Source organism: Sapajus apella, unplaced genomic scaffold (assembly GCF_009761245.1).
Source record: "Sapajus apella isolate SASKATOON/1434 unplaced genomic scaffold, GSC_monkey_1.0 scaffold302, whole genome shotgun sequence".
Classification (NCBI taxonomy): Eukaryota; Metazoa; Chordata; class Mammalia; order Primates; family Cebidae; genus Sapajus; species Sapajus apella.
The window spans coordinates 909-72,997 of NW_022437242.1; the positions used below are offsets into that span (position 1 = coordinate 909).

The 72,089-nt window shown below is 43.8% G+C and overlaps 1 long non-coding RNA gene across 1 annotated transcript; it reads left to right on the forward strand.

The window, feature by feature from the left end:
- The first annotated feature begins 304 nt into the window (after nucleotides 1-304).
- On the forward strand, nucleotides 305-13,604 carry LOC116545605. Its single transcript, XR_004266372.1, has 3 exons — nucleotides 305-383; nucleotides 836-860; nucleotides 13,567-13,604. It is a non-coding gene; the product is annotated as an uncharacterized LOC116545605 (long non-coding RNA).
- Nucleotides 13,605-72,089: the final 58,485 nt, after the last annotated feature.

A 72,089-nucleotide genomic window follows, 5' to 3' on the forward strand; every position in this document is an offset into this window, starting at 1 on the left:
TGTAGATGGGTGATGGCCAGAGCAGCACCACTTGTGAATTGTGAGAGGAAATGACTTTGCAAAGGATGAAGAAGGGAGGGCAATATGGCTCAGGTCAGATAGTCCTGAGAAGCTGCAGGAAACATAGCCTGCCCTGGGTGGTGTGCCATGTTTGAGATGGATGTTTCACATTGTGGTGGCCTGGAGCTACAAACCCAAAGGCCCTGATTCCCTTTGTTTTCTATTCCTGTCATTTTACTGCCACCCTCCTCCCTCACCCAAATCATGGCATGTCCCTGAATTGTCAATGAGCAATGCCACCACATTGCTGATTGTCACTTTGCATCATTCTAGGGCCTGCTCTTCAGCAGGAAGACACTTCTGTGGATGCTGCAGAGGACGAGGTACAATGGGATGTGATTGTCAGGCCACAGGATGTCTCTGAGTGAAACAGTTGCTTTCTTGACTTTATCTTCTTGAATTGGGATCAGAGAATCTTATATAAGATACGAGAATTTTACCATATAAACTGTAGATGACTTACAGAATTCCCTTGGTTGGGGGAGTTTTGAGCAACAGTCCCTTCTTGACTGGGACTCGATTTAAGACAGTGGGAGAAAGTGACAGCATCAATCACACACTGTGGTGGCAAGCTTTTTTTCCTTAGCAGGTCTGTTGTCTTTTTAGGACAAAATTCACTTAATGTCCAAGCAACATGGTGGAAAGAAACATCGTTCAAAAACCTTGTCTGCAGCATGCGTCAGTGTGCTCGGTTCTTTTGGGTTTCTTTGAGGGCAGGAAAGTAAGGACACAGCATGGTCTGATGGTCATAAGAATTTATTTTCTGTCATTACAGGAAGCTGTGGGACTGCAGCAAGCCAGTAAGTGTTGGGGAACCCCTGTCATACCGGTGAGTAATCCAGAAGATGAGGAATGTGGCACTGTGTCACAGGCTATCCTGCAGACAGGCAGCCTGAGTTGAGCTTCCTGTTGCGAAAGTGGTCGTAGGCAGCTGCAGGAGAAATGATTTTACCAGATAAGGAACAATGGTCACATTCTGCAGTCCCTGGGTGCAACTGCATTCTCTGAAGGTGGGGTGGGATCCTGTGCATGGGACCGTCCCAGGTCTTTTGTGAATTCATGCAGTGCCATGGTCACTGTGTCTTGGGTTGTGTGTTTTGGTTTCCATACATACAGATCCTCAGATTTTCTAGTATTCACGTTCTCCACAGGGATTTTATCAGCACTGCATTCTTACAATAGGCACAGGAAAAAGTCAACTTGGGAGCTTACGATGTGTGCAGTTGATTGCATGCAAAAGGTGCTTTAACCCAGAAAATGTTCCATCCATACCCAGGCCAATTATTAAGGTGTACCAAAAGAACAGAACTGTTTGAGGATCTCTGCTCATTTTATTTTTTTCATTCACAATTCCCTGCTGTGCTTGGTTTTCAAATAAACCTGATCCATTTACAGGCTTTTCTGTTTCCTCCTGTCACTGGAGTGGCTCACTCTAGCCGCTTCCAATCTTCACAAGCCTTTTCCACCAAAGCCCTCAGAATTAATCGTCCATGGCCCATCTTGAATAGGGAGAGTGAGCCGAGCTCCTTTCTGTGCATGTAGACCCTGGTACAGCCTAAAGCTATGGCCAGTTCTGGTGAGAAACTGAGAAGAGAGGAACCTGCAAGCAGAGTTAGGGTGAAATCACCCCAGCTTTCTTCATTGAGGCCTTATACTGCCCATCAGCTAATATGGCCAAGAATAGAGAGTGTCAGGGATATGTGGAGTTCCAGCCTTTCCTCCCTTGGCTTAGTCCTGGTTGCGTGTGCTCGGACAGGAACACAGCAAAGAGAAAAGACAGCCACGTGGTTTGCACAGGGTCTGAGAGGCAGGGTTAACACTTGCCTTCCTAGCAGGATGGATAGGTCATGCCTTGCACGTTTAGGAAAAGAAACTTGGCTGTGAAACCGCAGAGGCTCTATTAGGTCCCCGTTGTACCCACTCTTGAGAAATGTTCTTGCTTTCCTCTGAAGTCCCTTGCAAACAGCAAGGGAAAGCAGTGGATTTTGGTTAAATATATGTATAAGCTGAGCCAAAGTATAGCTTGAGTTTCATTCTTGGAATATGCATTTGGTGGAAACTTACTCTATCTAAATTGGATTTGATAGGTGTGTAGGTGTCAGTGTTTATCCCACATTTTAAAACACAGGCGTTTGTGATTTAAAAATGTTTCTAGCTAACCTCAGAAGCCATCTGCTCATTACCTGATTCCCCTATTCCTCTTTAATCCCTAGAAGATTCTTTGCTTTTGTTACATTTTGTTGTTATTATTGTTGTTGTTGATGTTGCTGTTTGGTACCCCGTAGGTTTTCTGCTGTGAGGGATTAAAGGTTGACATCAGCGTTAGCAACATTGAGTCTCTAGGAATTCATAGGCAACTGCCCAGGTTTGTCTGTGAGAAAGAGAGAGAGCAGGCTATGACCTTGGCCTGTGCCTGCCAGGTAACATGATTTAGAGGAATAGAAGGAAGGAATGAGGACAGGAAAGCCATGAAGGTGGAGGGGAAACCAAAGTGCAACATCAGGAGAGTGAGTTCTACACCATCACCTGGGCACAGCTAGAATGTTCAAGCCTCATCTGAAGGCAGAGATGAGCTCCAACTTCATGGCTGGCCTGAATATTGGCCATCAATTCTAAAAGCATGGACACAAAAGCAGCCTTATTTCTTGCCTTCTCCATTTTTTTGTGTGTGTTGATGGCAGGGTACCCACCAAGAATTAGTGAGAAAGTGAACAGGAGTGTGTTTCTGAAATGTTCAGCTTGGCCCAGAGATGACATGATCGGTAGGAACGAACTTGAGGGTTAGGCCAGACACTTGAGGGTAGTTGCCTGGCTTGATCTCCCTGTGGTGGCACAAAAAATAGCTTCTGGCAGTCACCTGACAGGTGGCCCTTGTGTGGCTAGGTTCTTCTGCACAGCTGGATTAGAGAGGATCAGCGTCCCACTTGTGCCACTCAAGAAGAGTTGTCCCAGTCCTGGATCCTGTCTTTGTATGATCAGCAACAGACTCCTTGTAACACACAGGAGGGGATGAAAATAAAGAGTGGAAAGACAAATACCACATGCTGATTAGGAATATTCTTAAAATGATAGGATCATTGAGCATTTTGATGTTTTGGTTTAACTTTTTACTTACGATTAATAAATACAACGGCAGTATTATCTTTTAAAGTAGAAATTGATAGAAAAGAAATATAAATAAGTAAGTAAAAAAATAAATAAATACCACAGCATATGTTGGACAGAATGTTATATTGTCTCTGAGGCACGGTTGTTCCTTATGAAGTACAAAATCCTGTAGGTGGGTAATGGCCAGAGCAGCACCACTTGTGAATTGTGAGAGGAAATGACTTTGCAAGGAATGAAGAAGGGAGGGCAAGATGGCTCAGGTCAGATGGTAATGAGAAGCTGCAGGGAAACATAGTCTGCCCTGGGTGGTGTGCCATGTTTGAGATGGACTGTTTCGCATTGTGGTGACCTTGAGCTACAAAACCAAAGGCCCTGATTCCCTTTCTTTTCTGCTCCTGTCGTTTTCCTGCCATCCTCCTCCCTCACCCAAATCGTGGCATGCCCCTGATGTCAACGAGCAATGCCTCCAAATTGCTCATGGTCACTTTGCATCCTTCTAGGGCCTGCTCTTCAGCCAGAAGACACTTCTTTGGATGCTGCAGAGGACGAGGTACAATGGGATGTGATCGTCAGGCCACAGGATGTGTCTGAGTGAAACAGTTGGTTTCTTGACTTTATCTTTTGGAAGTGGGATCAGAGAATCCTACATAAGATATGAGAATTTTACCATATAAACTGTAGATGACTTACCGATTTCTCTTGGTAGAGGGGGAGTTTTGAGCAGGAGTCCCTTATTTTTTTATTGCATTTTAGGTATTGGGGTACATGCGAAGAACATGCAAGATTCTTGCATAGGTTCACACATGGCAGTGTGATTTGCTGCCTTCCTCCACTTCACCTATATCTGGCATTTCTCCCCATGCTGTCTCTCCCCAACTCCCTACGCCTCACTGTCTCTCCCCCGTTTTTCCCCAACAGACCCCAGTGTGTAGTGCTTTCCTCCCTGTGTCCATGTGTTCTCATTGTTCAATACCCGCCTATGAGTGAGAACATGCGGTGTTTGATTTTCTGTTCTTGTGTCAGGTTGCTGAGAATGATCGTATCCAGGTTCATCCATATCCCTATAAAGGACACGAAATCATCATTTTTGATGGCTGCATAATATTCCATGGTGTATATGTGCCACATTTTCCTTGTCCAGTCTATCATCGATGGGCGTTTTTGTTGGTTCCAGGTCTTTTGCTATTTTAAAGAGTGCTGCAATGAACATTCGTGTACACGTGTCCTTATAGTAGAACAATTTATAATCCTTTGGATATATACCCAGTAATGGGATTGCTGGGTCAAATGGAATTTCTATTTCTAGGTCCTTGAAGAATCGCCACACTGTCTACCACAATGGTTGAACTAATTTACACTCCCACCAACAGTGTAAAAAGTCTTCCTATTTCTCCATATCCTCTCCAGCATCTGTTGTCTCTAGATTTTTTAATGATTGCCATTCTTACTGGCGTGAGATGATATCTCAATGTAGTTTTGTTTTGCATTTCTCTAATGACCAGTGATGATGAGCATTTTCTCATATGTTTGTTGGCCTCATGTATGTCTTCTTTTGTAAAGTGTCTGTTCATATCCTTCACCTGCTTGTTTGTTTTTTTTTTTTTTCTTGTAAATCTGGTTTTGTTCTTTGTAAATTCTGGATATCAGCCCTTTGTCAGATGGGTAGACTGCAAAAATTTTTTTTCCATTCTGTTGGTTGCCGATTCACTCTAATGACTGTTTCTTTTGCTGTGCAGAAGCGGTGGAGTTTGAATAAGTCCCATTTGTCTATTTTGGCTTTTGTTGCCAATGCTTTAGGTCTTTTGGTCATGAAGCTCTAGCCTATGTCCTTAATGGTTTTGCCTAGATTTTCTTCTAGGGTTTTTATGGTGTTAGGTCTTATGTTTCAGTCTTTAATTCATCTGGAGTTAATTTTAGTGTAAGGCGTCAGGAAGGAATCCAGTTTCTGCTTTCTATACATGGCTAGCCAGTTTTCCCAATACCATTTATTAAACAGGGAATTCTTTCCCCATTGCTTGTTTTTGTCAGGTTTGTCAAAGATCGGATGGTTGTAGATATGTTGTGTTGCCTCCGAGGCCTCTGTTCTGTTCCATTGGTCTGTATCTCTGTTTTGGTACGAGTACGGTGCTGTTTTGATTACTGTAGCCTTGTAGTTTTGTTTGAAGTCCGGTAGCATAATGCCTCCCACTTCGTTCTTTTTGCTTAGTATTGACTTGTCTATGCGGGCTCTCTTTTGGTTCCATATGAAGTCTAAGGTGTGTTTTGCAGTTCTCTGAAGAAGGTCATTGGTAGCATTGAATCTGTGAATTACTTTGGGCAGTATGGCCATTTTCTCGCCATTGATTGTTCCTAACCATGAACATGGAATGTTTCTCCATCTGTTTGTGTCCTCTCTGATTTCATTGAGCAGTGGCTTGTAGTTCTTCTTGAAGAGGTCCTTTACATTCCTTGTTAGTTGTATTCCTAGGTATTTTATTCTCTTTGTAGCAATTGTGAATGGCAGTTCATTCTTGATTTGGCTTTCTTTAAGTTTGTTATTGTTGTATAGGAATGCTTGTGATTTTTGCACATTGATTTTGTATCCTGAGACTTTGCTGAAGTTGCTTATCAGTTTCAGGAGCTTTTGGGCTGAGACAATGGGGTCTTCTAGATACACAATCATGTCACCTGCAAATAGAGACAATTTGACTTCCTTCTTTCCTGTTTGAATACTCTTTATTTCCTTTTTTGCCTGATTGCTCTGGCTAGAAATTCCAGTACTATATTGAATACGAGTGGTGAGAGGGCATCCTTGTCTAGTGCCAGATTTCAAAGGGAATGCTTCCAGGTTTTGCCCATTCAGTATGTTATTGGCTGTTGGTTTGTAGTAAATAGCTTTTATTATTTTGAGATACGTTCTGTCAATACGTAGTTTATTGAGGGATTTTATCATGAAGCACTGTTGAATTGTGTCAAAGGCCTTCTCTGCATCCATTGAGATAATCATGAGGTTTTTGTCTTTGGTTCTGTTTATGTGGTGCATTATGTTCATAGACTTGCCTATGTTGAACCAGCCTTGCACCCCTGGAATGAAGCCTACTTGTTCATGGCAGATAAGCTTTTTGATGTGCTGTTGCAATTGGCTTACCAGTATTTTGTTGAAGATTTTTGCATCTATGTTCGTCATGGATATTGGCCTGAAGTTTTCTTTTCTTGTTGAGTCTCTGCCGGGTTTTGGTATCAGGATGATGTTGGTCTCATAAAATGATTTGGGAAGGATTCTCTATTTTTGGATTATTTGGAATAGTTTCAGAAGGAATGGTACCAGCTCCTCTTTGTATGTCTGGTAGAATTCGGCTGTGAACCCATCTTGACGTGGGATTTTTTGGGGTGGTAAGCTCTTAATTGCTGCTTCAACTTCAGACCTTGTTGTTGGTGTATGCAGGGTTTCAACTTCTTCCTGATTTAGGCTTGGGAGGAAGGAAGTGTCCAGGAATTTATCCATTTCTTCCAGGTTTACTTGTTTATGTGCATAGAGTTTTTGTAATAATCTCTGATGATTTTCTGAATTTCTGTGGAATCTGTGGTGATACCTCCTTTATCGTTTTTTATTGCATCAATTTGTTTATTCTCTCTTTTCTCATTTGTTAATCTTGCTAGTGGTCTATTTTGTTGATCTTTTCGAAAATCCAGCTCCTGGATTTATTGACTTTTTGAAGGGTTTTTGTGTCTCTATCTCCTTCAGTTCTGCTCTGATGTTAGGTATTTCTTGTCTTCTGCTGGGTTTTGAGGTTTTTTTTTTTTTAGCTTCCCCTTCTAGCTCTTTCAATTTTGATGCTAGGGTGTCAATTTTAGATCTCTCCTTGCTTCTCATGTGGGCTCTTATTGCTATATATCTTCCTCTACAGACTGCTTTAAATGTGTCCCAGAGATTCTGGTATGTTGTGTCTTCATTCTCGTTGGTTTTGAAGAACATCTTTATTTCTGCCTTCATTTCCTTGTTTATACAGTCAACATTCAAGAGCCTGTTGTTCAGTTTCTATGAAGCTGTGTGGTTCTGAGTTAGTTTCTGCATTCTGAGTTCTAACTCGATTGCACTGTGGTCTGAGAGAGTGTTTGTTATAATTTCCGTTCTTTTGCATTTGCTGAGGAGTGTTTTACTTCCAATTATGTGGTCAATTTTAGAGTGGGTGTGATGTGGTATTGAGAAAAATGTACATTCTGTGGATTTGGGGTGGAGAGTTCTGAGATTTGCTTGTTCCAGATCTGAGTTCAAGTCCTAGATATCCTTGTTAATTTTCTGTCTTGTTGATCTGTCTAATATTGACAATGGGGTGTTAAAGTCTCCCGCTATTTTTGTGTGGGAGTCTAAGTCTCCTTGTGAGTCATGAAAAACTTGCCTTATGTATCTGTATGCTCTGTATTGGGTGCGTATGTATTTAGAATCGTTAGCTCTTCTTGTTGCATTGGTCCTTTTACCATTATGTAATGTCCTTCTTTGTCTCTTTTCATCATTGTTGCTTTAAAGTCTATTTTATCAGAGAGGAATATTGCAACTCCTGCTTTTTTTTGCTCTCCGTTTGCTTGGTAATCTTCCTCCATCCCTTTATTTTGAGCTTTTGTGTATCCTTGCACATGAGATGGATTTCCTGGATACAGCACACTGATGGGTTTTGGGTTTTCATCCAATTTGCCAATCTGTGCCATTTGATTGGTGCATTTAGTCCATTTACATTTAGGGTTAGTATTGTTATGTGTGAATTTGATACTGCCATTTTGATGCTAGCTGGCTGTTTTGCCCGTTGGTTGATGCAGATTCTTCATTGTGTTGATGCTCTTTACCATTTGGTATGTTTTTGGAGTGGCTGGTACTGGTTGTTCCTTTCTGTGTGTAGAGCCTCTTTCAGGAGCTCTTGTAAAGCAGGCCTGGTGGTGACGAAATCTCTGAGTACTTGCTTGTTGGCAAGGATTTTATTTTTCCTTCATTTATGAAGCTTAGTTTGGCTGGATATGAGATTTGGGGTTGAAAGTTCTTTTGTTTTAAGGATGTTGAATATTGCCCCCCCGCTTCTGGCTTGTTGGGTTTCTGCTGAGAGGTCTGCTGTGAGTCTGATGGGCTTCCCTTTGTGGGTAACCCGACCTTTCTCTCTGGCTGCCCTTAGCGTTTTCTCCTTCATTTCAAACCTGGTGTATTTGACGATTATGTGCCTTGGGGTTGCTCTTCTTGAGGAATACCTTTGTGGTGTTGTCTGTATTTCCTGGACTTGAATATTGGCCTGCCTTGCTAGGTTGGGGAAGTTGCCCTGGAAAATATCCTGAAGAGTATTTTCCAGCTTGAATTCATTCTCTTCATCACATTCAGGTACACCTATCAAACGTAGATTATGTCTTTTCACATAGTCCCACATTTCTTGGAGACTTTGTTCATTCATTTTTACTCTTCTTTATCTATTCTTGCCCTCTCGTTTTATTTCATTGAGTTGATCTTCAACCTCTGATATCCTTTCTTCTGCTTGGTCAGTTTGGCTGTTGACACTTGCGCATGCTTCGTGAAGTTCTCGTGTTGTGTTTTTCAGCTCCATCAATTCACTTATATTCCTTTCTAAGTTGTCCATTCTCATTAGCATTTCGTCAAATCTTTTTTCAAGGTTCTTAGTTTCTTTGCATTGGGTTAGAACATGTTCTTTTAGCTCACAGAAGTTTCTTACTACCCACCTTCTGAAGTCTGATTCTGTCATTTCATCACACTCATTCTCCATCCAATTTTGTTCCCTTGCTGGTGAGGAGTTGTGATCCCTTTTAGGAGGAGAGGTGTTCTGGTTTTGGGTGTTTTCATCCGTTTTGTGCTGGTTTCTTCCCATCTTTGTGGATTTATCCACCTGTTGTCTTTGTAGTTGCTGACTTTCAGATTGGGCCTCTGAGTGAACTTCAAGTTTGCGGATGATGAAGTTATTTCTGTTTCTTAGTTTTCCTTCTAACAGCCTGGCCCCTCTGCTGAAGGACTGCTGAGGTCGGCTCCAGGCCCTGCTTTCCTGGGGATCACCTGCAGCAGCTGCAGAACAGTAAGGGTTGTTACCAGTTCCTTCTTCTGTGATCTTTAACTCAGACGGATACCCACCAAATGTCAGTCTGTTCTCTCTTCTATGAAGAGACTCTGGATATATGGTGTCAGGGAGCTGCTTGAGGAGACAGTCTGTCCTTTATTGGAGCTCCAGTGCTGAGCTGTGAGCTCCGTTGTTCATTCAGAGCTGCTGGGCAGGTACGTTTAAGTCTTCTGCAGCAGAACTCATAAACTCCCTTTTTTATTTTTTCCCAAATGCTCTGTCCCAGGGAGTTAGGGCTTTGTTTTTGAGTTTCCGTTGTGCTGCTGCCTTTTTTTTTTTCGGGGCTGTACTGCCCAGCCAGGAGGCAGCCTAGTCACTGTTTGCCTACAGAGGCTTTGCTGTGCTGCTGTGGGCTCCGCCCAGCTGCCATGTGGACTTCCCTGCAGTCCTGTTTATATGGGTGTAGTTGGAACTACCTCGGCAATGGTGGCCTGCCTCTGTAATAGCGGACTCTCTCTGTAGTCGCACGTTGCCTTGGCAATGGCAGACTGCCTCCATAGTGGTGGAGTGCCTCAGTCATGGCGGACGCCCCTCCCCCACTGAGCTGGACCCTCCCAGGTTCCCCTGTACTTTCTGTGAAACTCTCAAGCCAGAGCATTTTCAATTACTGTTTTTTTTTTTTTTTTTTTTTTTTTTGTGGGGTGGAGTGGGACCAGCAGAGCCTGATCACCTGGCTCCCTGCCTAAGAGTCTTTTTTTTTTTTTTAGTTGAATGGTTGACTCCCAGGTGTTCCTGTCGCCTGTTGAAAAGGCACCAGGATCTGTGCGATTTCCTGTGCGGCGACTCACTGTGCCTGTTGAAACAGTGGTGCTGAGATTCCTGGTGGTTTTTTTTTCTCAGGAATCTCCTGGCCTGGCTCCCTATTTCAGTCCCCTTTTAAATCAGATGAATGGGCCATCTGCCTTCCTGGAGCTCTAATCACCAGCTAAGAGGGCACCCAAACCACTGTTTTTTGTACGGAGAACCGTCACGCTGGTTGCCTGCAAAGCAGCCGTGGCGGCCAAAACATCCGCACCAGAAAAACAGCCGCTGGCAACCCGTGGGGCTCCTCTACCTGGGAATCTCCTGGTTTGTGGGCAGTAAAAATCCATCTGGAAATGCAGCGTCCACTCACCCTCTGTGCTTTCACTGTGAGCTGCAATCCTGAGCTGTTCATATTCAGCCATCTTCCCCAGGTCTGCCCGAGAGTCCCTTCTTGACTAAGACTTTATTTAAGACAGTGGGAGAAAATGACAGCATCAACCACACACTGTGTGGTCTCAAGCTTTTTGCCTTAGCAGGTCTGTTGTGTTTTTGGGACAAAAATTACTTAATGTCCAAGCAACATGGTTGGAAAGAAACATTGTCCCGGAAACCTTGTCTTTAGCATGAGTCAGTGTGCTCTGTTCTTTTGGGTTTCTTTGAGTACAGGAAAGTCAGGGCACAGCATACTCTGATGCTCATAACAGTTTATTTTCTGTCATTACAGGAAGCTGTGGGACTACAGCAAGCCAGTAAGTGTTGGGGAACCCCTGTCATACCGGTGAGTAATCCAGAAGATGAGGAATGTGGCACTGTGTCACTGGCTTTCCTGTAGACAGGCAGCCTGAGTTGAGCTTCCTGTTGTGAAAGCGGACGTAGGCAGCTGCAGGAGAAATGATTTTACCAGATAAGGAACAACGGTCACATTCTGCAGTCCCTGGGTGCAACTGGGTTCTCTGAAAGTGGGGTGGGATCCTGTGCATGGGACCGTCCCAGGTCTTTTGTGAATTCATGCAGTGCCATGGTCACTGTGTCTTGGGTTGTGTGTTTTGGTTTCCATACATACAGATCCTCAGGTTTTCTAGTATTCACGTTCACCACAGGGATTTTATCAGCACTGCATTCTTACTATAGGCACAGGAAAAAGTCGACCTGGGAGCTTATGATGAGTGCAGTTGATTGCATGCAAAAGGTGTTTTAACCCAGAAAATGTTCCATCCATACCCAGGCCAATTCTCAAGGCGTGCCAAAAGAACAGGACTGTTTGAGGATCTCTGCTTATTTTATTTTTTTCATTCACAATTCCCTGCTGTGCTTGGTTTTCAAATAAACCTCATCCATTTACAGGCTTTCTTGTTTCCTCCTGTCACCGGAGTGGCTCATTCTAGCCATGTCTGTTCTTCACAAGGCTTTTCCACCAAAGCCCTCAGAATGGGTCATCCATGGCCCATCTTGATCAGGCAGAATGGGCCGGGGCTTGTTTCTGTGCATTTATACCCTGGTACAGCCTGATGCTATGGCCAGTTCTGGTGGGAAACTGGTAAGAGAGTAGGCTTCAGGCAGGTTTAGGGTGAAATCACCCCAAGTTTCTTCATTGAGGCCTTATAATGCCCATTGGCTAATATGGCCATGAATAGAGAGTGCCAGCGATATCTGGAGTTCCAGCCTTTTCTCCCTCAGCCTAGTCCTGGCTGCTGCGTGCTCGGCTGAGGATCACAGCAAAGAGAAAAGACAGCCACGTGGTTTTCACAGGGTCTGAGAGTCAGGGTGAGCATTTGCCTTCGTAGCAGGATGGAGGCTGGTCATGCTTTGCAGGTTTAGAAAAAGAAACATGGCTATGGAACCACAGAGGCCCCATGAGGTCCCCATTGCACCCATTCTTGAGAAATGTTCTTGCTTTCCTCTGAAGTCCCTTGCAAACAGAAAGGGAAAGCAGTGGGTTTTCGTTAAAAATGAATATCAGCTGAGCCAAAGTATAGCTTGCGTTTCTTTCTTGTAACATGCATTTGGTGGAAACTTGTTATATTTAAATTGGATTTGATAGCTGTGTAGGTGTCAGTATTTATCCTGCATTTTAAAAAACCGAGGCATTTGTGATTTTAAAATGTTTCTCACTAACCTCAGAAGCCATCTCCTTGTTACTTAATTCTTCTATTTCTCTAATCCCTAGAATATTCTTTGCTTTTGTTACGTTTTGTTGTTATTATTGTTGTTGATGATGATGTTGTTTGGCACCCAGTGGACTTTCTGCTATGAGGGATTAAAGGTTGAGATCAGTGTTAGCAACATTGAGGCTCTAAGAATTGATAGACAGCTGCCCAGGTTTCTCAGTGAGAGAGAGAGATAGCAGTCTGTGGCCTTTGCCTGAGCCTGTCAGAAAACGTCATTTAGAGGAATGGAAGGAAGGAGTGAGGTCAGCAAAGCCATGAAGGTGGAGGGGAAACCAAGGTGCAACATCAGGAGAGTGAGTTCTACACCACCACCTGGGCAAGGCCAGAGTGTTCAAGCCTCATCTGAAGGCAGAGATGAGCTCCGACTTCATGGCTGGCCTGAATATCGGCCATCATTCTAAAAGCATGGATAGAGGAGCAGCTTTGTTTCTTGTTTTCTCCATGTTTCTGTGTATTGATGGCAGGGGCCCCACCAACAATTAGTGAGATAGTGAACAGGAGTGTGTTCATGAAATGTTCAGGTTGGCCCAGAGATCACATGATCGGTAGGGACGAACTTGAGTGTTAGGTCAGACACTTGAGGGTAGTTGCCTGGCTTGACCTCCCTGTGGTGGCACAAAGAATAGCTTCTGTCAGTCACCTGACCAGTGGTCCTTGTGTAGCTAGATTCTTCTGCACAGCTGGGTTAGAGAGGATCAGCGTCCCACCTTGTGCCACTCAAGAAGGGCTGTCCCAGTCCTGGAGCCTGTGTGAGTATGATCAGCAACAGACTCTGTGTAACACACGTGACACGATGAAAATAAAGAGTGGAAAGACAAATACCACATGCTGATTAGGGATATTCTTGAAATGATGGGATCATTGAGCATTTTCATATTTTGGTTTAACTTTTTACTTAGGATTAATAAATACAATAGCACTATTATCTTCTAAAATAAAAATTGTTAGAAAGGAAATATAAATAAGTAAATAAATAAATAAATACCATAACATATGTTGGCCAGTATGTAATATTGTCTCTGAAGCAAGGTTGTTCCTTATCAAGTATAAAGTCTTGTAGATGTGGTGATGGCCAGAGCAGGACCACTTGTGAATTGTGAGAGGAAATGATTTTTCAAGGGGTGAAGAAGGGAAGGGAAGATGGCACAAGTCAGATTTAGAAAGGAGGAGTCCTGAGAAGCTGCAGGGAAACATAGCCTGCCCTGGGTGGTGTGCCGTGTTTGAGATAGAATATTTTACATTGTGGTGGCCTGGAGCTGCAAACCTAAAGGCCCTGATTTTCTTTCTTTTCTGCTCCTGTCATTTTCCTGCCACCCTCCTCCCTCACCCAAATCATAGCATGTCCCTAAATTGTCAATGAGCAATGCCACCAAGTTGCTGATGGTCACTTTGCATCCTTCTAGGGCCTGCTCTTCAGCAGGAAGACACTTCCATGAATGCTGCAGAGGACAAGGTACAATGGGATGTGATTATCAGGCCACAGAATGTGTCTGAGTGAAAGAGTTGCTTTCTTGACTTTATCTTCTTGAATTGGGAGCAGAGAATCTTATATAAGATATGAGAATTTTGCCATATAAACTGTAGATGAGTTACAGAATTCCCTTCATTGGGGGAGTTTTGAGCAAGAGTCCCTTCTTGACTGAGACTTGATTAAGACAGTGGGAGAAAGTGACAGCATCAACCACACACTGTGTGGTCTCAAGCTTTTGCCTCAGCAGGTCTGTTTTCTTTTTGGGCCAAAGATCACTTAATGTCCAAGCAACATGGTTCGAAAGCAACATTGTCCCAGAAACCTTGTCTTTAGTGTGAGTTGCTGTGCTCTGTTCTTCTTTTGGGTTTCTTTGAGGGCGGGAATGTAAGGACACAGCATGGTCTGATGCTCATAATTTATTTTTTGTCATTACAGGAATCTCTGGGACTGCAGCAAGCCGGTAAGTGTTGGGGAACCCCTGTCATACTGGTGAGTAATCCAGAAGATAGGGAATGTGGCACTGTGTCACTGGCTTTCCTGTAGACGGGCAGCCTGAGTTGAGCTTCCGGTTGTGAAATCGGATGTAGGCAGCCGTAGGAGAAATCATTTTACCAGATAAGGAACAATGATCACATTCTGCAGTCCCTGGGTGCAACTGCATTCTCTGAAGGTGGGATGGGATCCTGTGCATGGGACCGTCCCAGGTGTTCTGTGAATTCATGCAGTGGCATGGTCACTGTGTCTTGGGGTGTGTGTTTTGGTTTCCATACATACAGATCCCCAGATTTTCTAGTATTCATGTTCTCCACAGGGATTTTATCAGCACTGCATTCTTACTATAGGAAAAAGTTAACTTGGCAGCTTACGATGTGTGCAGTTGATTGCATGCAAAAGACATTTTAATTAACTGAGAAAATGTTCCGTCCATGTCCAAGCCAATTCTCAAGGCATACTAAAAAACAGAATTGTGTGAGGATCTCTGCTTATTTTATTTTTTTCATTCACAATTCCCTGCTTGCTTGGTTTTCAAATAAACCTCATCCATTTACAGCCTTTCATATTTCCTCCTGTCACTGGTGTGGCTCACTCTAGCCCTTTCCATTCTTTGCAAGCCTTTTTCACCAAAGCCATCAGAATTGATTGGCCGCGGCCCATTTTGAGCAGGGAGAGTGTGCTGGGCTCCTTTCTGTTCATTTAGATCCTGGTATAGCCTCATATTATGGCCAGTTCTGGTGGGAAACTGAGAAGAGAGGAGCCTGCAAGCAGGGTTAGGGTGAAATCACCCCAACTTTCTTCATTGAGGCCTTATACTGCCCATTGGCTAATGTGGCCCAGAATAGATAGCGTCAGGGTTGTTTCGAGTTCTCGTCTTTTTTCCTTCTGCCTAGTCCTTGTTGCTGTGTGCCCAGCTTCAAAACACAGCAACGTGAAAAAGAACCACCTGGTTTGCACAGGATCTTAGAGTCCAGATAAGCCCTTGCTTTCCTAGGAGGCTGGAGGGTGGTCATGCATTGCATGTTTCGGAAAAGAAACATGGCTTTGGAACCTCAGAGGCTCCATGAGGTCTCTGTTGAACCCAGTTTTGACAGAGGTTCTTGATTGCCCCTGAAGGCCCTTGCAAAAAACAAGTGAAATTAGTAGGTGTTGGTTAAATATCAATATCAACTGAGCCAAGTATTGCTTGAGTTTTTTTCTTGGAGTATGCGTTTGGTTGAACCTTGGCATCAGTAGCTATCACAGATTTTAAATACTGACGCTTTTGTGATTGTAAAGTGTTTCTCGTTAACCTCAGAAGCCATCTCCTCATAATCCAATTTCCCTATTCCTCTTTAATCTCTAGAATATCCTTTGCTTTTGTTATTTTGTTTTGTTGTTTTTGTTGATTTTTGGTACTCAGTGGGCTTTCTGCTGTGAGTCATTAAAGGTTGACATGAGAGTTAGCAATATTGGGGCTCTAGGAATTCATAGACAGCTGCCCAGTGGGCTCTATCAGAGCAGGCTGTGTCCTTGGCCTGTGCCTGCCAAGAAACATGATTTAGAGGAATAGAAGAAAGGAGTGATGGCAGCAAAGCAGTGAAGGTGGGGGGTGGGAAACCAAGGTACAACATTAGGAGATTGAGCTCTGCACCATCATCTGGGCATGGCTGGAGTGTTCAAACCTCATCTGAAGGCCAAGTTGAGTCCCGACTTCATGACTGGCCTGAATTATGGCCATTTTCCTAAAAGCCTGTTAAGAGGAGCTACTTTGTTTTTTGTCTTCGCCATGTTTCTGTGTGTTGATGGCAGGGGCACCACCAGAAATTAGTAAGAGACAGTGAACAGGAGTGAGTTCCTGAAATGTTCAACTTAGGCCAGAGAGGATATGATCAGCAAGGATGAACTTAAGAGCTAGGCCAGACACTTGACAGTAGCTGCCTGGTTTGATCTCTCTATGGTGGCACAAAGAATAGTTTTCACAGTCGCCTGACAGGTGGTCCTTGTGTAGCTAGATTCTTCTGCACAGCTGGGTTAGAGAGGATCAGTGTCCCACCTTGTGCCACTCAAGAAGGGCTGTCCCAGTCCTGGAGCCAGAGTGAGTATCATCAGCAATGGGCCCCATGAGACACACATGAGGAGATGAAAGCAAAGAGTGGAAAGACAAATACCACATGTTAAGTAGGTGTTATCTTCAAATGACAGGATCACTGAATGTTTTTGTATTTTGGTTTAACTTTTTACTAAGGGTTAAAAATACTATAGCCCACTTATCCTTCAAAATAAAAATTGTTAGAAATGGAAAATATATACATACATACATACATTAGCTTATGTTTACCAGAATGCAATATTGCCTCTGAAGCAAGGTTGTTCCTTATCAAGTACAAAATCTTGTAGATGGGGTCATGGCCAGAGCAGTACCACCTGTGAATTGTGGGAGGAAATGACTTTGCAAAGGATGAAGAAGGGAGGGCGAGATGGCTCAGGTCAGATTAGAAAGGTGGAGCCCTGAGAAGCTGCAGGAAACATAGCTTGCCCTGGGTGGTGTGCCATATTTGAGATGGAATATTTCACATTGTGATTGCCTGGAGCTACAAACCCAAAGGCCCTGATTGCTTTTCTTTTCTGCTCCTGTCATTTTCCTGCCACCCTCTTCCTTCACCCACATCATTGCATGGCCCTGAATTGTTAATGAGCAACACAGCAATTTGCTAATGGTATTTTACATCCTTCTAGGGTCTGCTCTTCAGCAGGAAGACCCTTCCTTGGACGCTGCAGAGGACGAGGTACAATGGGATGTCAATGTCAGCCCACAGAATGTGTCTGAATGAAACAGTTACTTTCTTGACTTTATCTTCTTGGATTAGGATCAGAGAGTCTTATATAAGATATGAGAATTTTACCATATCAATCGTAGATAACTTACAGAATTTCCTTGGTTGGGGGAGCTTTGGGCGAGAGTATCTTCTTTACTGAGACTCGATTTAAGACAGTGGGAGAAAATGACAGAACCACGCACTGTGTGGTCACAAGGTTTTTGCCTTAGCAGGGATGCTTTCCTTTTTGGACTAAGATCACTTAGTGGCCAAGCAAAATGGTTGGAAGGAAACATCGTCCAAGAAAACCTTGCCTTTAGCATGAGTCAGTTTGCTCTGTTCTTCTTTTGGGTTTGTTTCATTGAACACTATTTTCCATTTTGATTTTCATTGTCACCAATTACAGTATAGTCAGGACACAGCATGGTCTGATGCTTATAGCAATTTATTTTCTGTCATTACAGGAAGCTGCAGGACTGCAGCAAGCTGGTAAGTATTGGGGAACTCCTGTCATGCTGATAAGTAATCCAGAAGATGAGGAATGTCGCACTGTCTTTCTGGCTTTTTCTATGTTGAGCTTCTTGTTGTGAATGAGAACGTAGGCAGTGATGGGAGAAATGATTTTTGCAGATGAGAAACAACAGCCACATTCTGAAGTCCCTGGGAGCAACTGCATTCTCTGAAGATGGGGTGGAATCCTGTGCACAGGGCTGGCCCAGGTCTTTTGTGAATTCATGCAGTGCCATGATCACTGTGTCTTGGGTTGTGTGTGTTGGTTTCCATACATACAGATTCCCAGATTTACTAGGGTTCACATTCTCCACAGGGATTTTCATCACCATTGCAGCCTTACTATAGGCACAGGAGAAAATCAACTTGTAAGCTTATGATGTGTGCAGTTGACTGCCTGCAAAGGACACTTTAATTAACCTAAAAGAAGTTCTGTCAACACCCAGACCAATTCTCAAGGTGTACCAAAAACAGAACTGTGTCAGGATATCTGCTCATTTTAATTTTTTTTCATTATTAATTCCTTGCTTTACTTGGGTTTTCAAATAAACCTCACCTGTTTACAGGCCTTCGTATTGCCTTCTGGCATTGGAGTGGCTCACTCTAGTCATTTCCATGCTTCACAAGCCTTTTCTACCAAGTCCCTCAGAATCGATCATCCATGGCCCATCTTGAGCAGGGAGAGTGGGCTGGAGCTCCTTTCTGTGCATTTAGATCCTGGCACAGCCTCATGCTATGGCCAGTTCTGGTGGGAAACTTGGAAGAGAGGAGCCTGCAAGCAAGTTTAGGGTGAAATCACCCCAACTTTATTTATTCAGGCATCATAATGCTGATCAGCTAACATGTCCCAGAATAAATAGTGCCAGGCCATCTAGAGTTTCTGCCTTTTCTCCCTTAGCCTAGTTGTTGTTGCTGTGTGTTCAGCTTAGAAACACAGTAACAAGAAAAGAGAACCACATGGTTTACACAGGGTCTGAGAGGCCTGGTGAGCATTTGCCTTCATAGCAGGATGGAGGGCAGTCATGCATTGCAGGTGGTGAAAACAAACACGGCTGTGGAACTACACAGGCTGCATTAGGTCCCCATTGAACCCAATCTTGACAATGGTTCTCATTTGCCTCCAAAGGCCCTTGCAAAAAACAAGGGAAAGCAGTGGGTTTTGGTTAAATATGAATATCAACTGAGCCAAAGTACAGCTTGAGTTTTTTTCTTGGAGTATGCATCTTGTGGAAACTTACTGTATATAAATCGAATTTGATTGCTATATAGGTGTCAGTACTTATCCCACAATTAAAAACACTGAGGCTTTTGTGATTTTAAAATGTTTCTTGTTAACCTCAGAAGCCATCTCCTCATAACCCAATTCCCCCAAGCCCTCTTTAATACCTAGAATATCCTTAGCTTTTGTTTTTTGTTGTTGTTTTGTTATTGTTATTGTTGTTGTTTTGTTTGGTACCCAGTGGGCTTTCTGCTGTGAGTGATTAAAGGTTGCGATCAGAGTTAGCAGTATTGTGGATGTATAATTCATAGCTGCCCAGCGGGCTCTATGAGAGAGAGAGCAGGCTGTGGCCTTGGCCAGGGCCTGCCAAGATATATGATTTAGAGGAATAGAAGAAAGGCATGAGGGCAGCAAAGCCATGAAGGTGGAGGGGAAGCCAAGGTGTAACACCAGAAGAGTGAGTTCTACTCTGTTACCTGGGCATCTCTGGAATGTTCAAGCCTCATCTAAATGCGGACTTGAGTTCTGACTTCATGGCTGGCCTGAATGGTAGCCATTTTCCTAAGAGCTTGTTAAGAGTAGCTACTTCGTTTCTTGTCTTCTCCATGTTTCTGTGTGTTGATGGCAGCAGAACCATCAGAAATTAGTGAGAGGCAGTGAACAGGAGTGAGTTCCTGAAATGTTCAACTTAGCCCGGGGAGGACATGATCAGCAGGGATGAACTTGAGGGTTAGGCCAGACACTTGAAGCTGGCCAGACCCAGCTTGATTTCCCTTTGGTGGCACAATGAATAGCTTCTGGCAGTTGCCTGACAGGTGGTCCTTTTGTAGCTAGATTCTTCACAGCTCAGTTAGAGAGGATCAGCGTCACACCTTCTCCCACTCACAAAGGGCTGTCCCAGTCCTGGAGCCGGTGTATGATCAGCAATGAACCCTATTTAACACACATGAGGTGCTGAAAATAAAGAGCGGAAAGACAAATATTGCATGCTAAATAGCAGTTATCTTCAAATGATAGGATCATTGAATATTTTCATATTTTCGTTTAAGGGTTAATAAATATAATAGCACTGTTATCTCTTAAAATAAAAATTGTTAGAAAGGCTAAATAAATAAATACAATAGCATATGTTGGCCATAATGTAATATTTTGTCTGAATCAAGCTTGTTCCTTATCACGTAGAAAATCTTGTAGATGGGGTCATAGTTAGGGTAGCATTACTTGTCAGTTGTGGGAGGAAATGACCTTGGAAGGGGTGAACAAGGGAGGGCAAGATGGCTGAGGTCTGATTAGAAAGGAGGAGCCCTGAAAAGCTGCGGGGAAACATAGCCTGTCCTGTGTGGTGTGCCATGTTTGAGATGAACTATTCCAGGTGGCCTGGAGCTACAAACCCAAAGGCCCTGATTTCCTTTGTTTTCTCTTCCTGTCCTTTTCCTGCCACCATCCTCCTTTACTCACATCGTAGTATGCCCCTGAGTTGTTAATGAGCAACACCACCAGGTACTGCCAGTCACTTTGCATCCTTCTAGGGCCTGCTCTTCAACAGGAGGACCCTTCCATGGATGCTGCAGAGGACAAGGTACAATGAAATATGAATGTCAGGCCACAGGATGTGTCTGAGTTAAACAATTGCTTTCTTGACTTTATATTCTTGATTTTGCATCAGAAAATGTTATATAAGATATGACAATTTTCCCATATAAATTGTAGATGACTTACAGATTTTTCTTGGTTGGGGGAGTTTTGAACAAGAGTCTCTTCTTAAGTGAGACTCAATTCAAGACAGTGGGAGAAAATGACAGCATCAACCACACACTCTGATCACAAGTTTTTTGCCTTAGCAGGTTTGTTTTCTTTTGGGGACTAAAATCACTTAATGGCCAAGTAACATGGTTGGAAGGAAACATCGTCCAAGAAAACCTTGCCTTTAGCATTAGTCGGTGTGCCCTGTTCCTCCTTTGGGTTTCTTTGATGGAACACTAGTTTCCATCTTGTTTTTTAATGTCACCAAGTGCAGGAAAGTCAGGGCACAGCATGGTCTGATGTTCATAGCAACTTATTTTCTGTAATTACAGGAAGCTGCAGGACTGCAGCAAGCTGGTAAGTATTGTATCAATGTGCTGGGATTACAGTCATTAGCCACGGTATCCTACCTTCTGTGTTTGTGTGTTTTAATTTTATTTTAACTTCTGAGATACATGTGTGGAAAGCACTGGTTTATTACATAAGTATAAATGTGTCATGGTGGTTTATTGCACCTATCAACCCATCATTGAGGTTTTAAACCTCACATGCACTAGGTATTTGTACTAATGATGTTTTCCCTCTTGCCTTCATTCCCAGGGATTACTTTTTTGCTAAGGAAATACCTTAGTTTTTCAAAACGATTATACTTTTTACCCTGCTTTTGTTAGAGAATTTCTCTGGTTGAACCTTCCTAACAGAAAAAGAGGTTTTAGGCAGTTTTGTATAAAAATCAATAAGAGTTTGGAAAGGAATTGTACCGTCTTTCTGTAGTGTTTTCATGAACTTGTGTTGCTTACATGAAAGTGGGTGATGTGCATCAGGTTTGGTAGGTATGGAGGAGAGAGTCTATGTGCAATGATTGTGAATGTCCTTGGGAATTTTTATGCATGTTCAAAGTACAACACAAGTATTAATTTTTTAAATAGTTGATGTATGCACACTTTACATACATCAACCGATTCATTCTCCAACACAGCTGTAGCTTAAGGTAAGTTTGATATATCCACTCCTCAGATACAGTTTGTACAAAGATAGATTTCCCAAACTCATGGCAGCCTCAATAGAGGAGGGAAGTGCAAAATCAGGAATGAGTGGAAGGTTCATGCTATGGCCTACTATACTGCATTCATCACACAGACCTTGTATAACTTATTACCCTAGCAGTGACTTTGAAAACCTAGGTGTGCATGTGGAAGTACAATAGCCTGTAGAAATTCTAAGCAGTCTCTATCATTATGGGATGGTCTTTTTTTTTCTTTTTCTGAAATTTTATTAAATATTAATGCCTAAAACTGTCCATTATTTTTCTGCACTTTCATATAATTTCATTTAATTTTTCAAGAATTTGATGTTTTTTTATGGTTGATTAATATTCCATGGATATTTCTTTCCTGCCCCCATTTATTTATTTTATTGCATTTTAGGTTTTGGGGTACACGTGAAGAACATGCAAAATCGTTGCATAGGTACACACGTGGCAGTGTGATTTGCTGCCTTCCTCCCCATCACCTACATCTGGTATCTCTCCCCTTGCTATCTCTCCCCAACTCCCCAAGCCCCACCATCCCTTCCCTATTTCCCCCCAACTGACCCCAGTGTGTAGTGCTCCCCTCCCTGTGTCCATGTGTTCTCATTGTTCAAAACCCGCCTATGAGTGAGAACATGCAGTGTTTGATCTTCTGCTCTTCTGTCAGTTTTCTGAGAATGATGGTTTCCAGGTTCATCCATGTCCCTATAAAGGACACAAACTCATCATTTTTGATGGCTGCATAATATTCCATGGTGTATATGTGCCACATTTTCCCTATCCAGTCTATCGTCGATGGGCATTTGGGTTGGTTCCAGGTCTTTGCTATTGTAAACAGTGCTGCAATGAACATTCGAGTGCACGTGTCCTTATAGTAGAATGATTTGTAATCCTTTGGATATATACACAGTAATGGGATTGCTGGGTCAAAAGGAATTTCTATTTCTAGGTCCTTGAGGAATCGCCACACTGTCTTCCACAATGGTTGAACTAATTTACACTCCCACCAACAATGCAAAAGTGTTCCTATTTCTCCACATCCTCTCCACCATCTGTTGTCTCCAGATTTTTTAATGATCGCCATTCTAACTGGTGTGAGATGGTATCTCAATGTTGTTTTGATTTGCATTTCTCTGATGACCAGTGATGATGAGCATTTTTTCATATGTTTGTTGGCCTCACATATGTCTTCTTTTGTAAAGTGTCTGTTCATATCCTTTGCCCACTTTTGAATGGGCTTGTTAGTTTTTTTCTTGTAAATCTGTTTTAGTTCTTTGTAAATTCTGGATATCAGCCCTTTGTGAGATGGGTAAACTGCAAAAATTTTTTCCCATTCTGTTGGTTGCCGATTCACTCTAATGACTGTTTCTTTTGCTGTGCAGAAGATGTGGAGTTTGATTAGGTCCCATTTGTCTGTTTTGGCTTTTGTTGTCAATGCTTTTGGTGTTTTGGTCATGAAGTCCTTGCCTACACCTATGTCCTCAATGGTTTCGCCTAGATTTTCTTCTAGGGTTTTTATGGTGTTAGGTCTTATGTTTAAGTCTTTAATCCATCTGGAGTTAATTTTAGTGTAAGGTGTCAGGAAGGGGTCGTTTCTGCTTTCTGCACATGGCTAGCCAGCTTTCCCAACACCATTTATTGGACACGGATTCCTTTCCCCATTGCTTGTTTTTGTCAGGTTTGTCAAAGATCAGATGGTTGTAGATATGTGGTATTGCCTCTGAGACCTCTGTTCTGTTCCATTGGTCTATATGTCTGTTTTGATTACTGTAGCCTTGTAGTATAGTTTGAAGTCCGGTAGTGTGATACCCCCCGCTTTGTTCTTTTTGCTTAGAATTGACTTGGCTATGCGGGCTCTCTTTTGGTTCCATATGAAGTTTAAGGTGGTTTTTTCCAGTTCTGTGAAGAAGGTCATTGGTAGCTTGATGGGGATAGCATTGAATCTGTAAATTACTTTGGGCAGTATGGCCATTTTCATGATATTGATTCTTCCTAACCATGAACATGGAATGTTTCTCCATCTGTTTGTGTCCTCTCTTATTTCGTTGAGCAGTGGCTTGTAGTTCTCCTTGAAGAGGTCCTTTACGTTCCTTGTTAGTTGCACTCCTAGGTATTTTATTCTCTTTGTGGCAATCGTGAATGGAAGTTTGTTCTTGATTTGGCTCTCTTTAAGTCTGTTATTGGTGTATAGGAATGCATGTGATTTTTGCACATTGATTTTGTATCCTGAGACTTTGCTGAACTTGCTTATCAGTTTCAGGAGATTTTGGGCTGAGACGATGGGGTCTTATAGATATACAGTCATGTCATATGCAAATACAGACAATTTGACTTCCTCCTTTCCTATTTGAATGCCCTTTATTTCTTTTTCTTGCCTGATTGCTCTGGCTAGAACTTCTAATACTATATTGAATAGCAGTGGTGAGAGAGGGCATCCTTGTCTAGTGCCACATTTCAGGGGAATGCTTCCAGTTTTTGCCCATTCAGTATGATATTGGCTGTTGGTTTGTCATAAATAGCTTTTATTATTTTGAGATACGTTCCATCACTACCTAGCTTATTGAGTGTTTTTAGCATAAAGGGCTGTTGAATTTTGTCAAAGGCCTTCTCTGCATCAATTGAGATAATCATGTGGTTTTTGTCTTTGGTTCTGTTTATGTGGTGAATTACGTTCATAGACTTGCGTATGTTGAGGCAGCCTTGCATCCCCAGGATGAAGCCTACTTGATCATGGTGGATAAGCTTTTTGATGTGCTGTTGCAATCGGCTTACCAGTATTTTATTGAAGATTTTTGCATCTATATTCATCATGGATATTGGCCTGAAGTTTTCTTTTCTTGTTGAGTCTCTGCCGGGTTTTGGTATCAGGATGATGTTGGTCTCATAAAATGATTTGGGAAGAATTCCCTCTTTTTGTATTGTTTGGAATAGTTTCAGAAGGAATGGTATCAGCTCCTCTTTGTATGTCTGGTACAATTCGGCTGTGAACCCATCGGGACCTGGGCTTTTTTTGGGTGGTAAGCTCTTAATTGCTGCCTCAACTTCAGACCTTGTTATGGGTCTCTTCAGGGTTTCAGCTTCTTCCTGGTTCAGGCTTGGGAGGAAGCAAGTGTCCAGGAATTTATCCATTTCTTCCAGGTTTGTTTATTTGTGTTCATAGAGTTGTTTGTAATAATCTCTGATGATGGTTTGAATTTCTGTGGAATCTGTGGTGATATCCCCTTTATCATTTTTTATTGCATCAATTTGTTTATTCTCTCTTTTCTTTTTTATTAATCTGGCTAGTGGTCTGTCTATTTTGTTGATCTTTTCAAAAAACCAGCTCCTGGATTTATTGATTTTTTTGAAGAGTTTTTTATGTCTCTATCTCCTTCAGTTCTGCTCTGATCTTAGCTATTTCTTGTCTTCTGCTAGACTTTGAGTTTTTTTTATCTTGCTCCTCTAGCTCTTTCAGTTTGATGATAGGGTGTCAATTTTTTATCTCTCCTTGCTTCTCATGTGGGCACTTATTGCTATATATTTTCCTCTAGAGACTGCTTTAAATGTGTCCCAGAGATTCTGGTATGTTGTGTCTTCATTCTCGTTGGTTTCGAAAAACATCTTTATTTCTGTCTTCATTTCATTGTTTACCCAGTCAACATTCAGAAGCAAATTGTTCAGTTTCCATGAAGCTGTGCGGTTCTGGGTTAGTTTTTGAATTCTGAGTTCTAACTTGATTGCCCTGTGGTCTGAGAGACTGTTTGTTATGATTTCCGTTCTTTTGCATTTGCTGAGGAGTGATTTACTCCCAATTATGTGGTCAGTTTTAGAGTAGGTGTGATGTGGTGCTGAGAAGAATGTATATTCTGTGGATTTGGGGTGGAGAGTTCTGTAAATGTCTATTAGGTTTGCTTGGTCCAGGTCTGAGTTCAAGTCCTGGATATCCTTGTTAATTTTCTGTCTGGTTGATCTGTCTAATATTGACAATGTGGTGTTAAAGTCTCCCACTATTATTGTGTGGGAGTCTAAGTCTCTTTGTAAGTCATTAAGAACTTGCCTTATGTATCTGGGTGCTCCTGTATTGGGTGCGTATATATTTAGGAACATTAGCTCTTCTTGTTGCATTGATCCTTTTTTATGTAATGTCCCTCTTTGTCTCTTATGATCTTTGTTGCTTTAAAGTCTAATTTATCAGAGATGAGAATTGCAACTCCTGCTTTTTTTTGCTCTCCATTTGCTTGGTAAATTTTCCTCCATCCCTTTATTTTGAGCCTTTGTGTATCCTTGCATGTGAGATGGGTTTCCTGGATACAGCACACCGATGGGTTTTAGCTTTTTATCCAATTTGCCAGTCTGTGTCTTTTGATTGGGGTATTTAGTCCATTTACATTTAGGGTTAATATTGTTATGTGCGAATCTGATACTGCCATTTTGGTCCTAGCTGGGTGTTTTGCTGTTTAGTTTAGCTGATAATTGTTGTTCCTTTCTATGTGTAGAGCCTCTTTCAGGAGCTCTTGTAGAGCTGGCCTGGTGATGATGAAATCTCTGAGTACTTGCATGTTCCCAAAGGATTTTATTTTTCCTTCACTTATGAAGCTTAGTTTGGCTGGATAGGAGATTCTGGGTTGAAAGTTCTTTTCTTTAAGCATGTTGAATATTGGCCCCCACTCTCTTCTGGCTTGTAGGGTTTCTGCTGTGAGATCTGCTGTGAGTCTGATGGGCTTCCCTTTGTGGGTAACCCGACCTTTCTCTCTGGCTGCCCTTAGTATTTTCTCCTTCATTTCAACCCTGGTGAATCTGACGATTATGTGCCTTGCGGTTGCTCTCTTGAGGAATATCTTTGTGGTGTTGTCTGTATTTCCTGGACTTGAATGTTTGCCTGCCTTGCTAGTTTGGGGAAGTTTTCCGGGATAATATCCTGAAGAGTGTTTTCCAGCTTGGATTCATTCTCTTTGTCACATTCAGGTACGCCTATTAAACGTAGATTTGGTCTTTTCATATAGTCCCACATTTCTTGGAGATTTTGTTCATTCCTTTTACCCTTTTTTCTCCAGTCTTGCCTTCCTGTTTTATTTCATCAAGTTGATCTTCTACCTGTGATATCCTTTCTTCTGCTTGGTCAATTTGGCTGTTGATACTTGTGCATGCTTCGCGAAGTTCTCGTGTTGCGTTTTTCAGCTCCATCAATTCACTTATATTCCTTTCTGTTTTGTCCATTCTCGTTAGCATTTCGTCAAATCTTTTTTCAACGTTCTTAGTTTCTTTGCATTTGGTTAGAACATGTTCTTTAAGTTCACAGAAGTTTCTTACTACCCACCTTCTGAAGTCTGATTCTGTCATTTCATCACACTCGTTCTCCCTCCAACCGTGTTCCCTTACTGGTGAGGAGTTGTGATCCCTTGTAGGAGGAGAGTTGTTCTGTTTTCGGGTGTTTTCATCCTTTTTGTGCTGGTTTCTTCCCATCTTGAAGGATTTATCCACCTGTCGACTTTGTAGTTGCTGGCTTTCAGATTTGGTCTCAAATCTTTCATATTGACGTTCTGTTTATTGATGGTGAGGTTATTTCTGTTTCTTGGTTTTCCTTCTGACAGTCTGGCCCCTCTGCTGTAGGTATGCTGAGGTTCAGTCCAGGCCCTGCTTGCCTGGGGTTCACCTGCAGCAGCTGTTGAACAGCAAGGGTTGTTCCCAGTTTTCTTCTTCTGCTATATTTGTCCCAGAAGGATACCCGCCTAGTGTCAATCTGATCTCTCCTTTATGAGGTGGCTCTTTGGATATATAGGGGTCAGGGAGCTGCTTCAGGAGATGGTCTCTTCTTTATAGGAGCTCAAATGGTGAGCTGTGAGCTCTGTTGTTCATTCAGAGCTGCTGGGTGGGTACGTTTATGTCTGCTGCTGCAGAACTCATAAACTGCTTTTTGTTCCCAGGTGCTCTGTCCCAGGGATTTAGGGCTTTATTTATGAGTTTTTGATATGCTGCTGCCGTCTTTTTTTTTTTTCCTTCAGAGCTGCCCTGCCCAGCAAGGAGGCAGCCTAGTCACTGTCGGCCTGTAGAGGTTTTGCTGAGCTGGTGTGGGCTCTGCCCAGCTGCCGAGTGAACTTCCCTGCAGTCTTGTTTATGTGGGTGTAGATAGAACTGCTTTGGCTATGGTGGCCCGCCTCTGTTGAGGCGAAGTCTCTCTGCTGTGGTCGGTTGCCTCGGCAATGGCAGGCTGCCTCTGCAATGGCAGGTTGCCTTGGCAATGGCGGGCTGCCTCAGCAATGGCAGGTTGCCTTGGCAACGGCGGGCTGCCTCAGCATTGGCCGACTACCTCCATTGTGGCGGGCTGCCTCAGTAATGGCGGATGCCCCTCCCCCACAGGGCTGGACCATCCCAGGTTCAGCTGCGCTTGCTGCAAAACTCTCAATCCAGAGTTTCTGGTTGGTGTTCTTTTGTGGGGGTGGACCAGCCGAGCTTGATCGCCTAGCTCCCTACCTCAGAGCCTTTTTTAAGTTGGTGTTCCTGTCGCCAGTTGAAGAGGTGCCAGGGTCTGTTTGTTTTCCCCTGTGGCCACTCAATGCGCTGGCTTAAACAGTGGCACTGAGGTTTGTGGCGCCTTTTTTTTTTTTTTTGCCCTGGAATCTACTGTCCTGGTTCCCTGCTCAGTCCCCTTTTTAAACAGACGAATGGGCAACTTCCCGTGGCTCCAGTTGCCAACCAAAAGGGCATCCAGACCGGTGTATTTTGTACGGAGAACCGCTGCTCCGGGGCGCTGAGAAAGCAGCCGCGCGGGGCAAAGCAGCGACGCCGGCCAGCACAGCCACGCTGGCCAAAACAACCGTGCTGGTGACCTGTAGAGCTCCTCCACCTGGGAATTTCCTAGTCCTTGTCAATAAAAATGAGGCGTCCACTCACGCTCTGCACTTTCACTGGGAGCTGCAATCCTGAGCTGTTCCTAAACGGCCATCTTGGATCTCCATCTATGGGATGGTCTTAATGGTCACATAACCCAGGATTAGAATAGGTAAATTTCACAGTGGACTTTTCTGTGGTTAGAAATGTGAAACACACATGGAGAGGTTACAAGCTTTTGCTGCTGTGATTGGGTTATTTCCCAGCTCCTGTTTAAAAGCAGAGAACAGGCTGGGTGTGGTGGCTTGTGCCTATAATCCTAGCACTTTGGTAGGCTGAGGTGGGTTAATTACTTGAGGTCAGGTGTTTTAGACCATCCTGGCTATCATGGTGAAACATTGTCTCTACTGAAAACACGAAAATTAACTGCATGTGGTGGTGGGTGTCAGTAATCTCAGCCAGTTAGGAGACTGTGGCAGGAGAATCACTTGATCCTGGGAAATGGAGGTTGCAGTGAGCCTAGGTCATGCCACTGCAGTCCAGCCTGAGCAACAGAGTGAGATGAGGAGGAGGGGTCTACAGCTCCATCTGCTGTAACTCACCTTCTTCATAAGCCAGCCTCCTGTCCACACCACCCAATGCAACCCAAGGGATTTCCTCAGTAGAATCCATGTGGTGACACTTGCCCTATGTCTCCTAGATCAACAAGAGTACCCTGCAGCAGCATTTCCCTATATAGAACTCTTTCCGGGATCCCTCTCGCTTACCACAGTAAGTTCTTCCTTTGTCTGAAAGGGGGAATTTTATTTTCCTATGTTTCTTTTTATTTTACTTAAAGATAGATATGAGATCATGTACATTATAGATGACTTAGTGAATTTCTAGGTAGGAAAATGTAAAATGAGAATTAATATGAACTGTGTCAGCAAGCATTTTCCTCAGGAGAAAATCTTTCTTGAAAATTATGAATTTACAACCAAAATAAACTTTAATATCCTGCCCCAAAAGCTGGTGCCTTTCTACAAGTGTTCTCTAGGCTTTATGTTTGGGGCTGTAGCCTCCACCACAATTTTCCATCTGGTTTTCTAATAGTGCCTGTTAGGAACAGTTAGGAAAAAGACCTGTATATACAGGACACAGCATGATCTTACCCTCAGTGTTTTTCTTTCTCTTAATGCAGGAAGAGTCATCCTCACTTGCACAGTGGAGCAGTACGTATTCTGGGATCACCATTTTGCTTAGGAAAAATCTTAGTGTTGAGAAAGTTGACACTTTCTTGCCTGCTTTTTCTGGAGAGGCACTGTCATTGGAGCTTCCTTTTGGAAAACAAGGTTTGGGCAGAAATTAAGAGTGTACTGATGAGTGGTTGCTCCCTTCCATAGATCCTGTTAGCTGTAGTGTCATTTTTACGAAATAGAATGGGATGCCTCAAGGTGGGGGTTAATAAGGTGAGAGTCTCTGTATAGTGATTGTGAATGTCTTTGGGAGTGTGTGTACATTTCTCCAGAAAGCATGTTTCCATGTGCACAGCTCAACAAAAAGGTGAATGTTGTAAACAAAAATTTTATCACCACTGCACACCTTATGTAAATCAGCCCAGTTATCCTCCACCACATCTGTAGCTCAAGGTAAGTTTAGTATCTCCAGTAATCAGATGGAGATAGTGCAGAGATGAGATTGCCAAGCTCTTTATCTCTTCAGTGGAAGAGGCAGAGGTGAACTCAGGAGTGGGTGGAAGGTTGATGCCATGGGCTACTAATCCGAAGTAATCACATAGTTTTGGTACAATTTGTCATTATGTGAGAGAGTTTTGGCACCTAGGTGTGCATATGTAAGGTTGATAGCTTTTAGAAATCCCAAACACTGTCTCTCTTATAGGATTGTCCCAAACATCACATAACTCAGTGTAGGAATAGGTACATTTTACAGTGGACTTTGGTGTGGTCAGAAGTGGGAAACAGACATTGAGAGGTCAGGATTTTGGCTGCAGTGCTGGATTATTTTCTCAGCTCCTGGTCAAAAGCAGAAAATGGTCAGACATATTATTTTATATTTAATGAGATAATCACCACAAGCCTTACATATGGTGCAGTTCAGCACACACATCCAAGACACAGCACCAAGTAACTGAAGGAAAGTCCAGGCACAGAGGCTCATGCCTGTAATCCTAGCACTTTGGGAGGCTGAGGCGGGTGGATCACGAGGTCAGGAGTTCAAGACCAGCCTGGCCAATATGGTGAAACCCAGCCTCTAAAAATACAAACAGTAGCCATGTGTGGTGGCATGTGCCTGTAGTCCCAATGATTCAGGGAGGCAGAAGTTGCAGGGAGGCGGAGGTTGCAGGGAGCCAAGATCACAACAGTGGACTCCAGCCAAGGTGACAAAGCAAGATTCCATCTCAAAAAAGAATTGAAGGGAAAACTTGGGTGTTATCCTGGTACTCATCTGTGCTGGAATCTTCTGCACAGCTGGGTTGGAGAGGGTCAGAACCCCCACCTGCTGCCCCCCATGATGCGCTGTCCCAGTGCTGGAGTCAGTGCCAGCAAGAGCATGGTAGGATAATTGAGTATTTTCAAGTCTTGATCTAGTCTTCTTTAAAACAAAAGGTTAGTGAATACATAGAATATTTTGGCTGGAATTAAGTCTCCTCTTTGAATAAAGGTTGCTTTTTATCTAGTACAAAATGATCTAAGAGGGACACAGCAGTAACACATGTGGATCCTGTGGAGGAAATGACCTCGAGGGGATCACGAAGGGAGGGCAAGTTAGCTCAGGTCAGTTTAGGAAGGAGGAGCCCTGAAATGCTGCAGGGAAGCACGGCCTGCCCTGTGTGGTGCACCCTACTTGAGATGGGCTATCTCACATTGAGGAGCTTGCTTTAGCTAGAGGACCAAGACCTCATTGTTCTATGGCTCTTCTCATGAACCCATTTGCCTGCCTTTACCACCAAGCAGGATGGGCCAGCAGCAGCTCAGCCTGTGCTGTTAACCCAGCTTCCCCACAGAGGCCAGCACCCTCTTCACAACACCCAAGGCCACCAGAGTGGCTCCTTCAGTGGAACCAATGTGTTGATTGTTACTCTATTTTCTAGATGCAGAATTTGTTCCAGCACTAACCCTTCCTGGGATAAATTCGTCAGAGCAAGTTGTAGCTGTTCACAAGGTAAAGTCTTCTTTCTTTGAAAAGGGTGTTTTGTTGTTCATCTTAATTAGAATATGGAAACCTTATACTGTACATTATAGATGACCCTTTCTTGGTGGGATAATGCAAAGTGAGTTTTTTTCGAACTAAGTACTGATTCAAGATGGCATCCATAAATTGACAGCTCTTTACAAACTGTGTGGGAGGAAGCATTTTTCAGGAAAAATACTTTTTTTAAAAAAAAGTGAATTTGCATGAAAATAAAGTGGAAACATCATGACATCATGGACAAAAACATTGTGCCTTTCCACAAACATCTTTTAGGCATTGGGGCTATTGCCTGTACCAGTATTTCCCACCTGGTTTTGTAATGTCCCCAAGTGAAGACAAAACCTGTGCACACAAGACACAGCATGCCTGACCCTCATAGTGTTTTGTTTTTGCTTTTTTCCTAAATGCAGGGACACTCAACTTTGCTGGATGACAGTATGTATTCTGGGATCACCCCTTTGCTAAGGAAAAATCTTAAGATCTTAGTGTTGACAAAGGTAGTACTTTCTAGTCTACATTTGCTGGAAAACAAATCTGGTTGGAACTTCCTGCTAGAAATGAGGTTTGAGCAGTTTGGTGTAAAAAAGATGGAGAGTCCATTAAAGAACTTGAGATGATCTCCTCTAGTTTCTGGAAGCAGCAGTATCATTTAGATAGAATAGGATGGTGTTCATCAGGGTCAGGTGGTATAAGGGAGAGAGTTTCCATGGAGTGATTGTGGATGTCTTTGAGAGTGTGTGTGCTTTCCCCCAGAAAACATGTGCAACGCATAACACAAAGATTAACGTTCTAAAAACAAATTTCATCACCACTGCACTTTTCATAAATAAGTCCCTTCATCCTCTACCACAGCTGAATGTGAAGGTTAGTTGTATATTCCTATCCTCAGAGATGATGCAGTGGTGAGCATTTTATGTTCTTGTCTCCTTAATGGAGCAGACTATTGTGAACTCAGGAGTGGAGGAAAAGATGGTGCTATGTTCTACTGCACTGGAATCATCATAATGCCCTGGTGTGATTTGTTACTATGCCAGGGAGACCTAGCATCTCTGGGTGCACATGAAAGCGTGAAAGTGTATAGAAATCCCAAACACTGTCTATTGTTGTTAGATAGTCTTAATGGTTGCATAACCCAGTGTTGGAGTAGGTATATTGTACAGTCAGCTGTCGTGCGCCCTAGCGTAATTCCTCACTATGCCAAGTTGTTCCAGCACTTCTGTGTGCATGTGGAAGAATGAAAACCTATTCAGATACCAGAAACTATCATTATTGGATGGTCTGAAAGGTCAGCTTGCCCAGGGTTTGAGTAGGTACATTGTACAGTGGGCTTTAGTGTGTTTGTTAATGTAAAACATACAGAGTTCACAGGCTTTTGGTCTACAGTGGTGGAGTCATTCCTCAGCTCCTGTTGAAAATCCGAGAACAATTAGTGACATATTCTATCGTATTTAAAGAGATAATGACCGCAAGCCTTAGAAATTCAGTAGAACCCAATCCCAAGACATAGTATCTTTTAAAACCTTAAGGATCAAGTTGGGTGTTAGCCTGGCCCCATTTTCCCAGCTGGAATCACATGCAGAGTTGGGTTGGAGAGGGTCATTGCCCCTTCTCTGCGCCACTCACATGACGGGCTGTCTCAGTGCTGGAGTCATTGTGAACATGTGCAGCAGTAACCTCCATGGTGCACACACATTGTGTTGAAAAGGAAAAGTGGAAGAACAAATATCACATGCTAAGTAGGGGTCATCTTTAAATGATAGGATAATTGAGTGTTTTCAAATCTTGTTTTAATTGCCTAATAACAAACAATTGGTTAATAAAATCTTTTGGCTAGAATTAAATCTCTTTCAAGAAAGGTTGCTTCTTAGTACAAAATCTTATAGAGGAGATGATATACAGAGCAGCAGCATGTACAGATTCTAAGGAGGAAATGACTTTGGCAGTAATCAATAAGAGGACAAGTGAGCTCAGGTGAGATTAGGAAAGAGGAGCCCTAAGAGGGGGCCAGGGACACACAGCCTGCACTGTGTGGTGTGCTGTTTAAGATTGACTAGTTCATATTTTCGAGGTGGCCTGGAGCTAGAAACCAAAGGCCCTGATCCCTTTCTCCCCTATTCCTCTCCTGTGCATGTTACTCTTCTCCCACACCCACCTCTAGATACTGCTTTAAATCTGTCCCAGAGATTCTGGTGTATTGTGTCTTTGTTCTCACTAGTTTCAAAGAACATCTTTATTTTTGCCTTCATTTCATTATTTATCCAGCAGTCATTCAGGAGCAGGTTGTTCTGTTTCCATGATGTGTGGTTTTGAGTGAGTTTCTTAGTCCTCTCTTCTAATTTGATTGCACCGTGGTCTGAGAGACTGTTATGATTTCCATTCTTTTGCATTGGCTGAGGAGTGATTTACTTCCAAATATGTGGTGAATTTTAGAGTAGGTGTGATGTGCTGCTGAGAAGAATGTATATTCTGTGGATTTGGGGTGGATAGTTCTGTAGATGTCTATTAGGTCCATTTGGTCCAGATCTGAGTTCAAGTCCTGGATATCCTTGTTAATTTTCTGTCTCATTGATCTGTCTAATATTGACAGTGGAGTGTTTAAGTCTCCCATTATTGTTGTATGGGAGTCTAAGCTTCTTTGTAGGTCATTAAGAACTTGCTTTATGTGCCTGGGTGCTCCTGTGTTGGGTGTATATATATTTAGGATGATTAGCTCTTCTTGCTGCATTGATTCATTTACCATTATGTAATGTCCTTCTTTGTCTCTTAAAGTCTGTTTTATCAGAGACTATGTTTGCAACCCCTGTTTTTTTTTTCTTCTTAAATTTTGCTCTCCATTTGCTTGGTAAGCCTTCCTCTATCCCTCCATTTTGATGCTGTGTGTGTTTTTGTATGTGAGATGGGTCTCCTGAATATAGCACACCAATGGGTCTTGACTCTTTATCCAATTTGCCAGCCTGTGTCTTTTGATTGGGGCATTTAGCCCATTTACATTTAAGGTTAACATTGTTACATGTAAATTTGATCCCGTCATTTTGATGCCAGGTGGTTTTTGTTGATCATTAGTTGATGCATTTTTTTCATTGTGTTGATGGTCTTTACAATTTGGTATGTTTTTGCAGTCACTGGCACTGGTTGTTTCTTTCCGTGTTTAGTGCTTCCTTCAGAAGCTCTTGTAAGGCAGGCCTGGTGGTCATGAAATATCTCAGCAATTGCATAATGTGGTTGAATATATTTGTGATTTGTGCCTTTTTCTTGATTACATGCATCAGTTCTACATCACCACGTGGGCACAGCCAGGATGTTCATGTTTTGACTTAGGGATAACGAGTTGCACTTTGACTTCATAGCTGGATTTAGCACTGTCTGGCAGTCTTCCTATGACCCTGGACAGAGGTGCTACATTCTTTTTTCTTGTCTTCTCTGTTTTCCTGTATGTTGATGGCAATGGCACCACCAGAAAGTAATGAGAGGCAGAGAACAGGAGTGAGTTCCTGAAATATCTGACTTGGCCCAGAGAGGATATGATCAGCAGGGATGGACTTCACGGTCAGGCCAGACACAGAGTAGTTCCCAGGCCTGGTCTCCCTGTGGCTGGGACAGAGCAGCTCTTACTTTTCACCTGCTTCTGGGAGTCACCTGACAGATGGTCCCTGTGTAGTTGCTGTTAGCCAAGTGTGGTTTGGCCCAGAATCCTGTGTGACTGGAGGGAGTGTCAGCTTTCAGGCAGGGCACCTGCCCACACTAGTTGCAGGAGAGGTGAGAAGGGACCCTGTTTCACTGCAATGTGAGCTCAGCAAAGGGAGTGGTGCTGCTCCAGAGTCCAGATGGTCCTTGCAGCTCTCCTGTGTGACCTATAAGATATCAATTTGCCTGTTTCTTTGAGATAGTCTTGGAATTATTAGTCCCAAACTTTGTTTTGTTTTACTCATGTGTGGTTGAATCCTGGCCATGACTAGTCACTGAGAGGGCAGGGACTATATCCTCATCATGCCTTCTGATCCCAGAGCTCAGCCCTGGGCAGCCCATCTTGGCCTCCAGTGATGTTCCAATGCTTACACCTCCTTTGCTGAGATCCAGCACAAGTATAAAAAGGTGTTCTGTTCATCTTCTGCAGTCTGTTGTTTCTCATGGTAATCAAGAAACCTGAGTCAGTTCTGATCCAAGATTACAGGTTACAGGAGAACAGGGTTGTCTCTAAAGTTAATGAAGTATCCCCCTCATCTCTATTCTGGCTGCTTTGATTCAGTTTTTCTCCTTGCAGAAAATGCTTTTTTTTCTGTTTATGAGTTCTCCTTTGGTGGACCAGGCTTTTTAATTTTTGTTGTGGCCTTCCTGCACTACACAGGGGTCCTGGAGCTTGTTCATGTGCCCTTGAAGTACCCATCCATGAATGATCAGATCAGAGTAGCAACCACTCTGCCAGGAATCACCAGGGGGGAGAGTCACGTCTCTCTCATCTTTGGGTTTAGACCTGTGCATTCCAGTGCGGTCCTCAGTGGCATTTGTGCCCATTCATATTTAAATAAATGAAAAATACTTGTAACCTCCTCACAAGAGCCATGCTACAATGCCCAGTTGCCAAATGTCTAGTCTTAAGAGAGCATTGCCATTCTCCCAGAATCATTTGGGAAGCAGCTGCTGTGAGTCTGACCCAGGTTCTGATCATTGCACTCACCTAACTGAGTGCATGTGCATCAAGGCTGGAATCTCAGGGTTCTCAGATTGGAAGTAAGAGATGCTATGAGCCAGTGTCAGTGAACAGTTGAAAGAGATTATTTCATGCCCTGTGTCTTGTCCAAAGGCTCACAACTGTGAGCAGTGCCTTCATAAAGGCCCCCAAGTTCGCAGAGCCCAGGGACAATCACAGTGGACAGAGCAGCAATGCTGATGTTTGTGTCTGTACATGGGCTCATGAATCTATTCAGGAGGAAATAGACTGATCAGGGTTCAACACTCCAGGGTTGAACAGTGGGAGAGGGTTCTTGGGTACAGTTGGGTTACACTTGTTTTGGAGCCTAGGATGGGATCTCTGAAATCGATAAGCATAAAAGGAAAATAGATGTAGAATTCTGACTTAGTTTGTTTTGTATCTTAATGAGAAAGTCATAAGAGTTTTGTTCTCATTGAGCTTTGTGAATAGAGAACAGAAGATTAGTATGCAGGTGTAAAGTTGAGTGTGGGGTGGGACACAGCCCCTCACAGGAGCTATGTGATTCTGAAGACAAAGTCCTTCATACATGTGCCAGGTGAAAGGAGTCCACTCTCTTTCTCTACATTCTCGGGACCTGCAACAACAACTTCCTGTACTGTCCTCACCATTTGCTCCTGCTCTAAGGGTGCTTCCTGGATTGGATGGCAAGGAGAATCTTTCCTCTGGGATTCCTGCATGTGCCCCAGGAGCACATTTTTGGCCTCCACTCCTCTCCCAGTCTTATCCAATCCCAAATCCTTGGGCTTTGAATGAAAACTGAATTGGTTTTCACTTGAGAGGCCAAAGGCCAGCTTTTGCTCAAGGCCCTCTGTGGCCAGGAATCCTAGGGGATATGTGTGGAGGGGTTGCTGTGTTTCTGTTGACAGTGGTTCTCACTCCCTGTAGCCTGGTCCCTGTACTAAACTGGGCCCAGGACAGAACTGCTGGACAGCTAGCACAGGGGTTACTTGTCTTGTCACATTCTCCTCTCTGGCCCAACAGTCTTGACCTGCTCCCCACACTCCAGTCAGGCCCAGCTTGTTCTCTGTGTCAGGCCTGCCTGGTGCCTTCCCTACTGGTCTTTGCATAGCTCAGCCAAACCCTGAGAGGGCCTCTCATTTATGTGCTGACAACTGCTGGCCTCGCCTGCAGATTAAGGCAACTGGGCAAGAGGCTTTACCTCAAATTCTGTTCCATTGTTCCCAAGTGTTCAGAAGATACTGGGATTCTTTTTAGGGCTGAATATTTTCCAAGTCTCTAAGGCCATTCCAGACATAGAACAGCCACTCTAACTGTGACATCAGACATCATTACCTTCCACAGGCCCCAACACAAACCCAGGCCTATGGCAGGTGCTGCTGACCTACGGTGTGATCCATAGGTTAATTGGAGGGCCTGACAATGCAACCTTGACCTTCATTCTGATGTCTTCTATTGGAGAGCAGTAGGACTGGTGGAGTTTGACAGGGAGAAAGGAAATGGGATTCATGAGGAGAACAGAAACAGGCCCTACAGGAGAAGGAAGGAGGGAATTCCACGTCATACACAACATTGTGAAGAGGGTGGCTGCCTCCTGGAGGAACAGAATGACATGGTTTCCCCTCCTTTTCCTCAGTTATGGAATGTGAGGGCTGGGAAAGTATGTGGGAAGTCAGGGGTCCCTCCTTCATAGCACAGAGGAAATACAGGCTGTGGAGAAGTCTCTAGAAATGAGCATGTCAGAGCCTTTGGGGTTGGCTCCACAGCTCCAAAACAGTGGGGTCCGAGTGGTTCTCTCAACTCTAAGTCTCCCCTTTCCTTCTTATGGCTACCCCATCACTGCTCCTTCTCTGGACACTCTGATACTTGCCTCACAGTACTGGAAGACTCCATTGCAGGCCGCCATCAGGAGGTAATTTATCTCTTTTTATATCCTCTTCTTCTCTTATCTTCTTTCTGACTCATGAGCTCCTTTTTTTTAGCTGTGTTTTTTTTCCTCTTTCCCTGTCATGTGATTGTTCTCCTGAAGGCCCTGGTCTCATCCCACAGTTGAGGTCCTTGGCTCTTCAGTGTTGATGAAATCCCTCTCCAGCCCCCCTGCCTACTGCCTTGGCATTGCTCTGGTTACTGACCCTCAGGTTGCAGCTTTGAATTTTGCTGAACAACCCTACAGGGTCCAGGGAGGGAGCCAGGCTGGGGGCCAGAAGACCTGGACCCCACCCTGCTGGAAGACCCCCCAGTGACATCTCAGTCTGCTCTGGACACTCCCTTCACAGTGTCCTGCACTGGTATCTCTGGACATGCACTATTCTCTTTCTCCCAGGTGAAAGAAAGCTCTAAACCCGCAAAAAACGCAAAAAAGAAGCTGAAGGTGAAGAAGAAAAGGTGACAGTGCAGTGGGCAGAATGATGAGGGGGAAGGAGACAAGTGCCTGTGTTCTTCATGGCTACACTCACTTTCTTGTTGTCCCATCAGGAAAACCAGGAAGAACACCAGACGGTGTGCCCAGAACATTTTGGACATTTGTAAAATAAGTTAGAAAGCTCTGAAGGCAAGTAAAGGATGCCCTGAGAACATCCTCCAGAAACAGACACCCACTCCATAGCATCAGCCTGCTGGGCTGAGCCCTTCACAGGCTGCTTAGTTGGGAGATGCTGAGGTGCTGGTTGGGCCACCATGTGTGGGATTCTGAGGGCTGTGCACTGTGTTATTTGTCTGCAGTGACACTTAAACTCACCAACATCACATTTGGGGGGACCCAGCTCTGTCCTCCCAGCCCCTTGAAGCCAACAGGGAGCATCCCTAGTTCATTCTGAGGAGACAGTAGGATTGATCATGAATCCCCCTGGTTCAGGCCTCCTGGGAAAGGTGTGAGAGGGGTGGAGGCACTCCCAGGTTCCTTGTCACACGAGCAAGCAGCCCACCCAGCCCAGTATAGCAGGCCAGCAGGCACTCAGTAGGTCCTGGCATGAAGCAGTGAACATTGTAAAATCCAAGAGGCACTGAGATATGCCCAGTCCCAGGGGTCCTTCAGCTTCTGTGGAGCCCTAGGGGCCTGGGGTGGCCTCATTGCTTTCTTTTTAAAGATGAGGTTGGAGGCTTCTACATGTAGAGTATGGGTTTGGGCATTGACAATTCTGTATCTGTGTCAGATGCCAGCAAAGCAAAGCCCTAAAGACATTTCAGGGCCATGCTCACTTGGGAGGGGTTGAGGGAAGGATTCAGGGAGCCTCTGTTTTTAAAATATATTTTCCAATCTTGAAATAAGGTACACATATGAATGTGTGTGTGTGTGTGTGTGTGTGTGTGTGTGTGTGTGTGTGTGTGTATACACTGTTTTTTACTCCTTCAAATGGATGTCTTCTGTAATCCTTTTATGCTAGAATATACTAAAGTGAGAAATTTATGTCTTAGCAAAGCATAATGATTTTAAAAATTACAATGCAGGCTGGGTGTGGTGGCTCACGTCTATAATCCCAGCACTTCGGGAGGCTGAGGCAAGCAAATCACAGAGTCAGGAGATCAAGACCAGCCTGCCCAACATGGTGAACCTTGGAGGTGGAGATGACAGTGAGCCAAGATTATGCCACTGTACTCCAGCTTGGTCAGAGCAAGACTGTCTCAAAAAAAAAAAAAAATTACAATGCAAAGACAGGTCTGATGGGGATGTTAGAAAGACCAGGCCTTATTAGGTAATAACAATGATGTGATCCAGGAAGCTATGCATATTTTATGTGCAGCTCTTCTGCCTGATGGCACAGAGGATCTGGGTGACAAGGCAGGGTGACCACTCCACCCTGTATCATGAGACCTCCTCCCCCTCCTAGGGTTCAGGGGCATGAGACTTTGTATGTTGATCCTGGAGTCCTTGAAATTCCCCCGTTTCTCTGTGTCTGTTTTACTTTTTGGGGAACCAGTCTCCTGAAGATGCCCATGTGAGTGCCCAAGTTCAGTCCTTCCTCTATGACACAGATGCTCTCTTGGACAGATAATCCCTCATAAGAGAGCAGCACACAGGCCTCAGTGCCTTGGCATCTGAGTAGATCTGACTGTGGGGAGCTCAGGGGCCCACGGCCACCTTGCAGGGCCTGAGAAGCTCTCTGAGTCCTGCACAGCCATCCTAGGGAGCCCTTTCTCCCTCCACCTCTGTGCCTCCCCAGTGATTCCTGCACCTCCGTGTTGCAGATTCCTCAAACACCAGGAAGAGCCCTGATGGGATGTCAACCTGGCTCAGACTTGATGTGGATTCTGATCATTTGAAATCTGTGTTACTCTGAAAACTTTTATAATCTTTGTTTAATTTGTTTTTAAATATTTTCCTGATCTTAACCTCTTTTTTTAGAGGGCATAAAGTGTTGTTTCTGTTTTACATGTTTTGATGAAGTTGTTTTTCAGTTGTTTTCAGCCTTTCTGAAGTTTTGTTCATCCAGTTTTTAGTTTTTGTAATTTTGATGGATATTTTTGTGTGTGCTTTATTTCATTTTCTTTTTCTTTTTTCTTTTTTTTTTTTTTTTTTTGAGGCGGAGTTTCGCTCTTGTTACCCAGGCTGGAGTGCAATGGCGTGATCTCGGCTCACCGCAACCTCCGCCTCCTGGGTTCAGGCAATTCTCCTGCCTCAGCCTCCTGAGTAGCTGGGATTACAGGCATGCGCCACCATGCCCAGCTAATTTATTTTGTATTTTTAGTAGAGACGGGGTTTCACCATGTTGACCAGGATGGTCTCGATCTCTTGGCCTCGTGATCCACCCGCCTTGGCCTCCCAAAGTGCTGGGATTACAGGCTTGAGCCACCGCACCTGGCCCCCTATTTCATTTTCTTAATGGCTTTTACCTCATTTTAAAAACAAATTCATGTTACGGTAAGTTACATGAAGATGGAGTATGTTTATGTTTTGTAGTGGTTTATATTCTGTATGTATTTGACATATATAAGAGTTAATGGCCTGGTGCAGTGGTAACTGCCTGTAATCTCAGCAGTTTGGAAGACCAAGGCAGGAGAACTTCTTGATTCCAGGAGTTTAAGACCAGCCTGGGAAACATACTGAGATCTCATACCTACAAAAAAAATTGTTTTTAATTAGCTGTGTGTGGTGGCATCCATCTGTATTCCCAGCTACTTGGGAGGCTGAGGGATGAGGATTACTTGAGCCCAGGAGGTTGAGGCTACAGTAAGCCATGACTGCAGCACCACTGCATTCCAGCCTGGCTGACAGAGCAAGATCCTCTTTTTAAAAAAAAGTGTTAGAAAGCAAGGACATTAACCCAGTCTCGGAGGCCAAAATCGCCTTCAAATCCTCCTCCTGAAAAGCAGCTCTTTGCTGGCTGATGTATTCATCACAGGAATGAAGGAAAGTCTAATGGGATAATTGATACTTCCCAGATGAAACTAAATGATATGAATGTCTAATTTTGAGGAGGGATAAGGGGAAAAGAGACGAATGCATAGTCTAACTGGAAAAATGCCTGGAGATGACTATAACAGAACTTATTGTAAAAACACTTGCCTGGGAAGTGCTGCTAAAAAAATAATAAATAAATAAAAATAAAAACATCAAGCAGCAACAAAAAAAGTGTTTATTGATATCAGTTATAAATCTAGCTGTTCATTGCAGAACTAAACCAGTTTATAGCAGAAATAAGCACTTGGAGGGAAATATTACATTTTCACTACAGGCCTTGAAGTCTTAGTTACCAGCTGTGGTCCTTTCAGGGTTCTGTGATTCATACTTCCAGAGAAATCACTTGCTCCAGTGTAACGAGTGAAGAGTTCTTTAGGTGATGGCTGCTGAACCCAGTTTTGCTGTTCTCTTCACTTTCTTGTAAGCCTTAGGTTGATCGAGTTCAGTTGTGTATTAGTGTACTAACTGTGTTTAGAGCTTCTCCAAGCATGTGCAGGCAATTTGAGAGGAGCTTCATATGTGCAAGGAATTTGAGAGAAGCCTTTTAAGGATGTTTTATTGGGCAGGTTAGGTGAGGAAGATAACATGGGGGCAAGAAGAAAAGTTATTAATTAATGTAAAACCACCAGCCCTTCATCACCTAGCTTATGATTTACAGACACTGAGCACATTGCAGGTTGAGAATGTACTTGGTCCTTTTTGTAGCCTTGTGCTGTGCTCTTTGGAGCTGTGTGTGTGCCTTTTTCTCACGATTTTGTTTCTTGTAGATTGTTCTTGATGCTGGAAAACATTTGGAAGACAAGACTCTAAACAGTGACCTATGCCACACTACTTTATTAGAAAATGATAACCTTACATTACTGACAAGCTTGGAAGATTCTTCTGTTCTGTGGTGACCTGTGTTTCCCTGGTCTTTACTTTGCTACTCTTCTTTATTCTCCTTTTTTGTTGCAGTAGTTAAAATGCCAACTTCTGGGACTTTTTTGTCCTCCTCTTTTCTTCCTACCTGCCAGCATTCAAATGGCCCTCTCTCTTAAGGGAAATTCAAGAATTTATTTCTGTATATTAATCCTGATATGATTTCACTCATCCCTCAGTTTAACATTTAGAGTACAAAGTCATCACATAGAGGTGCCACTCAGTATACAGCACTGTGTTTAGGAATTGGGGGAGCCGTGAGATATCTAGGCTCTGCTCTCTGAGACCTCAGCCAGGTGCAAAGAAGAGATGCAAAACCGCATTTCAGATTGTGTTAATGTATACCAAGCAGTACCAGAATGTGCCTGGGAATCATGGGAGACAGAAATTTAACTCTGAGGAAGATATGGCTGAAGCTTTATGAAATGAGATGGGGTCTGTGTAGGTGTTAGATGTGGGAGAAGGAAAACATGTCAGGAAGCAGAAACAGTATCAGCAAAGGTGCTGCTATGAGGCAGGTGGGCAGTGTTTGGGGAACAGCCAGGGATTTTGTGTTAACAGGTTTACTGCACCTGTGGGAGACTGTGTTGGTAAATAAGCCCGGAGAAGTAGGCTGGGGCCTACTTAAAAGTATGCATGGCTTTCAAGGCCAGCTGAGTGGTATAAATAGAAACTATAAATAGTTGCACACTTATTAAGGACAACTTTTGTTACTAAAGAGATTTTAAACTTTTTTTGATTGTGTAATAAGTGGATAAAGAATTATTGACCTGAATGTATTCAATCTTCGAGTGTTTTAGTATGCTAGATTATTGGAGGTGAAAGGGCTAAGTCAAAGACAATGAGTCTTTTGAGACTTTTAATGTTAATTGTAAAATTAACCTGTAAAAAGGCAGTGCCAGCTTAGACTGTGACTAAGAGTTCTTGTTTTATTTTGTCCTTGCTGAGCTGGGTGTTATAACATGGAAACCCTCTGCAGTGTCATCCCCCTCCCTCACCGCCCCTCCCCCCCCCCCACAACCTTTCTCTCTTTCTTCCTTTTACTTCACGTAGGATAGGGTCATCCATGTTTCTGATAAAGGTAATCATTTGCCACACCATTTTTCTGAAGGCCCTACTCTCTTCCCATTTATTTGCAATGACACCTTTATTCTACCCTAAGCTTTGATAACATGTTGGGATCTTTCTATCCTGTCCTATTAAAGAGGTTAAATTTTTTATAATGACTTATACCTGACTTAAGTTATAATAGTTTTCTCATGTCAAATATAAAAACAAGCCAGGTATGGTGGCTTACTCCTGTAATCCCAGCACTTTGGGAGGTCAAGGCAGGTGGATCGCTTGAGTCCAGGAGTTGGAGACCAGCCTGGACAACATGGTGAAACCCCGTCTCTACAAAAAAAAAAAAAAAAAAAAAAAACAACAAAAAAAAAACAAATACAAATTAGGCACAGTGGTGGATGCATATAGTCCCAGTTACTCAGGAGGCTGAAGTAAGAAAATGGCTTGAGCATGGGAGGTGAAGACTGCAGAGAGCTGAGATCACACCACTGCACTTCAGTCTGGGCAACAGAATGAGACTCTATCTCAAAAAATAGTTTATATATGATCATTATTTTTGATTACAAATTGTTTTGCTCACTACTTTAAAGCCTGCTTTATTTTTTCTTAATTTAATTGACTCATTTGTGCCTTAATTTGTTTCATTACAAATTATTTATTGTTTAGCCACTACCTTAGAGCCTGTTTTCTTTTTTAAAACATTTTATTATACTTTAAGTTCTGGGGTACATGTGCAAATCTTGCAGGATTGTTGCATAGGTACACACATGCCATGGTGGTTTGCTGCCTTCATGCCCCCATTATCTACTTCAGGAATTTCTCTTAATGTTATACCTTCCCAACCTCTCCACCCCCGACTATTTCTTACCAAGCCCTACACCCCCCAACAGACCCAAGTGTGTGATGTTCCCCTCTCTGTGTCCACGTGTTCTCATTCTTCAACACCTACTTATGACAGAACATGTGGTGTTTGGTTTTCTGTTCTTGGTTCAGTTTGCTGAGAATAATGGTTTCCAGATTCATCCATGTCCCTGCAAAGGACATTAACTCATCCATTTTTGTGGCTGCATAGTATCCCATGGTGTATATGTGCTGCATATTCTTTATTCAGTCTATTATTGATGGGCATTTCGGTTGGTTCCAAGTCTTTGCTATTGTAAACCGTGCTGCAATGAACATATGTGTGCATGTGTCTTTACACTAGTCCTCTCGTGTAACTGTCCAGGTCCGGCTCCTGCCTGTGGTAGACACCTTTCCAGGCCCAGCATTGGCTTTTTGGCATCCTCTTCTAGCTCAGAATGTTTTCAAGTCAGCCTCTCTGGTCCCAGTTTTTCCTCCTGGCTGCATCTACAGGCCCAACTCCTGCCTCACGACAACCACATTTGGCCCAACTCCTGCTCAGCTCGTGGCAGCCTGTGTAGGCCCCAGCCTTCCTCAAGTGGGGCTTTCCAGGCCCACCTTTGGCATCCCAGTGGCCTGGACAGACCCACCTTCTGCCTGCCAACAGCTTCTCTAGGCCCAGCTCTTACCCTCAACGTCGGCCTCCCCAGGCCATTTCTGCCTGCCTGCCTGCCTCTGTGAACTCAGCTCCTTGTGGTATTTGTAGGCCCGAAAGGTGCTTAAATCAAGCTCTCCAGGCCCACAGAGCTCATGCCTCAAGATGGCCTCTCCAGGATCAGCCCCTGCTCTCCGAATGCATCTCAAGGACCCAAATATACTCAAGTCAGCTTCTACTGGCCTGGCTCTGGCTTCTTCCTGGTGGCCTTAGAGGACCACAGGTTCCTAAAGTTGGCCTCTTTAAGCCCAGATCCTGCCATCCTGGTGGACTCTCTGGTTGCAAAACACCCTCATGTTGGCCCCTCCTGGTGACCTCATGGGACCCAGCTCTTGCCTCCCATCGGCCACTCCAGGCACAGCCTCTGCCTCACTCATGGGGACCTCCCCAGGCCCTGCACTTCCTCCTGGCCACGTCTACAGGCCCAGGTCTTGCTGCACAACAGCCTCTTTTGTCTCCACTGGGCTCCTGCCCTGCTCCTGGTGGCCTTTCCTTTGTAGGCCTGAAGCTTCCTCAAGCGGAGCTTTCCAGGCCTACCTTCTACCTCCTGGTAGCCTTGACAGGTCCAGCCAATGCCTGACAGTGGCCTCTCCAGGCCCAGCTCTGGCCTCTGCGCAGCCTACCCGGGAGCAGCTGTTGCCTGGCAGTGGCTTCCCCAGGCCAAGTTCCTGGTTGCATCCACAGGTCCAGTTCCTCCCTCACACTGGCCCATTGAGGCCCAGCTCATGCCTTTGGCAGCCTCTCTGGGTCCAGCTCTGGCCTCACGTTGGCCTCCAGTATAGGCCCAGGTCCTCCCTCACACTGGCCCAGCTGTCTAGGCCCAGCTCATGCCTCTGATGGATTCTTCGGGGCCGGCTCCTGCCTCCCAGAATCCTCTGTAGGCCCAAAAATACCTCTTGTGGGCCCCTCCAGGCCCAGCTCCTGCCTGTGTCAGGCCCCTCCAGGCCCAGCCTCTACCTCCCAGTGGACCCTCCAGGCCCAGCTCTCGGCCTCACCATGGCCTCCTCTCAGACCCAGCTCCTGCCTTTTGGGCAGCCTGTATCTACAGGCCCAGCTCTGGCCTCCCAGTGGCCTCTTTAGGCCAAGCTGGTGCCTCCCAGTGTTGGCTTCCTGGCATCCTATCCAGGCCCAGGATGTTCTCAAGTGGACTTCTCCAGGCCCAGCTCTTCCTCCTGGCTGCATCTACAGGCTCAACTCCTGCCTCGTAACAACCACATTTGGCCCAGCTCCTGGCAGCCTGTGTAGGCCCCAGCCTTCCTCAAGTTGGGCTTTCCAGGCCCACCTTTGGCCTCCATGCAGCCTGGACAGACCCAGCTCCTGCCTGCCAACAGCCTCTCCAGGCCCAGCTCTTGCCCTCAACATCAGCCTCCCCAGGCCATTTCTGCCTGCCTGGCGACAGTATGGACAATCCCAGTTCCTGCCTTTCCAATGGCCACTTTGGCACATCTCATGCCTTGCCTCGACCTCCCCAGGCCAAGGGAGGTTCCTGCCTTTTGTCAGCCTCTGCATACCAAGCCCCTACATCCCAGTGGCCTCCACAGACCTAGCTCATTCCTCACAGTAGCCTTCCAGGCACCCTTCTCTGAAGCCTTTTGGTAGCCTCTTCAAGCTCAGCTCATGCCTTTCCTGGCCTCTCCAGACCCAGGTGCTGCCTCTTGGCATCCTCTCTGGGCCCAGCTCTCCCTCCCAGCTGCGTCCACAGGCACAGCTCCTGTCTCACAACAACCTCTGTGGACTCAGCTCCTGCCCAGCTCCTGGTGGCCTCTGTAGGCCCGAAAGTCTCATGGTGACCTCCCCAGGCTCAGCTCCTGCCCTCCATCGGCATCTCCAGGCCACAAACTTCCACAAGGTCATTTCTTTTGGCCTGGCTCCAGCCTCCTCCCAGTGGCCTGCGCAGGCCCAAATAGTCATGAAGTTGGCCTCTCTAGGCCTAGCTCCTGCCTCCCAGTGGCCTCTCCAGATCCAAAGCCACCTCTTGTGGGCTTTTCCAGGCCTGGCTCCTGCCTGTGGTAGGCCCCTCCAGGCCCAGCCTCTGCCTCCCAGTGCACCCTCCAGGCCCAGCTCTTGGTCTCAGCATGGCCTCCTCTCAGGCTCAGCTCCTGTGTTTTTGGCAGCCTGTATCTACAGGCCCAGCTCTGGCTTCCCAGTGGCCTCTTTAGGCCAAGCTGGTGGCTCCCTGGCGACCTTATCATGTTCAACATTGGCTTTCTGGCACCCTCTCCCAGACCAGAATGTTCTCAATTGGACCTCTTCAGGCCCAGCTCTTCCTTCTGGCTGCATCTACAGGTTTAACTCATGCCTCACAACAATCACATTTTGCCCAGCTCCTGGAAGAATCTGTAGGCCCCAGCCTTCCTCAAGTCTGGCTTTCCTCACCCACCTTTGGCCTCCCAGCAGCCTAGACAGCTCCAGCTCTTGCCTGACAACAGCCTCTCCAGGCCCAAATTTCACCCCACGTGGGCCTTCTCAGGCCTAGTTACTACATGTCTTTCAGCTGACTTTGCAGGCCTATGTTTTGCCTCACTCTCACTTTTTCAGGATTATCTTCTGCCTCACGTTTGCCTCTCAAGATTCAGCTTCTTTTTCATGGCGGCCTTTGTTAGACCTGCTGCAGCCTCACCATGGCTTATCTTCTGCCTTTTAGTCAACACTCAAGGTCATCTCCTGCCTTATGGTTGCCTTTTCTGATGCACTTGTCTCACAGTTGTCTCTTCTGGATTCAGCTTTTTAGGTCATTGATGGTTAACAGCAGTCAAAAGCTTAAAGCTTCCCTAGACTCTCATTTGTTTACTTCACAGCAGTATGTGTTTGCATAACACCTGTCTCTACTTGTAACCTTCACTGTCAGATTTGTAATAAATTCTGCCTTTGTTTTTCACAGTGACGTCTGTTTTATTTACTGTCTCATGGTTTGTCTTGTCTTCTGGGGGTTTAGAGGGGAATAGGCTTCTGCTTGGGCTGTTAGTCTTTGCCCTGGACATAGCACCTTCTCTTTTCATGTCTTCTGTTTTTGTATTTTTTACAGTTTTTTTTTTTCTTAACCTCTTGTTCTTTCAACCAGGCTGGAGTGCCGTCATGTGATCATGGCTTACTGCAGCCTTGGCCTTTTGGCTTCAATCGATCCTCCCAACTCAGACTCTTGAGTAGCTGAGAGACTACAGGCACTTACCACCATCCCTGACTAATTTCTGATTTTGTTGGAGAGGTTGGTTTCACTCTGGCTGGCCTTAAACTTTTGGACACAAGGAATCCTCTTGCCTGGGCCTCTCAAAATGCTGAGATTACAAGTTTGAGCCATCATGTCTGGCCTAACATTTGCTCATCATGAAGTATTAAGAATTTACTTTATGATCAATATATTGATGATTATATACGTTTATGACATTTATGAATATGTAGATATTTTAAAGTTTTCTGGGGTACCAATTTTTTTTTTTGAGGCAAAGTATTACTGTGTCATGCAAGTTGAAGTGCAGTGGTGTGATCTCAGCTCACCACAACCTCTGCCTTCTTGGCTTAAGTGATCCTCCCATCTTAGCTTCCTGAGTAGCTGGGACCCCAAGCATGAGCCACCATGCCCATCTAATTTTTATATTTGTTGTAGAGACAGAGTCTCACCATTTTTCCCAGGCCAGTTTAAAACTTCTGGGTTCAAGTGATCTTCCCCCCTCAACATACCTCTGTGCGGGGATTACAAGTGTAAGTGATCCTCTCATCTTAGCTACCTGAGTAGCTGGGACCCCAAGTATGAGCCACCATGCACATCTAATTTTTATATTTGTTGTAGAGACGGAGTCTCACCATTTTTCCCAGGCCAGTTTAAAACTTCTGAGTTCAAGTGATCTTCTCTCCTCAACATACCTCTGTGCTGGGATTACAAGTGTGAACCACTACACCTGGCCTGCTATTCTCTTTTCATGGATCATTAAGAGTTTAATTTTTAATTAGCATACTATAAATATATATATGTAGATACATGTGTGTATGTTCATATGTGAATATATGGGTGTATATATTTTCATAGCATACACACACACACACACACACACACATTGTGAAAGAGATATTTGAATACATAGAAATTGATAAGCTTCTTCCAGCTTGTAAAACAACCCTTAGCAAAAACATGAAAGAAGTACAAAGTATCATTATTAATGACCATGGACCAAGATGACCATGAGCCAATAGTACTTTGCACCTCAACCACCTTCCAGCAGAGCATCTCAAAGGGCTGGATATATCTGAACATAATATCCTTTCACATAGATTAGGATGCTTTGCAATTATTACTTCTCTTGAGACCTCAGTGTAATCCTCGTCAGTGTGAAATCAGAAACAATTTCCCAAATCAGAGAGAGATTGAATAACAGCTTTGGCCAGGAAATAGGTTTTGTCAGGACAAGTTCCTGGCCTAGACAGATGGAATATTGCAGAAGTGTGTGTGTGTGTGTGTGTGTGTGTGTGTGTGTGTGTGTGTGTGTGTGCACGCACGCGCACGCACACGCGTGTGTACATTCTTGTGCACAGATGTGGGGGTGGAAGTAGGGAGTTGATAAAATCAGCAGGGGGCAGGCTGCTGGGAGAAGGCACTTGTTTTGACAGCAGCTGTGTAACTCTAGCATTAAGAAATAATTGTAAGCATCAGTTTCCTCTTTTGGAAATTAAAGATTATAATTCCTCCCTTGATGCATCAATTGGGTGGTCCACTATATGCCAAATATCTAGTATATAATAGGTGCTGAATAAATACTACTTCCTGTAGCTCATTCTTAATCACTGCTTAATTTTAAAAATATGACTACTACTTTTATAAAAATTGTTTGTAATTACTACATAAAATCAAAATCCTATATAAAAGTACAAAGAAACCCAAGTGCCATAGCTCACACCTGTAATCCCAGCACTTTGGGAAGGCAGGGTAGGAGGATTTATCAAGGCCAGGAATTTGAGACCAGCATGAGCAACATAGCAAGATTCCATCTCTATAAAAAGTTAAAAAACAGTTGTAATGTGCACCTGTAGTCCCAGCTACTGAGGAGGCTGAGGCAGGTGGCTGACCAGAACCCAGGACTTTGAAACTGCTGTCTCAAACTGGGCAACAGAATGAGAACACCTGGGCAACAGAATGAGACCCTGTCAGAGAGAGAGAGAGAAAGAGAGGAGAGAGAGAGAAAACAGAGAAGCAAGAAACAAATCAGGGGAAGATCCAAGATAGCCATTTAGGAAAAGCTCGGAGTTGCAGCTCCCAGTAAAAGTGCAGAGGATGAGTGGACGCTGCATTTTTATTGCCCATGGACCAGGAGAATCCCAGGTGGAGAGGCCCCATGGGTCGCCAGCGTGGCTGTTTTGTCCAGTGCGGTTTTTTTGGTCGGTGCAACTGCTTTGCCCTGCATGGCTGCTTTATCGGCACCCCAGCCAGTGGTTCTCCATACAAAATACACTGGTGCAGGTGCCCTTTTGGCTGGGGATTGGAGCCCTGGGAAGTCGCCCATTTATCTGATTAAAGAGGGGACTGAACAGGGAGCCAGGCCAGGAGATTCGTGGGCAAAAAAAGTGCCACAAATCTCAGTGCCGCTCTTTAAGCCAGTGCCATGAGTCGCTGCAGGGGAAATCACACAGATCCCAGTGCCATTTCAACAGGTGACTGGAACACCTGGGATAGAGTTGACCATTCAACTGAAAAAAAAAAAAAAAGGCTCTGAGGCAGGGAGCCAGGTGATCAGGCTCGGCTGATCCCACCCCCTAAAAAGAACAGCAATCAGAAACTCTCTAGGTTGAGAATTCCACAGCAAGTGCAGCTGAACCTGGGACAGTCCAGCTTTTTGGGGGAGGGGCGTCTGCCAATACTGAGGCACTCCACCACTACGGAGGTAGTCCGCCACTGCTGAGGCAGCCTGCCATTGCCAAGGCAACCCGCCATTGCTGATGTGGCCCGCTGTTGCCAAGGCAACCCACCATTACAGAAAGAGTCCACCAATACAGAGGTGGGCCACCATTGCTGAGGCAGTTCTAACTACACCCATATAAACAGGACTGCAGGGAAGTTCACATGGCAGCCAGGCAGAGCCCACAACAGCTCAGCAAAGCCTCTGCAGGCAGACAGTAACTAGACTGCCTCGTTGCTGGGCAGGGCAGCCCTGAAAAAAAAAGAGCAGCACAGCAGAAACTCATAAAGAAAGCCCTAACTCCCTGGGACAGAGCACCTGAGAACAAAAAGCGGTTTATGAGTTCTGCTGCAGCAGACCTAAACATACCTGCCCAGCAGCACTGAATGAACAATGGAGTTCATGGCTCAGCACTTGAGCTCCTATAAAGGAAAGACTGTCTCCTCAAGCAGCTCCCTGACCCCTGTATATCCAAAGAGTCACCTCATAAAGGAGAGATCACACTGACATTTGGTGGGTATCCTTCTGGGACAAAGATAGCAGAAGAAGAAACTGGTAGCAACCCTTACTGTTCTGCAGCTGCTGCAGGTGATCCCCAGGCAAGCAGGGCCTGGAGTGGACCTCAGCAGTCCTACAGCAGAAGGGCCAGACTGTTAGAAGGAAAACTAAGAAACAGAAATAACTGCATCATCAACAAACAGAAAGTCCACTCAGAGACCCAATCTGAAAGGCAGCAACTACAAAGACGACAGGTAGATAAATCCATAAAGATGGGAAGAAACCAGTGCAAAAAAGATGAAAACACCCAAAACTGGAACACCTCTCCTCCTAGAAGGGATCACAACTCCTCACCAGCAAGGGAACAAGATTGGATGGAGAACAAGTGTGATGAAATGACAGAATCGGACTTCAGAAGGTGGGTAGTAAGAAACCTCTGTGAACTAAAAGAACATGTTCTAGCCCAATGCAAAGAAACTAAGAACGTTGAAAAAAGATTTGACGAAATGCTGACGAGAATGGACAACTTAGAAAGGAATATAAGTGCATTGATGGAGCTGAAAAACACAACACGAGAACTTCACAAAGCATGCACAAGTTCCAACAGCCGAATTGACCAAGCAGAAGAAAGGATATCAGAGGTTGAAGATAAACTCAATGAAATAAAACGGGAAGGCATGATAAGAGAAAAAAGGGTAAAAAGGAATGAACAAAGTCTCCAAGAAATGTGTGACTATGTGAAAAGACCTAATCTACGTTTGATAGGTGTACCTGAATGTGACGAAGAGACTGAATCCAAGCTGGAAAATACTCTTCAGGATATTATCCAGGAAAACTTCCCCAACCTAGCAAGGCAGGCCAATATTCAAGTCCAGGAAATACAGAGAACACCATAAAAATATTCCTCACAAATAGCAACCCCAAGGCACATAATCATCAGATTCACCAGGGTTGAAATGAAGGAGAAAATGCTAAGGGCAGCCAGAGAGAAAGGTCGGGTTACCCACAAAGGGAAGCCCATCAGACTCACAGCAGATCTCTCAGCAGAAACCCTGCAAGCCAATATTCAACATCCTTAAAGAAAAGAACTTTCAACCCAGAATCTCCTATCCAGCCAAACTAAGCATCATAAGTGAAGGAAAAATAAAATCCTTTGCGAACAAGCAAGTACTCAGAGATTTCATCACCACCAGACCTGCTTAACAAGAGCTTCTGAAAGAGGCTCTACACATAGAAAGGAAAACCAGTACCAGCCACTCCAAAAACATACCAAATGGTAAAGAGCATCAACACAATGAAGAATCTGCATCAACTAATGGGCAAAACAGCCAGCTAGCATCAAAATGGCAGTATCGAATTCATACATAATATGTTAATATTAATAATAATATTAACCCTAAATGTAAATGGACTAAATGCACCAATCAAAAGACACAGACTGGCAAATGGGATAAAAAGCCAAAATCCATTAGTGTGCTGTATCCAGGAAACCCATCTCACATGCAAGGATACACAAAGGCTCAAAATAAAGGGATGGAGGAAGATTTACCAAGCAAATGGAGAGAAAAAAAAGCAGGAGTTGCTATTCTCATCTCTGATAAAATATACTTTAAAACAACAAAGATCAAAAGAGACAAAGAAGGAAATTACATAATGGTAAAAGGATCAATGCAACAAGAAAACTTAATGATCCTAAGTATATATGCACCTAAGTATATATACAGGAGCACCCAGATACAAAAGGCAAGTTCTTAATGACTTACAAAGAAACTTAGACTCCCACACAATAATAGTGGGAGACTTTAACACCCCATTGTCAATATTAGATCAACCAGACAGAAAATTAACAAGGATATCCAGGACCTGAACTCAGACCTGGACCAAGCAAACCTAATGGACGTTTACAGAACTCTCCACCCCAAATCCACAGAATATACATTATTCTCGGCACCATACCACACCTACTCTAAAATTGACCACATAATTGGAAGTAAATCACTCATCAGCAAATGCAAAAGAGTGAAATTCATAACAATATCTCAGACCACAGTGCAATCAAGTTAGAACTCAGAATTCAAAAACTAACTCAGAACCGCACAGCTTCATGGAAACTGAACAACTTGCTCTTGGATGTTGACTGGATAAACAATGAAATGAAGGCAGAAATAAAGATGTTCTTTGAATCCAACGAGAAGACACAACAAACCAGAATCTCTGGGACACATTTAAAGCAGTCTCTAGAGGAAAATATATAGCAACAAGTGCCCGCATGAGAAGCAAGAAGAGATCTAAAATTGACACCCAATCATCAAAATTCAAAGAGCTAGAGGAGCAAGATAAAAAAAACTCAAAACTTAGCAGAAGACAAGAAATAGCTAAGATCAGAGCAAAACTGAAGGAGATAGAGACACAAAAAAAACCCTCAAAAAATCAATAAATCCAGGTATAGTTTTCTGAAAAGAACAACAAAATGGACAGACCACTAGCCAGAGTAATAAGAAAGAAAAGAGAGAATAACCAAATTGATACAATAAAAAATGATGAAGGGGATATCACCACAGATTCCACAGAAATTCAAACCATCAACAGAGATTATTACAAACACCTCTATGCACATAAACTGGTAAACCTGGAAGAAATGGATAAATTCCTGGACACTTGCCTCCTCCCAAGACTAAACCAGGAAGAATCTGAAACCCTGAACAGACCAATAACAAGGTCTAAAGTCAAGGCAGCAATTAAGAGCCTACCACCCAAAAAAAGCTCAGGTCCCAATGGATTCACAGCCGAATTCTACCAGACATACCAAGAGGAGCTGGTACCATTCCTTCTGAAACCATTCCAAATAATGCAAAAAGAGGGAATCCTTCCCATATCATTTTATGAAACCAACATCATCTTGATACCAAAACCAGGCAGAGACTCAACAAGAAAAGAAAGCTTCAGGCCACTATCCATGATGAACATAGATGCAAAAATCTCCAATAAAATACTGGCAAGCCGATTGCAACAGCACATCAAAAAACTTATCCACCATGGTGAAGTAGGCTTCATCCCGGGGATGCAAGGCTGGTTAAACATACGCAAGTCTATAAACGTAATCCACCACATAAACAGAACCAAAGACAAAAACCACATGATTATTTCAATTGATGCAGAGAAGGCCTTTGACAAAATTCAACAGCACTTTATGCTAAAAACGCTCAATAAACTAGGTATTGATGGAACTTATCTCAAAATAATATGAGCTATTTATGACAAACCAACAGCCAATATCATACTGAATGGGCAAAAACTGGAATATTTCCCTTTGAAATCTGGCACTAGACAAGGATGCCCTCTCTCACCACTCCTATTCAATATAGTACTAGAAGTTCTAGCCAGAGTAATCAGGCAAGAAAAAGAAATAAAGTGTGTTCAAATAGGAAAGGAGGAGGTCAAATTGTCTCTATTTGCAGACGACATGATTGTGTATCTAGAAGACCCCATCGTCTCAGCCCCAAATCTCCTGAAACTGATAAACAACTTCAGCAAAGTCTCAGGATACAAAATCAATGTGCAAAAATCACAAACTTTCCTATACAGCAATAACAGACTTAAAGACAGCCAAATCAAGAACGAACTGCCATTCACAATTGCTACAAAGAGAATAAAATACCTAGGAATACAACTAACAAGGAACATAAACGACCTCTTCAAGGAGAACTACAAGCCACTGCTCAATGAAACAAGAGAGGGCACAAACAGATGGAGAAACATTCCATGTTATGGTTAGGAAGAATCAATATCATGAGATGGCCATACTGCCCACAGTAATTTACAGATTCAACGCTATCCCCATCAAGCTCCTAGATAGACCGGACAGGGAAAATGTGGCACATATACACCCTGGAATGTTATGCAGCCATCAAAAACGATGAGTTTGGGTCCTTTGTAGGGACATGGATGAACCTGGAAACCATCATTCTCAGGAAACTGACACAACAGCAGAAGATCAAACACCGCATGTTCTCACTCATAGCTGGGTGTTGAACAATGAGAACACATGGACACAGGGAGGGGAGCACTACACACTGGAGTCTGTTGGGGGGAAGTAGGAGAGGGACAGCGGGGGGTGGGGATTTGGGGAGAGATCCCATGGGCAGAATGCCAGATATAGGTGATGGGGAGGAAGGCAGCAAATCACACTGCCATGTGTGTACCTATGCAACAATCTTTCATGTTCTTCACATGTACCCCCAAACCTAAAATGCAATAAAATAAATAAATTTTTTAAAAAAAGAAACAAATCATGATATTTTCAAGTACCACTAAATTACTCTTAACATTAGGTGATACAGCCCGGCACCTTATCTCACACTTGCAATCCCAGAACTTTGGAAGGCCGAGGTGGGTGGGATCTCTTGAAGTCAGGAGCTCAAGACCAGCCTGGTCAACATGGCAAACACTTGTCTCTACTGAAAATTCAAAAATTAGCTGGGCATTATGGTGGGCACCTATAACCCCAACTACTTGAGAGGCTGAGGCATGAGAATTGCTTGAGCCTGTGAGGTGGAGGTTACAGCCAGCCGAGATTTCACCATTCCACTCCAGCCTGGACAAGAGAGTGAGACTGTCTCAAGAAACTAAAGGTGGGAGAATTTCTGAACTTCAGATAAATGCCTATGTGTAAGTGGTATCTTTTCATTCAACATTCATTAAAATTATGATAAAAGATAAAAGTGTCATGATTCTTTTTAATTTGCAGTTTCTATTTTCACCCACAGCTGCTTGTATTTTTGAAATTGATTTGAGACTTTCTGTTTAATGTATGTATACTTGGATGGCATCTTTCTTGGGAGAATATCCTTAATTCATTTTCATTTTCTTTGGTTCTTCCTCCAAGTCCTGACTCTACTATCATCTGGTTCTGGCTGTGGCTATGGGAAGGCCTGAGGCTAGCTGGAGGTTCTTCTAACATGTGTATTATATTTTCCTGCTGAAAGGCCAGTAGAGTACTTTCTTTATCATTGAAGTTCAGTAGCTTAGCAAGGGTTGGCTCTAGGCCAGTAATTCTGTATTAGTTTTTCCAGGTATATGGTGTGCCCTTTGACTACTTTCTTTCCTTCTTTCTTTCTCTCTCTCTCTCTTTCTTTCTTTCTTTTTTTTCCTTTCTACAGGGCCTTGCTCTGTCACCCAGGTTCTAGAACACAGTGGTGTCATCATAGCTCACTGCAGCATCAAATTCATGGGCTGAAAAAATCCTCCTGCCTCAGCCTCCCGAGTGGCTGGGACTACAGGCGTCCACCACCACACCTGGCTAAGTTTTGTTACTTTTGTAGAGATGGGGTTTTGCTGTGTTGCCCAGGTTTTTCTCGAACTCCTGGACTCAAGCTATCCTCCCACCTCAGCCTCCTAAAGCACTGGAATTATGCGCATGAGCCTCCATGCCCAGCCCTGTTTTTTGTGTTTTTTTTTTTAGGTTCTCTAACTCAGGGTTGTCAATTGACAATCCAGTGTTAGACTACTATCTCTAATTTCCACAGTTTTTTTTTTTTTTCAGTTGCTTTAATGTAGTTCTATCCTCTGATTCACTTTGATTATATCAAGCATTTTCTGCATGTTGGACTTTGTTTTTTTTTTTTTGTTTTTTTTGTTTTTTTGTTTTTTTTTTGAGATGGTGTCTCACTCTCTCACCCAGGCTGGAGTGCAGTGGTGCAATCTCAGCTCACTGCAATCTTTGCCTCCCAAGCTCAAGTGATTCTCCTACTTCAGCCTCCCCAAAGTAGCTGGGATTACAGGTGTGCACCACCACACCCGGCTATTTTTTGTATTTTCAGTAGAGAAGGGGTTTTGCCATGTTTGCCAGCCTGGTCTCAGACTCCTGAGCTCAAGTGATCTACCCACCTTGGCCTCTGAAGGTGCTGGTATTACACAGGTGTGAGCCACCATGCCTGGATACCACATTTTCTTTATTCTTTTTTCCATTGATGGAAGGAAACTTAGGTTGATTCTATCTCTTCACTATTGTGAATAGTTGTCTGCAAATTTTTTTACACTTGTTATCAAAAGGTAGAATTTAGTTTCTCTTCCCTTGAAAATGACTATAGTCCCCTGCTTCTGTAAGTAGAATACAGTGAAGTGTTGCTCATGACCTGTCAAAGTTAGGTCATAAAAGATGGTGCTATGTCCACTTGGCTCTCCTTCCTGGGATGGGTGTGCTTAGAACCCATTCACCATTTTGTGAGAAAGCCCAGTCCATGTAGGGAGGTTACGTGTGGGTATTCCACCAGATAGCTCCAGCTGATGCCCTGGCTGACAGCCCATATTAACCAGGAGATACTTGAGTAAGGAAACCTTTGACACTATTCTAACTCCATACTGTTTTAAGGCAACCACATCCTGAGCCAGAACTGCCTAGGTGAGTCTAATCAGCTTCCAGAATTATGAGACTAATAAGCATCATTGTAACTGTATACTTTGGGGTGGTATCTTTTTGTTGTTTGTTTGTTAGTTTGTTTTCTCAGAAGGAGTTTCACTCTGTCCCCCAGGCTGGACTGCAGTGGCAGAATCTCAGCTCACTGCAACATATGCCTCCCAGGTTCAAGTGATTCTCCTGCCTCAGCCTCCTGAGTAGCTAGGATTACAGGGGTGCACTACCACACCTGGTTAATTTTCATATTTTTAGTAAAGAAAGCGTTCATGATTTTGGCCAGGCTGGTCTTGAACTCCTGACCTCGTGATCTGCCTGCCTTGGCCTCCCAAAGTGCTGGGATTACAGGTGTGAGCCACCACACCTGGCCAGTATGTTACACAGCAATAGGTAGCAAATACACAAAGTCATATTCCAATGTAAATATTATGTCACTTCTCCACTTGACAGAATTCAATTGTTTATAATTGAGTATAAAATAAAGACAAAACCCAACACTGAATCCATCTGACAAGGGATTAATAACTAGAGTATATAAGGAGCTTAGGCAAAAACAAAATCAATAGGACAAAAACTCTAAATATCTGATTTAAAATGGGCAAAAGATCAAAATAGACATTTCTCAAAAGAAACATACAAATGGCATCTTTATGAAAAGATGCTCAACATCACTGATCATCAGAGAAATGCAAACTAAAACTACAATGAGCTATCATGCAACCCCAGTTAAAATGGCTTATATCCAAAAGACAGGCAGCAACAAATGCTAGTGAGGATGTGGAGAAAAGGGAACCCTGGTACACTGTTGGTGGGAATGTAAATTAGTGCAACCACTGTGGAGAATGGTTTGGAGAGTCCTCAAAAAACTAAAGAGAGCTACTTTATGACACAGTATTCTACTGCTGGGTATATACCCAAAATAAAGAAAATCAGTATATCAAATATCTACATTTCTACATTTGTTGCAACATTATTCACAATAGTCAACATTTGGAGGCATTCTAAGTGTCCATTAACAGGTGAATGGATAAAGAAAATGTGGTACATATACACAATGGAATGTTATTCAACCATGAAAAAGAACAGAATCCTGTTATTTGCAACATCATGGGTAGAATTGGAGATTATTTTATTAACTAAAATAAGTCAGACAGAGACAAATTTTGCATGTTCCCAGTCATTTGTGGGTGCTAAAAATTAAACAATTGAATTAATGAAGATAGAGAGTAGGATGATGGTTGCCAGAGGCTGGAAAGAGTAGTGGGCTGGAGGGGGTTCACAGGAATAATTAATGGGTACAAAAATACAGTTAGAATGAATAAGATGTGGTACTTGGTAGTACAACAGAGTGACAATGGTAAACAATAATTTACTTTATATTTAAAAATAGCTAAAAGAGGCCAGGTGTGGTGGCTTATGCCTATAATCCCAGAACTTTGGGAGGCCAATGCAGGAGCATCACCTGCCAGGAATTCGGGAGCCTAACCAACATAGCAAAACCCTGTCTCTACTAAAAATACAAAAATTAGTCCCAGCTACTCTGGAGGCTGAGGCAGGAGAATAATTTGAACCCCAGTGGCAGACATTGCAGTGAGATGAGATTGCACCACTGCACTCCAGCCAGGGAGACAGAGCTACATTCCATTGCAAAAAAAAAAAAAAAAAAGAAAGGAAAAGAAGAAAGGAAAAGAGCATAACTGAATTGTTTGTAAAATAAAGAAAGAAAGGAAAAGTGCTTAAGGTGAGAGGTATCCCATTTACCCTGATGTGATTATTACACATTGCATGCCTGTATCAGAATATCTCATGCACTCCATAAATATATACACCTACTATGTACCCACAAAAATTAAAAGTAAAGCATTTTTAAGCCCCCAATCTTGGCCAGATGTAGTGTACAAACCTGCAATTCCAGTGCTTTTTGAGGTCAGGACGGAAGGATCACTTGAGTCTGGGAGTTTAAGACCAACCTAGTCAACAGAGAAAGATTCCCAACTCTAATAACAATAAAAAAAACTTAGCTAGGCCTGGTGGGGCTTCTGCCTATAGTCCCAGCTACTTGAGAGGCTGAGATGACAGGACCACTTGAACTCAGTAGGCTGAGGCTTCAGTGAGCTATTATTGCAGAGCAAGACCATGTCTCTAAAAAAAAACAAACCAGTTCTAGCGTGATCTGACCCTGCCTGCCACCCTCTGTTCTTTTCCTCTTGCTCACTGTGCATCGGGCATCTGGGCTTCTTTTCTGCTCCTGTAAATGCCAAGTGGTTTCCCTCTTCAGGACCTTTGTGCATGCTCTTCCCTGCCATTAATGGACTTCCCACACCTCCTGCTATAGCTGGATTTTTCTCATGTTTCAGACATCAGCTCACACATCACCTCTGCAGAGAAATCCTCCCTCATTCTGTGAAGGGGGAATCATCCTCTTTTGCATTGCCTTGTTCTGCCTGGTTCTCTCAAAGCAGATATCACAGTCAAAAATCAGCTTGCTATTTATTGAATTGCTTGTCTCCATGTCCTCCTCCCAAACTCATGCCAAATCAGAACAGAAGCTCCCTGTGGCAGGAATCCCATCTTGTTCATTCTCAGAACCTAATGTAGTACTAGGCACATAGGAGGTACACAATAAATGTCATTAGAATTGAATAAGTATCAAGGAGCCAGGCATGGTGGCTTACACCTGTAATCCGAACGCTTTGGGAGGCCAAGGTGGGTGGATCACCTGAGGTCAGGAGGTCGAGACCAGCCTGACCAACATAGTGAAAATACAAAAATTCTGCTAAAGATACAAAAATTTGCTGGGCATGGTGGTGCACACTTGTAATCCTAGCTACTCAGGAGGCTGAGGTAGGAGAACTGCTTGAACCTTGGAGGTGGAGGTTTCAGTGAGCGGGAGGTTGCAGTGAGACAAGATTGAGCCACTGCACTCCAGCCTGGGCAACAGAGCAAGACGCCATCTCAGAAAAAAAAATGAATAAGTATCAAGGAAGGGAGATTTTGTGATTTGCCACCTCTACATGGAAACCCTACTTAACATTGACATTTTCTATTTGATGGTATTTCTATAATAGGAAATTGAACTGAGCTAATTAAAAAAGAATGATGCCAGGCATGGTGATTCATGCCTGTAATCCCAGCACTTTGGGAGGCTGAAAGGGGAGGATCACTTGAGGCTAGGAGTTTCAGACCAGCCTGGGCAACATAGAGAGACCCCTGTCTCTGCAAAATAACTTAAAAAAATTAAACAGGTGTGCCAGGCTTACGCTTGTAATCCCAGCAGTATGGGAGGCAGAGGCAGGTGGATCACCTGATGTCAGGAATTTGAGACCAACCTGGCCAACATGGCAAAACCCCATCTCTACTAAAAATACAAAAATTAGCCAGCTGTGGTGTCAGATGCCTGTCAGCTTCGCTACTCAGGAGGCTGAGGCAGGAGAATCACTTGAACCTTGGAAGCAGAGTCTGCAGTGAACTGAGACCAGGCAATCCAGCCTGGACAACAAGAGTGAAACTCTGTCTTGAAAAACAAAAGTTAACCAGATGTGGTGGCATGTGCCTTTAATCCCAGCTCTTCAGGAGGCTGAGGTGGTAGGAACACTTGAGCCCAGGAGATAGAGGCTGCAGTGAGCCATAATTGCACCACTGCACTCCAGTCTGAGTGACAGAGCTACACCTTATCTCTGAAAACAAAAGAAGGCCGGTCATGGTGGCTCACACGTGTAATCCCAGTACTTTGGGAGACCAAGACAGGTGTATCACATGAGGTCAGGAGTTCAAGACCATCTTGGCCAACATGGTGAAACCCCATCTCTACTAAAAAATATAAAAATTAGGCAGTCACAGGGGCAGGTGCCTGTAATCCCAGCTACTCAGGAGGCTAAGGTGTGAGAATTGCTTGAACCTGGGAGGTAGAGGTTGCAGTGAACAGAGATCATGCTATTGTGCTCCATCCTGGGCAACAGAGGGAGGATGTCTCTCAAAGAAAAACCAAAACAAAACAAAAACACAAGAACATTCCAGCTGCTTGTCAAGAGACTGAACATGGAGGGGCAAGAGTGGGACCAGGACATTTGGTGTGGAGCTGCCACGTCATCATCTTTTGATCACTGCAGGCCATGTTTTGAGCAGGTCCTCTGCAAGAACGTGACCCAGCCTCAGATGCCTTAATTCTGATGCTCAGTGCTGATGGAGGCCCTGCGAGGGCACACTGTGGAGGCTTCTTAGGAAAGTGTTGGCTCTTCAAAATCAACATCTTGGTTCATTCCTTTGATACTGGAGACAATGATCTATCTCTCCTCACATGTCTGCTCAAGACAGTTACAAACAGAGTGGAGTGCCTTTCAGTCCAGGAGCTTGGCTGCTCTGGAGTTCGGACAAACACAGTAATCATCACAGGCTCTCAGGCCACGTGTCTTGTCTATGACCCAAAACAGTCCTCCAGCAGGATGGCTACATTGTAGAAATTCCCAAACACCACTTTTTAATTTTTTTAATATACAGAGACAGGGTCTCATTATGTTTCCCAGGTTTGTCTCAAACTCCTGGCCTCAAGAGATCCTCCTGCTTCAGCCCCCAAAGTGCTGGGAATTCTGGTGTGAGCCACTGGGCCTGGCCCTTTTTTGTTGTTGTTTTCAGACAGGGTCTTGCTCTGCCACACAGGCTGGAGTACAGTGGCATGATTACAGCTCACTGCAGCTTCAAATTCCTGAGTTCAAGTGATTCTCCTGCCTCAGCCTCCTGAACATCCAGGACCACAGACATCCACCACCACAACCAGCCAATTAAAAAAATTCTTTTTCTAGAGACAAGGTCTCACTATATTGACCAAGCTGGTCTTGAACTCTTGATTTAAAGCTATTCTCCTGCCTTCCACTCCCACTTTGAACACCTCTTTTCCCAGGTCTAAAAATAGAATCCACACTTTGAAAGGAGGAAGAAATGGGGTGAACAGAAAGCCAAAAAGCCAACCAGGCTTGCCTGGGTGAACACTAAATTTCTTAAATTGGTTTTACTTCAATGATACAGCTAATTAAAGAATTGGTTTTAAAGTTCTTACTTGGCATTTGAATAGCTTCTTCAGTAAATTTGAACATCGTCTATCTGTGATTGAATGAAGCAAATATTTTACGCATGGGAAACCATTGTTAAATTATTGTATTATAGAAAGAGGTGGGTAGGATTGTATTATAGAAAGGGGGCAAGGCAGGGGTGGATGTCACCGTGCCTGTGTCCCTGTGCTCTCACCCACCTCCTCTGTCCCTGCTCCCCATGATGCTTGTCAAGGGGCACAGTGCACTGAAGGAGGAGTTACCAGGTAGTATATCCAGAAGACATTATTCTTGGCTTCATGAAATTCACTTACCTTGGTCTAATTTGTTTACACATAAAATTCATTAAATGTTCACATCCACTGCTTCTTAATATCTAAGCCAATTGTTAAACATAGCAATGTTACTGGATAATTAAAACAAGCTGGAGGCTGGTCACATGGCTCACACCTGTAATAATAACACTTTGAAAGGCTGAAGCAGGTTGATCATCTGAGGTTAGGAGTTCGAGACCAGCCTGGCCAACATGGTGATACCCCATCTTTACTAAAAAAAAAAAATACAAAAAATTAGCCGGGTATGGTGGTGGGAGGCTGTAATCCCAGCTAGTTGGGAGGCTGAGACAGGGGTTTGCTGTCTCAAACAAACCCAGGGGTTTGCTAGAACCTGGGGTTGTAGGTTGCAGTGAGTCAAGAGCACACCACCACACCTCTATTGCCTGGGCAATAGAGAGAAACTCTGTCTCTAGAAAAAAACATACATAAACAAAACAAACTGGAGAAGGATTTGTTTTAGCTTAATTTTGAAATTGTGAAGATAGGCAGTGAGACTGAGTGAGTTGTCCAAATTCACGCAGCAAGCTGGAGACATGCGGTCCCTGGCCCTTTGCAGCTAGAGTGTGTGGGCTGACTGTGTGGTGGAATGCACTCCCCCTCTGTCTGCCAGCACTACCATGTACCATATCTGGCCTAGCCACCTGGAGACCTGGGAGTCTTCTTTGGTTTTCCCTGATCTTTGCCACCAGATCTGCTTACTTGCAACTCCTGTTGGTTATACCCTTTCCAGCCTTTCTCCCGTCTTCCTACTTTTTATCTTGGTCGTTGTTTCCAGCCAGCTATAAACATATCTGGCCCAGGTTACTGCAATAGCTCCTAGAGTCCTCCAAACTCTTTTTTAAACAAATATGGCTGAACAGGTGGCTCACGCCTGTTATCCAAGCACTTTCGGAGGCTGAGGCAGGAGGATCACTTGAGGCCAGGAGTTCAAGACCAGCCTGGGCAACAGAGTTAGACCCCGATCTCTGCCAAAAATGTTTAATAATTACCTGAGTGTAAGAAATAATGTATATAGTGGTCCATTTCCAAGACAAAGTGCCTTCAATCAGCTTAGGTCAGCAAATTACAGAAGAAAAAGTATATACTAAGCCCCTGCTTGGATAGCCAATGCCTGCTTATCACCCCCCCCACCCTCTTAGTTACCCTCACCTGAACCAAAGAAGTGTGGTCTTAGATGAAAGTTTGCTAGCCTGCAAAATAACTCATTTGGTCTGTTCTTATTAGCCTGCCCAGCTACTTAGGTCATACGTCAAATACTTGAAGAGCACCTGAGCTAACTAGGATTGAAATGCATTGTGGGCTGCAACAAAATGCAGCAGGCAAACCCTAAGGAAAACACCTAAAGCCCCAACCCAACAACCAATAGGCAACATCAGGGAAGACTGTGACCCCATAGTACTCAGCCTTTGAGAAACCAAGACCTGCACACTAGGGAATAAATTGCTTGTTGAAACTGTGCTGGGTGTGCCTGCTGCCAGACACTTGATATTGCAAAACCATCATTAAAAGACTCACTTTCACTGTTCTCTGGGTCTCTGAGTCAATTATTTGGATTTGGAAAGGTGAGTTTGTTTCTCACAATGGGGACTAAAAATCATACATTTCCTTGGGGGCAAGTATTGGGATCTAGGTGGGTTATAGCTAAAGATGTCTGGTCATTATTATATGCTCTAGAGGGGCATATGACCTCATCCCCACAAAGTTAAACTAACACAGGAAACAAAGGGAAAAAAAGGTTATGCTGAAGCTGATTTAAGTTGCTATTTGGAGGTTGCAGCAGTTGAGTTTGACTATATGAGGAAACAGAACTTTCAATAGCTGAGCTGTTAATGAGGCTGTGATTTCCGAGGTAAGGAGACTGGGCGTGCAAGCATCTGGAAGAAGAAGAAAGCGAACAGAATGAAAGGAGGCAGGAGAAAGGCACCGTATATGAGGAAGCAGTAAGGCCATACTGTGGCAGCAGAAAAGCTCAGACATTTGTTATTTATTTTAACTTTTTTTGAGATGGAGTCTCACTCTGTCGCCAAGGCTGGAGTGCAGTGGCTCTATCTTCACTCACTGCAACCTCTTCCTCCCAGGTTCAAGTGATACTCCAGCCTCAGCCTCCCAAGTAGCTGGGATTACAGGCATGTGCCACCACACCTGGCTAATTTTTGTATTTTTAGTAGAGATGAAGTTTCACCATGATGGTCAGCCTGGTCTCAAGCTCCTGATCTCAGGTGATATGCTAGCCTTAGCCTCCCAAAGTGCTAGGATTATAGGTGTGAGCCACCGTGCCTGGCCAGCTTAGACATTTAGATATAATGTTAGGCATTGGCAAATCAAATGTTTTGGAGTGAATGAGTGACTGAAAACTGTTAAACACAACATTGATCTGACAGCAGTATTCATTTAATTTTAATTTTATTTTTGGAGACAGAATCTCTCTCTGTCTTCCAGATTGGAGTGCACTGGCATGATCTTGGCTCCCTGCAACCTCTGCTACTTTGATTCAAATGATTCTCTTGCCTCAGCCTCCCAACTAACTGGGATTACAGGCATATACCACCATTCCTGGCCATATATAATTTTGGGGGTAGAGACAGGGTCTCCCTGTGTTGCCCAGGATGGACATAGTCATTTTAAATGAAAAGGGATAGGGGTAGGGGAAGGAAGTGGAAAGGACATTAGAGTCAGGTTTGTGCCTTGGCCCAGCTGGATGCTAGGTCATCTGTGGCACTAGCTGGAGGCCTTGTATAAGTGACCTGACCTGGTCAAGCCTCTTTCCTGACCTGCAAAACTGTATGTATGTCAGAAGGCTCTGTGAAAATTAGTCATTCAGCAAATATTTAACTTGATTTCTAGGAAGTGCTAGACAGGGCCGGGGGCAGTGGCTCACCCCTGTAATCCCAGCACTTTGGGAGGCTGAGGCAGGTGGATCACGAGGTCAGGGGTTTGAGACCACCCTAGCCAACATAGTGAAACCATGTCTCTATTAAAAATGCAAAAATTATCCAGGTGTGGTGGCAGGAGCCTGTAGTCCTAGCTACTCAGGAGGCTGAGGCAGGACAATTGCTTGAACCCAGAGGCAGAGGTTGTAGTGAGCTGAGATTGTGCCACTGCACTCCAGCATGAGTGACAGAGCAAGACTTCATCTCAAAAAAAAAGAAAAAGAAAAGAAAAGAAAAAGAAAGTGTCAGACAGTTTACTAGGTGCCAAAGGTGTGACAGACAAGAAGAAACATAGTCTTTGTACTCCAGGATCTTACTGGCAGGGGTAGGAGTCAGATAAAAAGGGCCACAAACAGATGAAAACCTGCCAAGTATGGTAAGTGCCACGAAGAAGGCAGGCAGTGGGAGAGCTGCCTTTCAGTTTAAGAGGCCAGGGAAAATCTCTCTGAGGAAGTGAGACTTACTGAGACCAGAGAATCGAGAAGGAGCCTAACAGAGAATCGAGAAGAGCAAAGGGGGCTGGGCATGGTGGCTCATGCCTGTAATCTGAGCACTTTGGGAGTTCAAGGCGGGCAGATCATTTGAGGTTGGGAGCTTTGAGACTAGCCTGGCCAACATGGTGAAACCTAGTCTCTACTAAAACTACAAAAATTAGCTGGACATGGTGGTGCGTGCCTGTAATCCCAGCTTGTGCTACTGCACACCAACTGGGTGACAGAGTAAGACTCCATCTATAAATAAGTAAATAAGTGAATAAATAAATAGCCAAAGGGAAGAACACTGCTTGAACCCAATAGGTGGAGGTTGCTGTGAGCCAAGATTGTGCTACTGCACACCAGATGGATGACAGAGTGAGACTCCATCTATACATAAGTAAATAGATAAATGTTCTTCCAAAAGGAAGAACATTCCAGAGAGAGGAGTCAGATATGTAGGGATAGGAAGAGATTGCTACATTCTGGAAAGAAATATATTTCTAAAGCACAAGCAGTAAGGTGGGGAGAAAGGCCTGCAATGTGATGGAGAGGAGGACCTTGCTGGCCCTGGCCGGAGTCTGGGCTCCCTTCTAAGTGAAATAGAAGCCACCAAAATGCTTCAGGTGGGGAAAGTCCTGTCCAGATGTGCATTCTAAAAACTTAGTCTGCTGTGTGATCCAAGAAATACACTGAAGGTAGGATAAAAGATCTTGGATGTGGATTGAAAGAGGGAGAAAAGGGTGGAAGCATGTGTGACTCTTAGCAAAATTTCTGGCTTGAGTGACAGAGTAGAAAATGCTGCAATTTCTGATATGGATATGACCTATATGGATAGGCACAAGTTTTGGGGCAGAGATGAGATAACGTGAAATATCCTTTTCATGCCTGGCACATAGAACACACAATACGGGAATTATTACCACTATCTGAACGTCCTGTGTTCCATAACAACGATTTCTAGAAAACAAGTGGAAATAGAAACTTCTGTGTTGGTAAGTGCACTATACAAGCATGAAATAGAACAGGATTCTGAAAGTGGATGGTGATAGGTTCTCTCTAAAATAAATTACAGAAAACTTCACTAAAAAATGATGATGCAGACCAGGCACTGTGGCTCACGCCTGTAATCCTAGTACTTTGGGAGGCAGAGGCAGATGGATCATTTGAGTCCAGGTTGGGCAATGTAGCAAGACCTTGTCTCTACCCACCACCCTTCCCCCACCACCAAAAACAAGGTGATGGATCCAGGGGAGTATCTACAATAAAACCAACCTAGGAAACTGGTTTATCACAGCAGCACCTGATAAGGTCTTGTGCTTCTCTTAAAGCACAGTAATGAAAACATGTAACTACCAGAATGCTTCGCATTTAAAGCTTTTATTTTGAAAAATAAAATACAAAAGCCATTAAGTTATCAATGTATAATGGTAATTTTCCAACTTCTCAGAAACAGTATATGAATTATTTAAATAATTAAGATATTTAATACTATCCACATCAATACATTTAAACAGGCACACATGCTCTACAAAACATTAGAATATGTACAACCTATTTCAAAAGGAGACTGTGCAAGTCTGCTTACAGGATCCCATTTTTAAACCCACCCCTTGAAAACAAACTTCATAATCTGGTAAGAAGAGGACAAGAGCAGTTTTAACAGGAATCACACATCCCTTCTGGGGTCCTTGTCACAAGGCTGTGCATGGAATCAGGATCAAGGGCTCTTTACTCAGGAGGCAGATCCCTCACGAGGCCCCAAAGTTTCCATACTCTCAGTGGGAGGAAACTGACAAATGAAGAGGAGACACAGTCAAGGTGCAGACGCTCCACCAAGTTCAGCAGGTGGCAGCCAGTAATGTGGTTATGGGTGTGGAGTCTTGGTGTGTTCTCCCTGCACCTTCATCTCTTCATTCCCCTTCCCAGATCCAGACCTGGACAAACCAGGCAGTCAGGGAAGCTCCTGCAGCTCAGGGGCAGGAGGATCCACGCTGAGAACAGCTGGCTTGGGAGGGCTGCTGGGGAGGCACAGGCACCCTCACTCTGGTGCTTTCAGAGGCATGCAAGCAGCTGTTGGGTACAAAAAAAGCAGATGGTGGCCAATGCCAGGGCTGCTCTCGCCCATTTCTAAATGAATGTGACTGTCATCTGCTATTGACGCCAATGTGGGGGCACTGTCAGGGGCATCGAGTGTCCAGGGATCAGCACCCGGATTCCTTCTCAGGTGAATAAATGATCCTAAGGTTCTTTAAAGGAAGCTCCAGAGAACACAGTGACTGTTACTGAAATGCCAAAAGGACCCAAATGAAAGCTAACATCAATCCTAAAGGGTTTTGCTTTGCCCCAGTTCTCCTGAGTCCTCCTCACCGCAGGTGGGTGCTTCCTGGCCTCCACACACAGCAAGGGTGAAATACTGCCAAGGCAGCCACCAATGCGGCCCATCCTACAATACGGCTGGTCAAGAAATCAGGCCTGTGTGTGTCTGGTGGGGCAGGCAGGGAGATTACCTATGAACTTTGAAAGCATTTTGTATAAACAAAATTATTCCAGGCCTGATAACTGCTGCTAAATATGCACAGAGTGTAAATCTAATTTAGATTTACTCACAGAGTATAAATCTAATATTCAGCATTTGCTCCTTAGCAAAAAGGAAACATGAATCTTAGAACCTATCAATATTAGTAGCTCTGCCATCTGGGATTTTGACAGGACGGAGCAGTGTCCATGTGCTTCTGATGTCTGTAATCCATCAATGCACAGCAAGTCATATTCAACCTGTTCCCTCACTAGTAAAACGGCAATACCACCTGCTTGCCAGAGTGGTTTGAGAACTGAACACAAATTTATATATATATATATATATATATATATATATATATATATACACACACACACACACACACACACACATATATATATAATTTAACATGTTGTATATATCATCTTATATGTACAAATAAAATGCTTTGTATTTTATGCCTGGTCTGGAGTATGCAAAATACATTACTATTATATAAAGTAAAAATAAAAACAAAAGTCAACAAGTAAGCTATGAGAAAAAAATCACTATCAATATCAGATATTTTTTGAGAGGGAGTCTTGCTCTGTTGCCCAGGCTGGAGTGCAGTGGTGCAATCTCAGCTCACTGCAACCTCTGCCTTCCATGTTCAAGTGATTCTCCTACCTCAGCCTCCCAAGTAGCTGGGACTATAGATTCCTGCCACCATACCCAGCTAATTTTTTTTTTTTTTTGAGATGAAGTCTCACTCTTGTTTCCCAGGCTGGAGTGCAATGGTGTGATCTTGGCTCACTTCAATATCTGCCTCCTGGGTTCAAGTTATTCTCTTGCCTCAGCCTCCCAAGTAACTGGGATAACAGGTGCCCACCATATGCAGCTAATTTTTGTATGTTTTAGTAGAGACAGGGTTTCACCATGTTAGCCAGGCTGACCTCAAACTCCTGACCTTGTGATCTGCCTGCCTCAGCCTCCCAAAGTGCTAGGAATACAGGCATGAGCCACTGCACCCAGCCAATACCAGATTTTTTAAAAGACTGTTCAAGTTTCAACTGATCAAAGGCTTGCCATATCATTTGGAGAAAAACTGATCTTAAGAAAGTTTGTGTGGATAGGCAGAGACTGAAAGTCTGGGAGAGGGTGTAAGCTCTGAGCAGCTGCATCTGGAGATCTGGGCTCAGAATCCAGCTTTGCCACTTGTGAGCTGCTGTCCCTGGTTATGTGCCTGATGAGGGCCACATACTCAGATAGAGGGTGTAAAAGACAGGGCTTGTCTTGTCCACAGTGTAGTGCTTAGTCCAATGAGACAATGTAGGTTACTCACATAAGCCATCCATAATACATTAAAACAAGCAAAGGTAAACCTGAAAAAGCAATGAAGACACAACAACAAAAAACAATTGCAGTAGTACAAAAAACACTTGCAAGTCTAGCACACAGAGAAAGCCTTTGGAGGTGGGGTGGGTGGCTGGGGCCCTGGCTGAACAAGGAAACCGGAAGCAAGCAGCTGTGCCTGAGTTCTGTGTTTCCCTGCCTCTGGACTACAGTCTTGCTGAAGAATCTGCTCCCTCTGGGACCAGCTTCCTTATCAGCAAAGAGGGAGTGGGCTTGATGGCCTCCAGGTCTCTTTCAGCTGCAATATTTCATGGCTAATAATGAAAATAACACCAAAATTGCATGCTTATGATAAGCCAGGCTCTTGGATGACGATTCATTCTCACCACCATGCTCTTGTTAATATCCTCGTTTTATAGATAAAGAAATGAAAACACAAGAGAGGTGAAGTAATGCACTCACTGCCACACAGAAAGTGAAGATCCAGAATTCCAACCCAGGCAGATGGTCTCCAGAGCTGTGCTCTCCACCTCTGCCACCCAGTGCCCTGTAAGAGCCCGAGTGAGCAACAGAAAGACTGAGCAATGTCCCCCAACCCTCACTTCATGTACAGAAGAGGCTCCTGGTTCTGCTACTCCCTTTACTCAGTCTGGAAAGAAAAGATGTTTGAATGTTCTTGAAGTTGGTCAGCAAGAGAAGTGACAGCCCCACTGAAACACCAGGGCTGGCCCGCAGGCTCTGTTCACTTTCAGATGAACTCAGTGCACTACTGCTGCATGCTCAATAATTGGACTGGCCTTTCCCTCTGGTTACTGGGAGGGAAACACTGAATCCTTGGAATTTCCTGGGTAATGAGAGTGTCTTTATTTCTGAACCCCTTGGATCACATAAGAGTTTATGTTATGAGATGACTCAGGAAGCGGTTGGTCACCACAAAGATCGACCATGGAATTAAGGAGCTGGGGTTTGGAGCCCACCTCAACTCTGGAGAGTGGAGGTTGGTTGGAGATTGAGTTCTAACACATGACCAATTATTTGATAATCTTGCCTGCATAAATAAACCCCAATAAAAATGCTGGGTGCTGAAGTTCAATGGCACTTAATGGTTGGTGAGCACATGGGTGTGCTGGGAGGGTGAAATACGGTGATTCCATAGGGAGGAGTCAGAAGTTCTGCACTCAGGACCCTCCCAGACCTACTCCTATCTTATGGCTGTTCCTGATCTGTATCCTTTATAAAACTGTAATTAAGTCCTGCACTTTCCCAAGTTTTATGAACCATTCTAGCTCATGATTGAATATGAAAGTTCTATGGGTGTCAGTTCATTCACACTAGAAGTTAAACTGAAGACCTTATACGCCCCTTTATACGTATGTGTGCAAGCATGCATGCATGCTTCTGCATGATTTTTTTAACGAGGTTTAAATTGTGCTTCTACATATTTTTTTTTTTTTAGATTTTGTTGTTTTAAACAAGGTTTAATCATGCGTCTGCATGATTATGTTTTTCTTTTGTTGTTGTTTAGACAAGGTTTCCCTCTGTAACCCAGGCTGGAATACAGTGGCACAATCACAGTTCATGGCTTGAGCTCAAGGGATCATCCTGCCTCAGCTTCCCAAGTATGCCAC